The 58,347-nt window shown below is 27.1% G+C and overlaps 5 protein-coding genes across 5 annotated transcripts; 1 reads left to right on the forward strand and 4 right to left on the reverse strand.

Annotated features, from left to right (window-relative positions):
* Positions 1-11,855: 11,855 nt before the first annotated feature.
* Positions 11,856-15,125, reverse strand: LOC132930582 (probable NADH dehydrogenase [ubiquinone] 1 alpha subcomplex subunit 12). Its single transcript, XM_060996522.1, has 4 exons — positions 14,953-15,125; positions 14,089-14,171; positions 13,899-14,014; positions 11,856-12,241 (listed from the first exon to the last, which is right to left on the reverse strand). Exons 1-4 carry the CDS (start codon positions 15,045-15,047, stop codon positions 12,110-12,112), a joined length of 426 nt encoding a protein of 141 aa, XP_060852505.1. The 5' UTR covers positions 15,048-15,125; the 3' UTR covers positions 11,856-12,109.
* A 1,355-nt stretch (positions 15,126-16,480) lies between these two features.
* On the forward strand, positions 16,481-22,365 carry LOC132930751 (DC-STAMP domain-containing protein 2-like). Its single transcript, XM_060996784.1, has 14 exons — positions 16,481-16,520; positions 16,700-16,835; positions 16,991-17,141; positions 17,214-17,373; positions 17,643-17,764; positions 17,865-18,006; positions 18,106-18,319; positions 18,383-18,536; positions 19,634-19,802; positions 19,876-20,040; positions 20,562-20,811; positions 21,052-21,279; positions 21,352-21,521; positions 22,220-22,365. The coding sequence occupies exons 1-14, from the start codon at positions 16,517-16,519 to the stop codon at positions 22,363-22,365; spliced, it is 2,211 nt and encodes a 736-aa protein (XP_060852767.1). The 5' UTR covers positions 16,481-16,516.
* LOC132929996 (uncharacterized) lies at positions 22,092-35,861 on the reverse strand. Its single transcript, XM_060995654.1, has 18 exons — positions 35,727-35,861; positions 35,539-35,654; positions 35,287-35,457; positions 34,997-35,220; positions 34,575-34,783; positions 33,817-33,939; positions 33,606-33,754; positions 33,265-33,520; positions 30,777-30,918; positions 30,006-30,169; positions 29,472-29,795; positions 29,014-29,132; positions 28,772-28,942; positions 27,637-27,860; positions 26,412-26,626; positions 25,617-25,739; positions 24,223-24,371; positions 22,092-23,281 (listed from the first exon to the last, which is right to left on the reverse strand). Exons 2-18 carry the CDS (start codon positions 35,583-35,585, stop codon positions 23,059-23,061), a joined length of 3,033 nt encoding a protein of 1,010 aa, XP_060851637.1. The 5' UTR covers positions 35,586-35,654; positions 35,727-35,861; the 3' UTR covers positions 22,092-23,058.
* A 5,969-nt stretch (positions 35,862-41,830) lies between these two features.
* Positions 41,831-43,299, reverse strand: LOC132929997 (glutamate receptor ionotropic, delta-1-like). Its single transcript, XM_060995655.1, has 5 exons — positions 43,182-43,299; positions 42,785-42,996; positions 42,369-42,494; positions 42,153-42,301; positions 41,831-42,077 (listed from the first exon to the last, which is right to left on the reverse strand). Exons 1-5 carry the CDS (start codon positions 43,297-43,299, stop codon positions 41,831-41,833), a joined length of 852 nt encoding a protein of 283 aa, XP_060851638.1.
* A 4,603-nt stretch (positions 43,300-47,902) lies between these two features.
* On the reverse strand, positions 47,903-56,054 carry LOC132930750 (glutamate receptor ionotropic, kainate glr-3-like). Its single transcript, XM_060996783.1, has 10 exons — positions 55,773-56,054; positions 55,499-55,650; positions 53,634-53,969; positions 51,813-51,928; positions 51,249-51,419; positions 50,935-51,158; positions 49,822-50,030; positions 49,239-49,361; positions 49,009-49,157; positions 47,903-48,784 (listed from the first exon to the last, which is right to left on the reverse strand). The coding sequence occupies exons 1-10, from the start codon at positions 55,918-55,920 to the stop codon at positions 48,502-48,504; spliced, it is 1,911 nt and encodes a 636-aa protein (XP_060852766.1). The 5' UTR covers positions 55,921-56,054; the 3' UTR covers positions 47,903-48,501.
* Between the last annotated feature and the right edge of the window lie 2,293 nt (positions 56,055-58,347).

The raw sequence follows: 58,347 nt of genomic DNA on the forward strand, positions 1-58,347 counted from the left end.
ATAATATAGAGGAAAAATGGACTTAGAAAAGTATAGTCACACGATACCTGACAAATATTTTTATCGAAATATTCCCAGTCAGATAAAATTCTTAATTACAACGTATCATAATTATTTATAACATATATATAATAAGTAATAACAAACAACACCAACACGTCGGATGAACGTCCTTGCAGACGGTTTACAACAGAAAACCCATCGACCATCGGTTGAACGAAAAAAAATCGAGTGAGAAAAAGCAACAACCATGCATATGTAGTCCGATACTATACGTACAATGAAACGCTCTGTTTATTCCCTAATTAAATAACTTCACAGCGTAGGACTTTGCGAAAATCATTGCAATATACCCACGTCGTGTAGATGTATATATTATTATATATGTTCAACCGTCGTCAATTTATTGGCAACATCTAAGGTACAATATATACATCACGCAGTAATCGGTATACGTACAAAACCATATTATGTTATACTCTGTTCTGTTTAATATGTTACGGGAAATCAATCATCGCGTACATCGTGTACTTATACTATACATTTTTAGCTACAGATACTTTATAGTTTTTAAAGCCCAAACTGCAGTGGAACGTGTGCCGTAGTAGCCTGCAACGGTGTGGTATATAAATTAGGGTTTGGAAATAAGCTAATATAATAAAACCTAATATTTAACGTTCACTATAGAACGCGCGCGTGAAAATGTAAAACAATTTGTCTAGTTTTCGATAGTATGCTAAGTGAATGGGGTCCGACGTTACTTTACTTATAGGTAGGTAGGTAGGTACCTACTCGATTTACTACCAAAATGTTTTATAAAGGTACGTTTTTTATGATTCATTTATTTTACGAGACTCATAACAGGTATGATGAGTAGATATCATTATGTACACCATACAGATCATTGATAATATAGTGTCGATCAAAGTATACGATAGTTAAACGATGTGTAAACTATTTTCCGTACAGACTACCCCGCCGCTGTTATCTTCACCATCACATAATGATGACAATACGCTTTCTACGTAATAACACGCCACGCGAAGAACGCACAACGTGGTTTTTTACTTAAACCACTAAAATACTCGGTCTTGTACGACGTGATCCGTTGACTCGCGCTGAACATAATAATTATTATTTATTATCATTATCATTATGTTTTAAATATATGCATAAATATTATTGAACCGTTTTGATTTTGGCGTCGACGATATAATAATAAATAATAATTGATCGGGTAAGTGTAAGTAGCTGGTCGGCACGTACTGAGTAGTGTTATTATAATGGACGATGATGATAATATATCGTATTACGCGCGGTCGTGATTGTAGGGAATCGACCGCAATGTAGTTATCAAATATTATCGTCGGCGGCTGAGAATGCATATATTGTATTATGGCGATCACGCGTATCGTTAGAGGAAAGATGAACCTGCGAGTGAACGTGTGTGGGTGGGTTGACTGCGGAAGGTGAGCGTAAACCAGCTAGCAATATATAATTTTACGTTCCGACTGGTAGGCGCATAACTGTATAAGTGACTACGATACGTATAATAACAGGGCAAAGGTTGGGTTGAAAACAAGGTGTAAAACATGACTGTAATAACAATCACGGATTGAGATAATTGTATTATCATGATCTTATAGTGTTTTCAGCCGATAGCAATAGTTTAGTCTCGTACTTCCGGAACGGTTTACCCACTAGTTATTATTATTTATATTAATAAGTATCGTTTTCACATTTCCGCGCGTGTAGACAATAAGAATAAAAAAAAAATTAACTTATTGTAAAGAAATAAACAACCACTTTGTGTAAATATCGAAATTATTTTCATGAACTTTTCCCATGGTTAAACAATAGTAAACTAAATACACAAAAATATGTAATACCATCGTGTGCAACTGCGTCCGTGTACGGCGTACACATAAGTTACAGCTGACAGATTATACGTGTGTGATGCACTACAGGTATTCAATGGCCTGCAACGCGGCTGCAACAGTGTATCTGATATACTATATAATATCATATACATAATACATGATTATGTGCGGGTCATACGTAGGTATACCTACTTATTGCACTTATTGCAAATAATTAAAATTTTTTTTTTAACAAATAATAATAAGCTCACATAATCTAAGTTACTAAAAATAAAAACATATCATAATATTACGACGCAGATGCTAAAAATTGTCACACATAAATAATATAAATATTATATACATTAGACAATTTATTATATCTATAATATTATGGTTAATCATTTTATAATAGATATTAATGATATTATATAATATTATACCTAAACCTAATACCAATATCATACGGAAATTTATTTCGCGTATTATGATTTTAAAATACCTATGTGATATCTTACCATAAGGTACCTCTACGTAATTCATAGATATAATCCTGTAAGTTATATACAAATATGAGACACTAAACACATGCAACACATATTTTGGTCCTGAGTAAAATTTCGATAAAATCCCAAAATCTACGCAATAACGGTCGATAATCCGATATTATGCCTGTTGTTATTTTGATAGTACCATGATAACGTATAGGATTAAATATAAAAACAATAATTTAATTATAATATTATTAGTTAAATTATTTATTACACGTGTTGTATTACTATTAATACGTAGGTACACCTATATTATGTGAATCTGCGAAAGAACTTCGGGATCTCGAGAGATAGTTCTCCGAATGAAAAAAAAAAATTACCCACTGAACGAATTAGAAAACCACAGTGTTGTAACCGTGCCCTATAAAACGTATCATTTTCAGACTTAGGCATGCGTGGTGGCAGTGTACACTGCACAATATATTTATAGTCCATTGTGGTGCGTTTTGCATGTACAAATTATACTGATACAATATATTTTAATATAATGTACAAAATGTAAATAATAATGTAAGTATTCGTGCGTGTGTAAACGTGTATAGATACGACATAATAATAATATATAGTTCGTAATAATACACGAAACCTAATGAACGCATGCATAGACATTTATTAATTTGTTATTATTACCTATTAATTTTTAGTCATTATTTTTTTTCCAGACGATCAAATGCATCGTCAGAAACCCATGATTTATACGTTATTCGCCTGCCAATATCTTTCGTGTTCAATACAACGATGCTTACCAACCGAAGGTCGTGTGAACAATGGGACTACAATTAACTATAATTACACCACAATTTTCTCTTGTCAACTCAGGGAATTTGAAAAAATAATGTGTATATATTATATACCTAGTCCAAAGTACGAGTAAATAAAAAATATAACATCACTAAGTACATTTCGTATATTATATAAAATTGATATTTTTCAAATGATTTTTTTTTTATGAATATAATATATACTTTTTAGTTTCATATCATTATAGTTATTTATCGTAAGCAGAATACGACTTAAAAATATTATTCAGTATTTAGTTTAACCATAAAAATAAAATTTAAATAGAAAAAAAGTGTAGTCGGTTAAATATGAATCGATAGGTATACACATATACATGTATAAACAAATATATTATATATTATATATTAATATATTATGTACCTACTTAGCATTCGTAATGATATAGTTTTCTATTGATTATACTATAGGCCCATACAATACTATACAATATTACATGGTGTACTAAAAATTTGACCGACGAAAAAAACACGACTCATAAATTAATACGAATTGAAAGTACATAATATAAAAGAAAAGAAAATGACTAGGTACCTACAATCATCCAATTATCGTGTTTCAACACGATTCACATCCACGAGACCACGATAAACATTTTATATATTTACTGTCGCATTATAATACTATAATATTGTCGCGGTTTTTTACGTTTTTTATGCGTAATTTTAAATGTTTATCTAGTAATGTCGACGCTAATTAAACCTTTAAATGCTTAAAAAATTTAAAAACTTATTCGCGGGCGTATGTAAAGTTTCTTATTTTTAAATATATTTTAAACAATATAAACTGTATAATTTCATAAAATAGTCTAAATAAACGTGGTAACCTATAGTATATTATACTTGGGTGTAAGAATTTAAATAAATTGAATATCTTTAAATAATTGACACGACATTTTAAAAGTAGATACGTATTTATATTTTGGTACTTATTTTTTAATATTTTCTAATAGTAATTTTATATTAAATACTCGTATTATATTTTTAATAAAGGCTAGGTATAGTATACATTTAATTTTAACAGAATTATTATAAAATTATTTATTTACTAAATTTCAATATTACAAATTAATAATAAGAATATTTAATTGTGTTTTGAATTTAATTATTATAATACAATTGATATTACTATAATTTAGACTCAACATATAACTAAATCATGAATATCATTGTAAAACCACATTTATTGTAATTTACGATATATTTTATAGTAATACATCTATGAATCTATGTATTTCCTTGTAAAAAAAAATCAACAATCGTATAATAAATTAATAACCACGAATCGGCAAACGAGATTTGATGGACACAGCAGAAATATAAGTCATTATAGGTATCTAAACTTATGTTTGAAATCTAAAATAAAAAACTAATACACACTCGGTATTAATTATACGTTACAAATATCAAGATAAATATTTATTTATTTAATTTTTTTTTTTTTTGAATATGAGATCAATATTATAGGTATTTTACTTATTATATTAATAAATTGTTATGTAATTCGTAGTGTAGTATAGTAGTAAATTTCACAAACTACATAAAGTACAATTTGTTCAAAATAACAAGTATTGACAATAGAAAATTGCTGTAGATTTGTAGCCTGTTGAATAGAGTAATAGTCAATAGACCATCTTATACGCATATATAATATAATATTATTATTATTATGACATGCTATTACACTACGTCACTACACACACACACTAACACATTACACGCGCGCGCGCCGTCAGTATACCGAGTCATATACATTTTCTTGTTTCTTTATACACAGCACGCAATAATAATATAATATTATACAGTATGGTTATTTATTTTTACAAGCCTAATGCATTATTTAATGGCCTGAAGATGACCGTGTGAGTGCGAGCACGTATATCACTTGTCCCATTTTAAGATTTAACATTTCCATCATAACATAAAGCCCGAGGGTGGGCGAGCAATAATTGCGCCATAACATCGCGTCTAAATTATAACTGTGCTAAAAACGACTTTGTTAGTACAAAGATTTTTTTTCACAATTTGTATTTCAAAAACGTCACTGAAGTCGGCAATAATATTAGGAAAACACCTTATAGGTTGCTGCTACCATAGACGTGAGCACAGTGCGTGCCCAGGCACGTCCTGTGATTTTTCATGGGCCGAAGAGCCCTAAGCCTCAACCTATCTTAATAATTAAATTCATTCAATTTTAGATAATTTTTTTAAAGCAAATTTTAAAAAAAAAATTGAATAATTCATTATGATTAATTTAAGATTTAAGCAAGATAAATTTGTCTTGGTTAATGCTATGGCATGAATGTTAAATATGAATATAACTCAAAATACTACAAAAATTTTCCAAGGTTTCAGAGAAAGATTTATTTATTGAACTGAAACTTTTAATTTTATCAAAATGTTGTGAAACTAAATGGTGCTACTGGTAAATTTGTTTATGAATGGATTCATTGGTTGAAAAAAAACTGGAAAATCCACAGTATATAGTATATACTTGTGTTTTTAAAACTTTAAAAATGTTTACAATCACATCTGTAACTATAGTTGTACCTACGCGTGAACGCGTTTTTTAAAAATTAGCCCTAGTAAAAAACAAATTTAAACAATCAAATTATGCAGTACAACGGGTTTGGGGTCTTCATGATGTTTGGAGTCATTATTACTGCTTTTCACAGAACAAGATATGGTATCGAACGTAGATTTAAATGCAGTAACATATGAATTCAATAATATGGGTAAGAGACAAAATATGTCTTATCTTTAAGCGCACAAAATGCATTTATGATTGTTAGCTATGTAATTCATAATTATTATATTTGTTGAATAATTATAATTTATTTTAATTTATTAGTACCTGTTTAGTATAAAGTTTTTAAAATTATATTGTAATATAATATTAAATTACACTACGTAAGAAAAGGGCGTTATAAAATGATTGATCCGACATCAGAAAGCCGATAATAAATATGGGCACTATTCGCTTTTAAAGTCCACGCACGCATATGGCTGCCACCAAATATAAATATATATTAATATAATGACAACAGCTAGCGCTCGTTAAATTCGTATGTCAATGTAACCACTCTATTGAAAGAAAAACGTCGAGAATTAATAACAATAATACGAAACATAATATTATAGTTTAACACGTACACTGTACACAAATATAGATTAAAACATTTACGCGTGTGTAATTATACAATTATGCAATGATAATAATATTAAGTAGGTTAGTACCATATTTTTTTGTAAATTTGCAGAATAGTATAGTATTAGAGGTGAATTTAATATTTATATAATACTATTATGGAAATTATAATTGCTGCACTCCGCACGGGATGGATTTTTTAGGTACCATGATAAGACATGCACTGCGACTCACTGACTTGAACGTTAAATACCATACCACGCGTGCGCACCTAAAATGTTAATATATAAGACCGAATAAACCCAAGAGACCAACCAAAAAAACTGTTTTTATTTGATTTCAGAAATATCAATTCGAATAGCCCGATACATATTGTTGAGTTCACTCGTTAAGTCGTCAAACTATGTATGAGTTGAAAAAGTATAAGCTGTCTAAGTAGGTATTCATTTTAATATTACTTTGATAGTTTGATGTAAAAGGCTATGATTTTTTTATGTTCTTATTTAATTTAAAATTATAAAAATGAATGAGCTATATAGAGGTATTCAATATTCGAGTCAGTGTAATCAGAATACATCTTTGTCAACGACGAGTGACAAATAAAAAAAAATCGCACGTATCCATTCCTTGCGAACAAGACAGTCATGCCATGTCAATTTGAATGGGCGTTTTCGTAACTCATAGTCGATCATTCTTACATCGGACCCTAACGACTGTAACTGGTATTAAGCCCTAGCACTAGGACTTTACTCACAGTCGTCGCCATAATCACACTACAGAAGTCAGGGAAACTCGCAGTGAACTACTTTAGGATCTTTAGTAAACTGCAATCGACATCGAATGGCATGCTAGAAAGTGAAAAATCGTACTTCGTTATTTTAGAAATTGTTTTATTTTGTTATTATGTACTACTATTACCCCGACATATCGGTTGTTATATTATAATTGCATCTTAATGATATTAAGTTTAGATGACAATACCAAGAAAATTGTATACTAATAAAATAAATATTTGTTATATATCTATGTATACCTATATTATAATGAAATTTAGGTATGGTCCGCAGAACTTCAAACTGCAATGGACAATAATGACATCTCCAAAACACGTCATAATATGTTTGGAATATTTTATAGTAGTCCTCGTGAAACTTATCCATGATATTTAAAAAAAATATATATCCCACGGCGTCTTTTCTGTTTCTCCTTTTTTTCTTGAGTACGTCATGAAAAATATTATAATATACCTACATTGTTCATATAGAATCGAATGGGATGATTTTAAAATAAATTGTTGTTCAGTGTTCACTTATTTAATGCTTCAATATTGTTAATAGATAGCATTATATGTTATTCTTTCATTGTCTATAGTAGATTACTGTCTACTATGTATATGGTTCATGTTAATCCGAAACTGCAAGTTGCGTGTAATTTATAACTACATACCTATTATAATTTTAACTTGTAACACGTATTATAGAACGATTTCAAAATAATAATATTTTATAAATTAGTTGAAAAAAACTCGTAAAATAATAATATAAACTTAATATATTTTATTCCTAACATTATGACTATAACAACTTACATTATAAATGATATTTTATATCGTTATTAAATATATAGCATTCATTTTTAAATAAGGTTATTAAAATAATCAAAATAACAATTAATTATGACGAAATATAGGTAGGTCCCTACTACACTTAACAATTGTAATACCAGAATAATCATTAACTACATACAAATATATTATTTATTTATTTTTTTAATAAATATTTCGTAACGATATTATAACCTTCAATATTTTCAGTGTTAAAAAAAGGGCGCGCAGCACATCGCTATATATTACATTGTTATGTTGTACGATGTGCGTGGGATTAACGAAGACAATAGATTGCGGCGTGCAAACTACAAAGTTCTTAAGAAACAAAAATAATAGTTATTGCACACTGATAAAATACTTAATTTAAATTATTTTCAGCGTATTATTAAGCTATCAAATTTCGTTGTTGAATTCGTTAGCTGATTATTAATTTAAAACAGAAATAGGTACTGGGTACTGAAATATTCAGAATGGTACGTTCATAAATTCATATTAATATACTCATAAATGAGAGTATTAAAATCTAGAATATGATAGTGAAACTATGTGATATTATTTCTTTACTATCATTGCACACGAATTCAATAACTATGTTTTAGGTCTTTAGGACGATATGAATAGGACTTACGAGTAAAGTTTAATCACTTATACATAATATATTAAGACATTAAGTACACAGCTAGCGAATCATCGCGGTATTTAAAATTTTTTTCCCTCTGTTACAACTTAAATTTAGCATCAAAAGAATAATATGATAAGCTATGGACCATCTATAGGCAGACATTTAGTTGAATAATTTTTTGGGTATGAAGAGGCTAGCATTATCCAAAGTTAAGTGGCCTGCGTACTGTGGTTACTATTTACATGGTTCACGAATGTACAATATAATTCCATTTAGGTGGCGTGGCTTTTGACATTTTTGAGAGAGCTGAACCATCAAAAACCACCTCTCTTAATATCTAATTATGTGCAAGTCACAAACGACTATTAATATTTCGCCATTTAATCGTGTGGTAGGTTTTTATATTTCTTGTAATCTATTATCGGCGATTGTAGAGCTACCCCACCTAAAACAAAACGTTCGAATTTCACTTGGGCTCAATTAAGTTAAAATTCGAATGGCTGTACTCTGATTGTATCCCAAAATGTCATTTCTACTTAACCACGACTACACGAATTTCCTCTTGACGTAAAAAACATTATTTTCCTTTCCAATTTATACAGATTATTGTCATTTTTGTCAACCAATATAAAATGTTCACCTTCGTTAGATTGTATATAATATCTTATTTCAAACATATACTGATATTCATTAATAAATGGATTTTATATAATGATCAAAACGACTAACGAGTACAGTTCGAATGTTAATTTTCTTTGTTTCGTATGCAATTCAATCTTTCCCATATTATTGTGTTTACTCCAATTTCGGACAGCTCGTCCCATTTACGATTTCAAAAAATCATGATCCGCGTATCATATCTCAATTACTGAAATCTCATATTCATTTCGGCCGAGTTAACAAGACAAAATAATAAATAATAATATGATATGGTACGATATAATAACTTAGTACCCGCAGGTTGCGTATACGAGAATCAAATATGTACGTCGCTCGTCATGCGGTCCGCTGCTGCTGGCTAGGTGTGACCCGGCCACCCGGAGATTTCTATTCCATAAAAACCGATGATTTCAAATGATGCGTGTCGATGTAGCCCGTGAGTGGTTGTTAGTTAGTAAATTAATATTAATAATATATAATACAAATTTGAGATCAAAATTTAGGTACGTACCATAGTTGACACGAAAAAAAACCATCCATTAGCTGAAATCCGATTTTCCAAGACATATTATAAGAAACGTAAAAAAAAATGTTAGTGATCTAAAAAAAAATTTGGAATTTTATGAACGATTTATAAAATATTATTTTGAAAATATAATATTTGAAATATATTGTATAAATTGTCAATGCTTCGTTACATTTGATTGGTTTTTATTAACTTATGGGTTGACTACAATATTTATTGTGAGGTTTTTAAATGTCATATAGGACTATATAGAAGGCTTTTTAAATGACAGTTGGTGACATTTTTAATAATATTTTAGAAATGCATATTTCATAAACAAATAATAATATTTATATTTCGCAGTAGGTATTACATAGAAGATTTTATTTATTATTTTTCATTAATTTTACTACGTTAGAGATAGACTATTATAGCATATAGTGCCATATACAAGCATACAACTATATAAGGCACTATACAATTATATAGCTTATTTTTTTTTACGAATCCGTAGATTCAAAACCGTAAATTCAGCACATAGGAAGTCTGTCGATGCCGAACTATCGTGATTCGGCTGGTACCGATCATTAACATCGATGTCAAACTATGCTACTCCGTCCCCAACATAAAAGACTGAATACCTAGTGATAAGTTTAGTATAACTTACTGCAGGTCACAACTTACAATGGATGATTATTATGCTTTCGCACAATCGTATTCATCATGCCACATGGTTATTTCGATTTCGTACAGAATATCGATTGAAAATTATTTATTTAGGTTTATATTATATTACAGTTAAAACCTAAAATCCATAAAAACAAATTTTCATCAAAATTAGAATTAACCAGGGCCCTAAATGTTGAAACTAGTTAATAAAACATAATTCAAATATAATATAATACGGATAGATTCAATACATACTGCTTTTAAGGAGTTAAATATAGGCAAATTTCTATATACATACATGTGAATGTTTGCGTAGTATGTAATCATAATTCATTAGGGTATGTGCGCTGCAGTCATGGGCACCCAAAGGTAACATTTTAAAGGGGAAAAAATAAAAAATCTTAAATTAAAGCTAAATAAAATAAAGGTATAATGTTATTTCAACATAACATAAATATAAATACAACAAAACGGTCACCTCTAAGGAACGGTAGTTTTTCTTGGTCTCATCAAGTGTTATGTCATATATTGTCACCTCAATAGGACGGTCACCTTTAAATAGCAGTCATTATTTATGGTCCCTTCGGCCTCCATTAATTGGAAGCTTCACTATATACTATTATTTAAAGAATTAATATCTATGTTGGTACATTATAATTAATTAAAATACATTTTAATAAGTAAAGTAAAAAGATAGAAAATAAAATATATTCAAATGAATCAAATATATTATTTAGTATTGATAAATAAGAACTGTACATTTATTTGTTTCATTAATTTCATTCTAATGCAGTTAAAAAATGTATATTATTATGATGTCCAAGTCATTTGGTAAAATATTATGGTAATTTTTATTAAATTTTAAGTTAATATTATTTTTCCAGCAGGAGGGTAGGTACCCAGTCTTGCCCCCCCCCCATAGGTGACCATGGCTATAGTAGTGTAAAAGAAATTGTGGGTCACTATCACACGTGCACTCATACGTAATAATGTCATTCATTAAATATATTAAGTAGACCTTAGTTAATTTGTTTAATGATTATTTGACAATTTTTTTTGTCAAACTTAATTATACAATGAAAATGACTTTCTAACATTTTTAAATAAATGTTTCAAATTCAATATTATTGTTTAAAAAAAAAAAAATTAAAAGGGTTTTAATTTAATAAATAAATTTCAAAGTTGTTTTCAGAAGTGTTGTTTGACAACTATTATAGTGGGTACAATCGGTATAAGCAGAGTATAAAATTATACTATACTATAAATAGGTATAAAATCCAATAGCGATAAAATTCCTTGAAAAGTAAAAGGGATACAAGCTGTAGGTGAGCATAGAATAATTTTTTACGTTTTAACTAGCGTAATGATTTACTATCATAAACAATTTGAATAAATTAATGTAATTGATAAAATAGTTCTCAATAAAACTTAAATAAAGTAATATAATAAAATGGAACTCTTTATTATACAAATTAACATTTATGCTGAAAAGTATTTCTGTTAATAATATACAATCACCTATTTCAAATTAGTAATATAATATTTATTAATTTAGTAATATTTGTTGTATTTATTACTAAATATAATTTGATGGTATATTTATTTGAAGTTCACTATTTGTTAAACTAATTTAATCATGACATTTATAACAATTTGTTTTAAATAGGTATTTACACTAAAGAGCCACATAATTTAATTTTTATTTGGTGGTACCCAAGCTTGAATTTTTGGTGGCATTGTACTGTATGGTACATATTCGCGTTCAGTACCAGTTTCGTTTTCTGTATGTTTAGCCATCCATTTATATTTAGGTCTGTTTGGATCCTGAAACATACATGAATAAAAATAAATTATATTTATTCATAAAGAACTTATACGCATACTAATAGAATATAAATTAATGTATTAGTTTTATATTGTATTATTTGCATTATATGAAAAATAAATATATGGCTTGAACCAAAAAACTATAGTATCTGTAAAAAAATAATGTTAACAATATTTTTTTTAATTTTATCAATGAATCGACACTATTTGGCTTTTTAAACAATAATAATCTAATTGGTGTAAAGGAGCTAATACATTTTCTGATCATATTAAAATTGTATTATGATTTATGGGTAATAACTTGTAATAATGAGTAGTAATAGCCAATAGACAAATCATAGAGAGGAAAAATAGGATAATCAAAAATACTTAACTTTTATGTTAGATTCAAAGATTTGTTTTTTAATTATTTTACTATTTGTTTATGTAGAATAATATTGTTCAAGGTTAACTGATCCTATCTTGAAAAAATGTTGTTTTCAACTTAAGTTACATTAAAAAAATTGACCAAGGACAATATATATAATTTTTTTCATTAAATTCATTAATGTAAAAATTAAATCTTTAAAAATGTTATAGACATTTTTTATTGAGTTTTACTTTATAATTTTTAATATTTTATTCTGGATTTCAAAATATTTATAAAAATCATTAGAACCCCTTATAAATAAATCAAATTCCATTAACTTTAAAGTCTTATAATTTATAATATTATAAAATCAATGAGTATACATTTTTTTGTAAGAGGACACTATACCCACATGTTTTGTCACTTGTTTCTGTCTTACTCATGCAAGACATTTCAAAAACTGTTTTGTGCGATAGAGAACTATTTAGGCTGTAGTGATAGTTAAGACTTCAAATTAATAAACAATATGGTTTTTTACGAATGAAAAATCATTTATATTTTTTTGATATCACTTATACAAAAAAATTCTCATTGTTTCAAAGTCAATTATTTTTGAAATTGAATAACTTTTTTTGTAATTCCAATATTGAAAAAATAAAAATTATACCTATTTCACAGCAAAAGTTTTCCTTCTTATCTGGTGAAAATGTCGTTTCTTAGTTAAACCATTGATTATAGAATAATTATTCTATAATCAATGGTTAAACTAAAGCCTTCTTGGTTCTTTTACATGCAAAACAGTTTTTGCTATGTTCTAAATTTGTAAGACAGAGACAACAAATGCAGGCGTGCTCTAAAATATTGTTTCTTATACTTGTACCTAATTATGTATATTATGATTTGATTTTATGTATCATAGTTTTTATTGTAAGTTAACAATTTTTAATATAATAGTTAAGATATTTTTATTCGTTTACAGTGGATTCCGCTTAATGCGAGCAGCACGTTGGGACCAGCTCTGTTTGCCCACATTAAGCGGTTGCCCATAAAAACTGAAATTAGTTGTATTAATTATTTGTATTGGGACCAGACCATTTTGTCCATATTAACCGGTGCCAACATTAGGCGGAATCCACTGTATATAAAAGAAACAGGAATAATTAATTTCAGTTATAATATTTTATGATTTTGTAATAATTTCTCAGTTTATTTTTATAAACATATAAATTATTATAAAAAAATAATTTATTTTATTTTAGAACAGTTCATTTTTACTATTTTAAGTAGGTAATTAATTATAATTACATTATGTGGGAGAAGGTCCGTTTTGTAATGGATCCAACCATACCATTCAGCAGGAATTTGACTAGCATCATAATTCAAAAAAACTTTTTCATTGTACTCTACCCAACGATTACGTCCTGAAATATGTTAACAGAATTAAACAAAATGCTCACAAAAAAAAAAAAAATGTTATCAATTGATAGAAAGTTACCATAAAAATATAGATTGTTTTCATAATAACGATTGCCCATTTCATCAGTACCAACTAATGTACCAATTTTCAATTCATCGTGTCTGTAAAAAAAAAAATATATATATTAAATTAATAACTAATTGTAATGTAAATACAAAACATTATGCAATACAAATAATGGTGAGTATTTAAAAATTACAGTAATTGTAGTTTTCATCTATTTCCTTTATAGAATAATTACAAGTGTTTTTAACTTTGAGTTTTTAACATATTCTTATTACAATTTAATATTAATTATAATTATTTCTTTCGAAGGGTTTAGGTATCTAATGAATATATTTTATCAACATGTCATTCTGTTTAATAATTATATTATTAAACAATATTCATGATTCATTATATTTACTAAATGCTAATAAGTGTTACTAAATACAGCTGTAACCTAACATGTATGCCATAAGTATATGAATGTTTATGAATTAGTTTTTGTTTGATTATATAATTATATAGCTATAATAAATAAAAATAACTTGAAGAATTACTTCCAATTAGAGCAATATTTATGATAAAAATAGTGTATTGTACAAAAGTAACTTATGCACATATGGCACATTTATTATAATACTAATTTTACTTAATAATCACCTATACTATTAGAGTTGGGTATCACTTTCCTATAGCATGGATATACGGCGTAATGTTGCTGCATTCTAATGATAAACACGTATTCATTCATTTTTAAACCAATACAGTTAATTACTCGAGTATAATAAAAAAAAAAAACATTTTTACGCAATTTATATGTATATCATAAGATTTGTTTAGATGAAACAACCAAAAATCAAACAGAGAATCCATATTTTTTTAAAGTAAAAAACATACCTGAACAATTTTTTGAAGGCGTTTAATGGTCCACCGTTGGCTTTGATTATGTTCAAGCCAGTGACAAATTTATTAAAAGGAAAAATTTTATTCATTTTGAAAAAAATCAAACCATAAGCGAACTTAAAAAAAATAAAATATTGTCAATGGACTTGACTTTAAAAACTGTTATCTCGGGAGCTGTTATCAATGTCAAGCAATCAGATGTTTATTTCTTACTTTTTAAATAATTATTTTAATGCTTTGCTAAGTATAATATTTCGTTTTTTGTATGTTAGCATTAATAAATTTAAAAATCAAATCAACTGTATTATAATAACGATTGTCATAAAATATTAACTTTATAAATTGCCATTGATAATTAATTATTTTAGTTAACGTTTATGGATAGTATAAACAGTTTCTAAAGTTTCTGGTAGATGGCGGTGCTGCTACGTAAATCGTTGGATAATAATTTTATAATATTTAAATATTAAAATTCAGTAACTAGTTATTACCCACTGGCCACTAGTACCTCTTGGTTTTATAAGTAAAGCTGTTTTGGATTTGAATTAATTTTTAAAAATAATTAGGTTCTGATTTTGTTATTTATAAAAAAATACAAATTATAAGTTCAGGTTCAAGTGACACATAGTAGGTAATTAATTACTTTGTTAAAAGAAATATATATATTTTTAATTTAAAATATTTCTATACCACTTACGAGCTACATATACTATAATATAATAAGTATTGTCCAGTTTAGAATTACAAAAAATATATTTTATGGAGCAGTTAGTGCATAGATTATATGACACGAAATAATTTAATTATATTAAAATTGTTGGTTAAAAAAAATTATCATAGTATAGGTATCTATATAGACTATAATCTAAATATATCTAAATAATAATAATAATATATTTATATCTAAATTTGTTACTATGTAAACTATTTATTTTTACTAATGATTCTAAGATGTATATTTATTGCTATCAACAATAATTTTTATATTTGTTAATAAATATATTTTTAATAAAATATTTTCATATTATTTCAGTATTTATATATTCTTTTAGTTGGTAGTTGGTAATTATTTAGTAGTTACCATTACATTTTTTTTGTGTGTGTGTGTGTGTATAGATAATATACTGTTATGCTTTGTTTTCTATTAATCTATTCTGAACAATTTTATAAACTGATTCAAAATATAAAAGAAAGTGATTATTATGTTTTTTCTTCGTGTTTTTCGCACTTTATTGTTAAAAATGATATTCAAAAGTTATTTGAGACGAAAAATCTATGCATTGGAAAAACTAAAAGGAAAGAAACCAAAATATTCAATCTTCGATCGTGTCATCAACGTTTTGCTTAAGTTATTATTTGTTATTGTTTTTATTTTATTGATATCACCACTGAATAATTTGTTGTTTACTTGTTTAGTTTATTGTGGTGTATTTGGATGGATAAATGGCTTGGTGTGAATAAAGAAAACAAGAGAATGATTAAATGGGCCAAAATTAAGAAAATTTTAGAAACTAATGGGACGTTTGCCAACTTTCTTTTAAAATCTTTATTAGGATTTATGAGTAAATCACTTTGATATAATTATTAAATCATATATAATTGTATACAATACATAATATATTATTATAATTAACGATTTTACTGATAGTAGATATAGTTAATTTTATATTAAATGTTCAATTTACTACCATGTTTATTCTGGTCTGAATATACTATTGTTCAAGCAGATTGTACATTTTAGGTGGCATTGTATTAACTATGGGAATGTTCATGTTTCTGTTACTGCAATTAAATTATTCGTACACTAAGGCCACAGTAATAAGTTCAACAATTGGGAGTGTACTAACGTTAGGATTGGCTTTTTCTCCGATTTGCAGGTGCGTTTGGTACTTCTAAAATGTATAATAATTAATAAGTTCCTAATAACTATAAATCGTTAATTTGCAGTGGAGTTAGCAATCAATATTTTTTACGTATCTAATCCAAGATAAAATGTATCAAAAATTATGGTTATATTTTTTAATCCATTTAGGTGTATTTTTATGATGGTCTTGCCGCAATTATTTTCCGATAAGGGTCGACACGCGCTACTCATGTATGCGTTCATTTTATCGTTTTCTGGACCTTCCAAGACTACATTACACAACACCGGAGTCTTATCGGAATCGCTCACTTGCTTGCAGGTGTGAATCGCTAGTACAAAAATAATTTCGATCAATAACAATTTGTTAATGCTTCCAAACTGAATATTTCAGGACGAAATAAAATCGGCCATAAGACAAATCGTTGACATAATAAAAAAGCCATTACTGGCCGTCCGATCTTCTATAACACGCATAAAGGCAGACCTAGCCGTAATAATCAATAAAATGAAAAAAGGAATGTTGGCCGTCAAGAAAACCGTGACCGAGTTAGGTGAGGAGATTATAAATTTGGATATCACGATTTGAGAGTAGTACACACAAAGACTATCGTTATTATATTAGTATATTACATCGTATATAAAAATGCTCTTAATATTTTTCGCAAATTTTCCCGTCATCAGTATCTAATTAAACTTGATAAAATTAGTTACCTACCTGCAAAGGTTAGATTTAACTTAAACGTTTTAAGAGGTTATACCTTACACTCACAGGATAAAAATACACATTTTGTATGATTTGTATATGTCTTCTCCTATGTAGTAAGAACAATTAAGTCAGCGTACGAATGGCTGTACAGCGTAATGAACATTTGTAATAAAAAAGTCGGCACGCCGTATCAGAGGTGCACGAAAATGTTCGATAACGCTTTAGACGAGTGTAAGGTAAATAGTTATAAGTGGTTTAGAAATATTTCGTATTTCCATCACTGTGGCACTGCATAACAACAATTAATGAAAAATAACCAATACGAGTTTCACGCAGGTGACAGTGTCGCCTACTTTCGATTGGATGTGTTCGATATCGTACGTTATTTCAAACGTATGCTACACGGTTAAGTTTCTGGACAGCCTTTGTGAATTTTTCGAATTCATAAACGAATCTATTTTCGGAGCGATTCAAAACAGTAAGCTTTAAAAGACTTTAACACGAACACCGGTTTTCTATATATCTACCGCCATTAACGAGAAATTATTATCCAAATATTAAACACTACGGTTTTCAGGTTTGAAGAGTTACGTGCGACACATGAAGAACATGTTTTACGTATCTATCGAGTTCAAACATTCGTTTGCATTTGAGTCGACGCCGAGCAAACTGACTAGCGATATTATTCGCGGTATCATAACCGAAATCAAGTACAAGATCGAAAATGTCGTAATGTTGTTTGACTGGGCTGGATCGATTTTTTCGTTCTTCTTCCTGTACGTGTTTGTGAGGTGAGTATTTTTGAACTCAGTGGTCCTATAAAATATGTATCACTTGAAATGTTTTGGTCGCAGGGTGTTGCGATACAGACAGAAGTATTTAACGGTTGATTCGTTTGATAACAAATATTTGACAACGGAGTTATACGAGCTAGACGAACGGAAACAGATCCTCGATCGACCGACGATCATGCCGCTGACTAGAGTCGAAAAAAATAAATTCATAGAAGTACCTACTAATAATAACTACAGTATTAGGTTTCTATTTTCTATTTACATATGGTGAAATGGAAAAAATAGCTGACAGATTTAATTAATTATCCATCACATGTGATGTTTTCTGTTTAAAACGTTTTTTTGCTTAATATATAATCGCTAATAATAAATTAATATACCTAACCGTTATACATAATCAAAAAAGTTTAAAATATTAATTTTATCAAAAGTCATTACATATACAGTACCTACAATATATAATTTAATATAAATGACATATTATGTATTTTCGTAAATGCTAACATCAACGCGAAACACGTGTTATAAAATTATAATTTTATATAATGTAAAACACTTAACTAATTGAATTGCCAACTACCTTTTTATATAGTTTACAGTGTAAACTTTACACCATCAATATTTAATTATAATTCTTTCTTTAATATTATGATTTTAGTAATTGACATTCAAATAATAACAACTACGAATATTTAGTTAGGGAACGGATTTATATGTACACAATGTCACAGTGCGTATTTGTATTAAAATAAGATATTTAAAGTTTGATAAGAAATGTTTACGATTTAAATTAGTCTTATATTTAAATGACACAGATTTTATTTTACATTATATAAATATTTTCGTATAATTACATATTTTACATATTTCACCGGTTTATGAATATTTTGAAATATATTTTGGTATTTTACCATTTATACGTTTTTAAACCATATCGCAGTGGACGAAAAATTTATATTTTATAAATAAATTTTATTTGCATATTTATGCACGTATTGTTGTATTTTAAATACATATAAATAAATTCCCTAAATATAATATTCAAAATTGCATAATATTCTTAAATATTTAAACAGTGAATGTATAATATTTTATGTTTAAATACTGTTTAAAAAAATGGATTACATATTTATTTTTGTATTTATTGCATGGTGTATATTTTGCGAATTCTTAGTTGTATTCAATAATATATATATATATATAAAACTTACAAATATCCTGTTTGACAAATTAATATTTGTATCGGTATACATTTGTTGAACGCACTAGTAATTCAATTTAATGTTTTTTGTTGTCAACATTGTAAATTAGCGAACATCTGCTCGTTTGATACCAAAAGAAAGAAAAGCGTTGTTCCGGTCATTGGCCATACTATTACTGGCAACTTTTAAGATACTCATACAAATGGCGGTGGATTACAGTCTTTATTGGATATTGATCACTGTCAGAAAATATGGGCGACTGTCGTCACAACTTGACCGTAAAAACAATAAGGCCGTTGTATGAACTGTGCAAGTTATTAATTTCTCATATATATCATATACATTTCGTAGCGCCAAGAATGGTCGATGTGAACATCGACGGCGACGGAATACTAGCAGATCTGTATAAAACTATAATTCAAACGTTTAAGCCGGTGGCGAATGAAATGAACATGGATACAATGAGTTGTTTGCCGAATCCATGGCCGCCAAATTACGATTGTTATAGACGGATAAGTAAATACAATACGTATAATCACCTTAAAAATGAAAATCAATGAAATTATTGTCTGTACTATAATCGACAAAGAGCGTAGAATCAATAAAAACAGATATTGTGTCTATATATACTATGTTATATATAATGAATGAGTTTCGCCCCCAGCACCCCCTACATAACAATTTTACAAATTTATTATAGCATTTATTACATAAGATGTTTATAAAAACTTCAACATTATTTATTTAACGGCGTATACATATATAACCTGTTATCGTTGTCGTTATAAAATATTAATGTATAGCTCAATTATTATATTCTAATTTTATTACAAATTTACAACACAAAAATTAATACATGAACCTTAAACGTTCACATAACACTTATAGTTATCGGATATTCTGTTTAGGAATTGCGTAGTACATCTTATAATTTTCTCTAATAAATAACCCAAAATTTGTTGAAAAACTTAAAAAATGTAGGGGGGCAAGCCCTCCATTCGCGGTCGTATTGAAGAATTTATTTTCATTTTCTATAGTTGTTGTGTTGACTTTGACGTGGTTTTTGGCCATCATGCAACCGTACGGTTTGCGGTTTCGGTCTTACGTTATGGGATACTATCATCCAGACGTGGCTAGAACAAGAGCGGTGTGGTTGCATAACCACATAATTCGCCGGAGAATCAATTTTGTCAAATTTGCAAGGCGATTTTTGCGCAGGAAATTCGGCCTAGGCGGCGGAGAAAGCACTACACAAGACACTTCCTTTTTGGATTTAATATATTCTAAGTCAGTGTTTAAATTAAATTCTAGTATCATACCTTCAACCAACCAAGCATTACTTTACAAAATATAATTTTAATATCATTATAACATAAATTTATAATTTTTTTTAACTATGCTTCAATCTTCCATAGTATACCTATACATTTTATATAAATCTTTAAATAAAGAGTTTTAATACTAAGTTTGATAAATATTATATTTTTTACATGTTATTATATTATTTAACAGAAGATATTCTTAAAGGTATCCGATCTTGGATCGTATCTGGAGTCGTAAAAAGCAGATAGTATGTCTCATTTGTGGTTACAAAGCAAAGAAAATAGACTTAAAATCGGGTGAAATAGTTTCGTGTGACAATGGTAACTGCAAAGGTGTATATTGTTCAAAATGTTTCACGGACATTGATAACAAATGCACTTTGTGCAGTAATCCTATTAACTATGGAGACATAACAGACATTAGTGAAGAAAAGTATGCGTTTTAACTTTTAACTCATAATACCGCGACACTATTAAACATAGCAAATATACGGTTTTTTTGCAGAGATAGTTCTTCGGATGCAATAGAGACGAACGTTTCAAAATTATCAGTGCACATAAAACCAGCGAAGAAGTTTAGAAAACGAAGACGTGTACTTAAATGGGCTAAAACAAAAGCGACTTCAGTTTTTCGTAAAGTTAGCACCGAAGATGAAGGAAATGACGGCGATGAAAGTTAGTATAATAATATATTCAGATCTTAGAAAGTTCTTAAACAAAATATTGAAATCAAATTTAATAAAAAAAAAAATAGACTCAGTTCCCTAAAAATTAATTTGTTTATTAATAAATTCATTAGAAAATAATAACTTGTAAATTCTCAGTTTTATTTTTTTAATTAACAATTTTGTTCTTGCCTTAACGAATATATTAAATATTATAAAACTAGAACTAATTGGTACTATGCTAATATATAATATTAATATATTCTACAATTGACTACCTACTAATAACTAGGATTCTGTTTAAACAATAATTGTAATTGAAAATAATATTTACACAATAATAAGGATATTATTAGCGTTAAGCAATTTGAAATAATTTAATTATTATAATTTATTAATATTAAAATAACAAATTTTGAACGTATATTATATTAATTTATATAATCTTTTACATTAGTATTATTGAAACATATGCACAAAAATAATAAGCTTTAACAATTAAGTTTTAGTTGATCAAAAACATTAATATAATTAAAAATAAGTTGATTCAATCATGATATAAACTTAATTAATTTCCTTTCGTACATTTTGAACTAATGAACCAGCTGATTTTAACTCATTCGTTCCGAGGTCTGATTATTATATTGGTTGGTAGAATTACTGTTGGAGCAAATTACTTATTAACTGTTGTGTGATTTTAATGTAAAGGTTCAATAAGCGAATGTTCAAAAAGTACATGTAGCACTGTGTCCAACTCCTATGAAAACGATCCTAACTACGAAAACTCGGATTTGAAATACAGGACATTAATTGTAGAGAGTCAAGACGGTATCCGAAGAAATTCGTCGATTTAATTATAATAATGTTTAAATTTATTGTATTAGTGTTAGAGCCTTGTTATAGCTGTTCCATTGGCTTGTGGTTAATTATCATTTTTTTTAATTATTACATGTTTTTCAAAAACATTTTATTTAATTTTTATTATTTTTATAATTATTATTGAAATTATTAAACTTACACTAATTTGCTTATGTTTGGCGAATAACATAACTTTTCTATTACATCTTCGTCCGAACCAAGAAGTCGTCACGAAGGTGTTATGGTGTCATACTATTTGTAGAGCTACTCGTGTGTATGCATTCCGTGAGAATATATTATTTATTGGATCTAGGATAGCCGTATGTTCGACATATTGCTCATTTTTCATCAGATGTACACGAGTGTACAATTTTATAATAGGAAATATTATAATGGATAATTCAACCAGAATATTAATACACAATATATTATAATAATATACTATAAGATGTTAGACGGAGTATGTACAACGTAATTTGTTTTATGTCTGCACACATTTCTGGTTAATAGTATTAAAATAATTACCTACTAGTAATTATATGCGGTACAGTGTACTTGCGTGTTATTATATAGGTAATAGTTTCCTATATCAGTAATATTGAGGCAGTTATTTAAATTATAAAGCGTTTATGTGTTCTGCGATGAAATAGCAAATTGATTATTTAAGTATCGTACTGATATTATGTATGCTATTTATCCACTTGAGTTCTATAAAATATGTATTCAAACATAAATAATAACCACGAAGCGCATATACCGTAACCGAGAAATATTAATGCTGGATAGATTTCCTTCATGGATACGCTGTCGAAGCGTATTGCACCCGAGTTTGACGAAACACACTTTTGTTTTTGTGGCATTATGTTCTTGGTAATTCGATATTTTAAACCGATTTCATATTGTTGTATCATCCTAAAACGGTAATTATGCTATTGTAAATATACAGTATAACCATAATTGTGTGTATATACAGAGCGATTCTTTTATCATTAAACAATAAACACTCATTATTTCAAAAAGTGTTGATTTTTTCAATTTTTTTTTTCGAAATTTTTAGTTTCATGCCTGCTTTTCTAAAACTAATTACTATATAACATTTTTATTTTTTTCACTTTTATATTTAATTGTGAAATCGCTATTAACTTTTGATTTTCAAAATATGGCGAACTATATTTAAAAAGTCATCAAATAATAGCGCTATTTTTTTTTGAATTTTAACGTTAAAATTATTATTTTTAATTTAACTGTTAGTAAGTAACTAAAAATTGAGTGGTTCGAGGGTTTTAGGTGTTCGTCTTACATGTTATTGCGGCTGTGAGGCGTTGGTTACTACAGGTATATAATTTATCACTGCGTCGATAGACGATAACAAGTTTATTACATATGAAATTATGTACCTCTTATTATCTATTAAAGTATTAACCATGTTACTACTGCATATTGGTCTTCAGAAACAAGAAGTATTAAAGAAACCGTAAACTATCCAACTTTGAAAATCTATATTTCGCTAAAAAATTAACAAAAAATAATAACTTGAACGTTCATGAAAAGAAAACCCTATTAATTTAGTTAAATCTAGGTTGCCATTTAAAAATCTAAAGTTGATAGTGGTTTCACAATTAAATAAAAGGATGAAAAAAATTTCATTTAGTTTTAAAACAAAATGAAACAAAATATTTTGAAAAAAAAAATGAAAAAAGTCAATACTTGACGGTATGATGAGTGTTTAATGATAAAAGAATGAAAATAATACCTTTTACTGTTAAGGTCTTGTTTTGTTATTGAATTCATTTTAAGTTTAAAAATATAAATTTATTAAACAGGTAAGCCTTTAGTACTTGATAAATACCTACTTTTGTTTAAATACGTCTTTGTATCCTGATTTTTTTACAATGTATAAGGTAAGAAGTGGTATTTTATATAACTCCGTTTCAGATAAACTGCATTTTTCATGTTCTTGCCATGTCTTAGCTATTAAATGATATGCCAACGAGATTTCCACCTAAAAATTACTTTTATATTACATTTAATATTTTTAATAAAATTTGTTAAAATGTTGATAAAAATTATTATAATTATTTTAGTGTTAAAACTGATAACCATCGATACTTTTCAAGTAGAGTAGAAGATTGTTGACAACTACTGAGGAGGTAAATTTAGTATTTATTACAAAATAATGATTTAAAAAATTATATTTTACTTTAGTACGTTTAATGCATTCAAATATTTAAATATTTCTGATTTTATTGAAACGTTTGATGAAATGAATAGTTTAATAAGGTATTAGAGATTGTATTTAGTAAATACAAATGTTTCAAATATATGCAACGTATATGCAACGATTTTAAATCAGAATTAGAAATAACACAGAATCATTAAAACGCTATACATTGTGAGGTAAGACCGAAAAGAGGTTTAATAAATATAATAAGTGAATTTGAAAATTGGGTTTTTGGAGTGGTGTGAGATAATGACTACCGAAAATAAAATAAAAAATAAACAGTGAAAAACTTTAGTAACTATGAAGTCACCAACTGAGTAGTAGTAGTAGTAGACTGTTGTGTATATACGATTAAATTAAGTCCAATCAAGATACAGTCACAAGTAGTTGGAGTACCATTATTTTTTAAAATTGGACTAACATAATATATATTACACCATTAACTTCAACTAAATTACTGTTGCTTTCACTTCCCAAATCACAAGGGGTACTATACGTATATTGTAACGATTGCCGTCTATCGACATCGTAAATCGCTCTTTAGGTAGGACACGGCTAATATGCCGATTGTAAGAAATTATGAACGGGACCGACTGCTGACTTATGGTTTTACAGTAACGGTTGTGGTATAATATAATAATGACCGATGACCGATGTATACTTGGCGGAAGTGTGCGAAACGAACAGAAATACGACAGTTGATGAAGACTTTGCGACGATCAGCACGGCCATCAGCGAACACCCGCAATCACTACGCCACACTATACCCGAATTGGTAACCCTGCTCGTATTATATTTATATATTATCAGTCTTTGCATATTTCGTTAATTTACGATATTAATATATACCAATAATCGAGTACTTTATTAAGACGGCCCTGAATTTTAGCGTTAATATTACACACCTGAGTACCTGACACCTAGGTCGAGTCATCGAGACCTTGTAAATATAAGCATAAACGTTGCTATAAAGAATACGTCAAATGGCAGCGACCGGTGAAGTGGGGACATTACACTATAACTCACCAAATACGAATGAAATTCATTTCGAACCCGTTCCACGCCTATCTCCGGACTCGTAAACGCCCTGGTACCTTGTGGTTTCATCTTTTCGAGATAGATTTTCTTAATATTTTTATCGACTGTTTCCTGTAATGAAATATGTGTAATCGTGTAGATCGTATTTATTTGAGTGAATGCATTTATATTAAAACACTTAAATCATAAATTTCAATTCAAATCGCCAATATTATTAAATTTGCGTTTAATTTTAACCAGTGAAGTATATTATTCTGGAATTACAAGTCCTCATACATAATATATTAATACATGGCGTATAGTCAACAGTCTGCTTAGAGAATATATAATATATATATATAAAAAAACATTAAGGTCTTTTAAAGAAACTTCTATCTGATCAAACGAAAGGCTTGGGATATCCAGTATAGGTACCCCCGCAAGTAAAAACATTAATTATTAGTAGTTTAAAAGCACTTAACTCCGTGTATACGTCAAATAAACTTAAACCAAAAAGAGCGAATTTTATGTCGTCATAAAACTATATTATGCGTGCGGAGAATGATAAATATAAATATACGTTGGTGGCCAGGGCTTTTTTTGCTTCTGAATCACTGAAGCATGTAATTATTTATCGTTTTTAATATGAAAATAAAAAAAAAAAATCGCGATTTCTATTTTTTCCTTTTAACAGATTTCCTCACACTTAATTTTTTCTAGTCTTCGCGTATCATAAAAATATGATTAATATCATATAAATGACGGTATATCGTTATAATAATCAATATTGAATTATTTGTATACATTGAAATATATATAATTGTGTTTGGTGTCCTGTGCGCTGAACGTAATCGGTTTTTCTGCCAAGTCGACGATGGTGTTAATCGTCCGGCTTGCCGACTGCAGCAGTACTACGATACAAGCCGCGTACGAGGTGAACAAGAACACTGCGCACAAGAACAGCGTGAACGTGGCTATTCGAGTCGGTATTGAGTGGTGGGCAGCCGCCACTGACAGACCTGCGAAAGATGAGTGTTGTGTAGCCTGTAGGTCAAATTAAAACACCACCATGGACTAGGGGCATATAATATTTTTTTTTACTCTGAAAATAACGGTCTATACTGTCATAGAGTTATCTGTGTCGTCGTTACTATCCTATATTATATTATAATACTTATTATTACTTTATGCTCATTATTTGTTTGTATTTATTTAGTATTCTTACTTATTAATATATAAAAGAAGACCGTGAAAATGAACTCACTATTTGTAGACAGTTTAAACACGAGATACCCAATTCACAATAATGCGTGATCATATTTTTTAAAAATAAATTTAAAATAAAAAATCATGATATCAGAAACCTGACAGTAATATTGCGTAATTGTCTATATTAAACACTGTTTGATAATTAAAAGGTTGTTATTGAAATTAAATCAAACATAATATTATTAAAATACATTTCATTAGTATACCTGAAAAATATATTCAATAGTGTAATACAAACATGAGTTCGAAAAAAATTGGAATAAATCACGTTGATAAAAATGCACCTATAAGTTGGCACTTAATAAATTATATAAGAATGAATTAGAATACCTACTATAAATTTAACACTAAACATTTATTATTATTATTATTAGGTATCTATTAATTATTTTTAGAAAATTTTAGACATTTACTACTCTTGCATTTTACTTATCATATTTTGATTGGTTTTTTTGTTATTACTACGTTAGCATGATTGGTTTTTAAATGTTAATATTTTAATATATAAAATACTTAATTAATATCCACTTATTGAAACTACTTAAATGATTTTTAAATGTATTCATTTGATACTTTTAATATTGATAGGTACATTAAAAATTAAAAGTTGATAGTTATAAGAAAATATCAAAAAGAGTATAATTTTACGGAAAACTGCGAAGCGTCACTTGTTAAAATAATATTGCCTTGTGTATTATACTATTATTATTATTATTATTATGGGTCACGTACAAACTTTTGATTTGATTTTTATAAGTACCTTGTTGACAAATAGCGGCAAACACTAAGATGACCGTATCTAGTGCTATCGAGAATTTCATTTCTATGCCATGTAACCAATTGGATGTCCACGTGAGAAATATCAGAGCAACGGCAAATACTGACATGACGACAAACATCACTATCCAGAGGTTAGGTACGAATGGCAGAGTAAAAATGTTGTTGACACTGGACAGAGGTGGTTGTTTATAAATAGCGACCGTTCTGTAAACATAAAATAACTGCATTGTTTTTTTTCTCGCAAATATAACAATTATATAATTAAATCGGTTTAAACGAAATCAAAATAATTATGTGATATGATTTGTTAGCATTCATAGCAATATTATATTTGATTGGTCAAATATACTGTGTTAATAGCAGTAGACATTTTTAAACCTTTATTTTTTTTAAAGGTACATCAAAATACGGTAAGTGATGCTACTATAGTTAATTCTTCAATACGGCGATAATTTAAAAGAAAAAGTATAAGCAAGTTTTATACATTGAAATTTTATATTAAAATTGACTTTTTATTCATTATGTGTTTGAAGGTAAAAATAAAATGTCCGAAGACCATTTATATGTCAATATACAATGTACACTTACTATAATAGATAATCTCTTATGGCATTACACCGTCTTAAGATTACATACAATTATAATGACTATCGCAAAGTAAAAATCTAACTAAGAGATAACGTGTTCTTTTTTAAGCTCTTTTTACACCTTTTAACATATTATACTTAGGTGATGAATTTTGGAAAATCATTTTTTAGTGAGTCTCTGCATCATATAATAAAACTACTGACCAAATTGCATACTTATATTTTCAGTGATCCTCTCTAGGCGATGGCGAATCAATGAATCTGAACACGTTATTTTATATAATATTTGCAGATTTATAATTTTTATTAAGTAGTTTAGTTTTTATCTAGATAGAATAATTATAATTTTAAATGTTGAAAATGTTTACGTTTATAAATCAATAATATAGTAAATAAACAATAGACAAGGTTGTTAAATATAAAAAAACCCTCAAAGGTGAATGTCACTGTTGCAAAAACCAATTTATTTTTGTTTCAGATTAATGAATTAATTAATTCCTATTACAGTATTACATTGTCAATCATTACCGAGCTACGAATGTCCCGACGGTCAAATCACCAACATCCATTCGATCTGATCTCATTAAAGCACCAGCAGCCGTAAATTCAATTTCTTCTCTTTGCAGTTGTCCTATTAAACCGCTGTACGTCCCGTTACCGTAATTCCATCCATAATCGGAAGACACGGTCAAATTTAGCCTTTGAGCACAAACAACGTTAGGACTGATGATTTTCAGACGATAATTTAGTATAATAAATATTATACTAACGTGAAATTTAATTGTTCCGCTAACACTTTACAAATGGCATAATGCATATGGGCAAACGCATCTAAATTGTGAGTAAGTATAGGCTTATCCCAACCGAGGAAACTGTTCGGTTCTAGAATCTGATAAATACGCGTAGCATTAGAAAAGCACATTTTTTTTTTATCAATTTAAAGTCGCTAATATCGGTAAATGCAATATAAAGATTTAACCATTCGATCACTGTAGTAATCTAAATTATCCATTCACGTGTCACATAAGTACCACGATTTATGTAGCACCCAAATTATATTATAATATATTAACGTGTATCAACTATATGCCTATATGTAATATATTCACATGGAATTATACTTATGTGTACCTGTAGAAGGTATTTAAGCTAAAAATAAGGCAATGATTATGGTAAGTTTGTTATTATATAATATATTGTTGATTAAAACATTTCGCATAAGACTTACTACCGTAGACGCCGAAATGACGACACGCTTAAAGTTCGTACGATCGGAGAGTTTAATTTCCACTCGTTCCGGTGTCATCACACCGACTCGGGACACTTGAACTTCTTTGGCGACACTCAATCGAAAACCATCCCATATTTCCCAGACATTTCTATCAACCTCTATCAATAGATACACCCTCGAATCCGGCATCACGTACGATTGATCCATATGCGTTCTGAATGAGTGTAAAGCAATTTCTAGGGCGTCTGTTTTATTCGGATTTCCGTGACGATTAAAAAGTACCCAATCGTTTTGAAGGTCGAACAGTCGTCTATTTGATGCCTATATAATAATGTTTATAATACGAAATATTACAATATTATTCACAATATTATATAATGCAATTTGTTTAATTATTATTTTTATTATAATAATCAAGTGCAAAATGTTCATAACGAATAATTTACATTATATCGACATCTAGCTAACCAATGAATATGTAAATTTTATGTTATAATTGTTAAAAAATAATAGCTGTTATATAAGTTAAACCTGCTGAAGTACATTGAAAGCTTGATCACATGATAAGTCAACTAATATTCCAGATTTAAACCACGTGTTTTGCGTCTGATCTAAAATCGTCTGTATATTTTTTAAATCAAAATTTATCGATATATCTTCATTTGAGAATTTCATAAGAAATTCACTTTTTATTCCTAAATCAGATAAAAAAAAACAAAAATTGTTATTAATAAATTAAAATATATTTTAATATTAATAGGCACACTTATTGGTATAGTTTATAAACCGTTAAATAATTTTGACATAGATTCGTAGTGATCATTTATTATATTATAATAATTTTATTTTATTAAACATAGATATAATTTTAATATTGAAAGTAATTACAATATTTTACTTGAATTTATTTTGATTATCATATTTATTTTAAATGTTCATTAATATTTTTTCCAGTGTCCATTTAATATATAATATGATTGTAATTATCGTGTAAGTCGTAAGAACTTATCTATGACAAATATATGGGGTTTTGGAAATTTAATATATTTTCATGGATCGTATAATATAAAATATATTATAATTATAAATTATAAATTTATAATTGACTATTTTAATATTCTTCAATTGATACAATATCATATGAATATATGATATAATATATTTAGGTTATATGAATATAGTGTATTAATATTTATATATATTTTTATCTAAAATGTTACAGGCAGCTTAATAAATCATATTTTAACGTAATAGATTCTTAATAATATAAGATAATTTTTGTATACAATAAGGTGGCTTTACTTGTGTCCCAACATGTGGTAGTCCATACTGTATGTACGTTCATATTCTTAAACAAGTTTATTAAGCCATTTAATAAATTACTGTGATTATTATTGCCACAATTGATGAAACCAAATATTCTAAGAAATAATAAAATTTGCCACAGTATAAACATTTTTATTAGTTAATGTTATACAAATTTATAAAAAATTATATTTAAAAACGTTACATTTTGGTGTACAAAAGTTCTACACATAAATAAAGAATGAACATTAAATATTTGAATACTTATATAGACGGCGGTTGCGTGATAAATCTAACAGAATTAGTGATTTGTCTACTCACCATTTATCAAGTATTAAATGTGTTTGGATAGTAAATACCAATTCTACATATAGTAAAATGAAAGAGAATAATATTACTAATACGATATATTTTGTAAATAATAGTTATAATATACAAATTATATTTTACCAATACACATAATTTAAAATTTAAATAGGTTTTCAATTTCATTTTTATGCAAAGGTAAAAACGAATATTTTGTTTTATAAAATATATGAATGAAAAAAATGAAAGTAACTCGTTAAATGAATAATTGTGTAAATATTAAAACGTTTAACCTATTTTTAAAATATTATTAGATACTTTTGAACAATAATTCAAAGAATAATTTTTAAGTATTACTTTAATGCATGTTGTAAAGTAATTTATACTTTACCCAGTTATTTTAAAGATTGAATTTAAACATTTTAGTCACTTTAGTTTTATTCTTGGATATGTGTTAAACATACTCGTATAATCATTCAAATAGACCAAGTATTATTATTTAAATACTTCTATGAATAAAAGGTGATATATTAACAAAAATTATGCATTTACAATATAACAGGTTTTTAGTAGGTATTTGTAACTATGATGAAGTTGAAAGTTAATTAAATTGAATCGTTCTTAGATGTTGAAATACCAATAAGTGACTTAGAAACCAGATTTTATATACTTGTAGTGTTGATAAAGACGACAATTATGCAGAGAAAAATAAAAACAGAAGTAGAGAATATATAATAATATATAATTTCATATTTCATTTATTCCCTTAATATTTTAGTGATTTATTACTTTTTAGGGTCTATATAAAATAGTATTAGGTTAAGAAATAATAATGATAGGGTAGTAATTATTAACAAAAGTGATGTACATTATTTCGTTACTTTTTTGAGTTTTTTCAATAATATAATACTCCAAACTGAAAGAATCCACAGAAAAAAATTTAAGTAATTAACTTTTACCATAAATATTTTTGTTGAACCCAACCGTTTTGGGCCACTAACGTTGATACAAATCTTACTGCTAATATTTAATATAAATCCAATAAGTACCTCTTATTTATTTTGCTAAGTAACGCAGTAGTACTTAAAATGTATTTAATTAATACATAGTATACTTAATAAGTATATTATTATATCTAGTAAATATTATAGAATATATTTGTCAACATTTAAAGAAAAGCGCAAATTGTATTTACTACGCGCTATGGTGATATTATAGGTTATATAGCCTATGTAATTCAATAATAGTTTGTACTTTTCAATAAAATTTTCATAAAAATAATTTTTTAAAAAATCAAAATAATGCCTGCATAAAAAGTAATTCAATAACTTACCAACTAGGTTTTTGAAATAGTTCGTCAAAGATTTACCTTATATCTATTTAATATGAATAAAATAAATTATATAAAAGTGTGTAACATTTACATTGCTTGTAGTACTACCTCATATTTCTAAAAATGTCTATTTAATATATTTAATTCTTTAAGAAAAGCGTATTAATGAAATAATATTTTAAAAGATAGGTAAGGTACAAGGCAATTTTAATTTGATTATTTTTTTTTGTTAAATCAATTTTTGAATTTATTACAATAGCTGTCACTAGTTAATATTATTGTTGTTATATTAATCATCTTAATCACAACTTATAACCTTAATTGTAATATACATATGTTGTAACTTGAGAACTATCAAAATTAAATTTACTAAGATAACTGTAAAATTCATTATAAGGTTATTTATTATATATAGTTTTAGATTAGTATCCATGTAATCAGTGTGATTGAAGTTTTAAAATAAGCAATTAAATATAATATTATTTCTCAAAAATATTCATATAATGTATCTTACATAATAAAATTGTATTAAATTAATATATAACTTATAATAGAATATTTGTTTAAACTAAACAAAATGCGCACATGAAAATAAAAAAACATTGAGTATTTATTATATTTGCATTTAATATCATTGTTACAACAACTGGAATATTATACTAATATATTTACCAATATAAAATACATCACTATAACATACGATAAAAGAAAATGTTGTTAAACAAACGGATCAAACTGAATTAAAAAAATAATTTTAGTTTTTTTCCCTGTGATAAGCTTGGTCAAAATATTAATCGTAATAATACTATTAGATATTTTAAATATATTTAAGTAATTAGTCTATTAAAATTTAAAAGTGTCTACTTGGACGATTTTTTTTTTGGATCCGCGATTCATCCAGTTGTAATGTAATACTTCTAGTATAAAAATCACCAATGAAATGCAAATACCGTATCCGAATATTGCAAGTGTTAGATATGTTTCTTTAACGGAGACGCTGACGTATTGTTTTGCTCTACTGGACGATCCACAGGATGGCTTCGGAGGTATCCACTGGCTAGAGATTCGTTTACTCAGCCCGACTTCCATTTGTTGTATTAGTCTGGGCGTAGAACATATGTTATGGGAAGTTATACAGTTATAATGTTGGATTAAAAATTGTAACAATATTGGTTTTGTATGCATACTTTTGTTTGAATATGTCTTTGTGTCCAGACTTTTTAACTAAAGCTATTGATAAAAGTGGTATCTTGAAAAGTTGAATTTCGCCCAAGCCACATTTCTCCTCTTCGCGCCACTCTTTGCCGATTATCTTGTAGGCTGACATAACTTCTACCTAAAGTAAGAAATATATATATTATTTTTACAGTTCCATAATAGAATAAAAATTACAAAGACCAGAAATCCGTGAAATTCTGTTCGAATTCTTTCCATCCCTTCTGGTGCTCTAACGAACGCTTCATTACCACGAGGAACCATTTTTGTCTTATAAAGTTTCTTTAAATCGGAATCCTCGGTTTCCTAGAAATTATCTCATTACGACAGTTTGACATTTTTGAATAATTTATACACGAATATTATACATAATATACAATATTGTATTATTTGTATTAAACATTATTGAATTTAGGCGTAACAAATAATATCACGTGTTATTAGAATTTAAATTTAAAATCAAAAATTAAGAAAAAAAAATGAAACATCAAAGTTAAAATAGCATGTAGAGTATAATTATAGAGCAGGTAGGTTTTACATATATGCTATGTAAGAGTACCTATATTTAATTAACATAATACAAACATATTTTCTACAATAAAAATAGATACCATTCGTTTCTTTATTTCTAACTATCTTTTTAAATGACAATTTTAAATTGTTTTTAGCACTTCATTTCACGCATGAAATCGAAAAAGAATTTATTTATGTATTGAACGGAATACTGTATATTAATTATAAAATGTACCTAGTACATCAGTATGTAGAAGAAAATATTATAACGATTTAGTATATTTTATTAAACAATTACCTATACAATTATAATATAATAAATGTTTTGTACTCGCTTGGAATGAAAATGAAATTTCCACAAGTATAAAAATTTGAAAAGTTATGTAAAAAGTAACATTTAATGATTTATTTATATTATTTATACTAACTTCAAAATAAAGTTTTCCATATGGACTAATTTGAGCGCTAAATGTCATTGACGATTCTGCTATATTTTTAATAGATTTGATTGAGTTACTGTTTGATTGCACTAATGCAGCAATACTTGCAGAATACGACGTATATATGAAAAGTGATGTGAAAAATAGTACCAAGATGACGACACGTATAGATACCAAGGTTGAAGTTGAATTGAACCCTAAAAATATGATCACATAATTTTCTAAGGACATTTTATTAAACAGGTTTATTGTTATTATTAATTTATTTTTCTATTAGTATTAATACGGTAATTCAAACTAATTTTTCAAAACAAATCGTTATCTAACATAACCATTAGATAACTGGCACAATATTTATCTAAATAAGGTAATAGAAGATTAGTTTTAACATCACGTATGATTAAACTTACCTTGTTGACATATAGCACCGTGGACCAAGGTTACTATTTCTGGAACATTTAGTGTACTATATTTTTTTTCTTCGAAATAGTTATTCACGCGTATTAAAAAAATCAAAGTGAATACAAATACACAAAAAGTTGCACACACGCCTATCCAGACATCAGACGTGAATGGTAATAACAAAATATTATGTACACTAGACAATGAAGGCTGCCTAAAAATCGCTGTGGTTCTGTTCAAAAAAAAATAAATCGAATTTGCCGTCAAATTTGTAAATTTAAATATAATTTGCGATTACCGTAATGCAACTGTGCCAACTGTAAAATCGATTACTGACATTCTGTCTGGTCGAATAAAAACACCAGTCGCACTAAAATCAATTGCTTCTTTTTGTAAAAGTCCGGTTAAACCACCGAAAGAACCATTTCCCAGAGACCATCCGTAATCGTTGACAATGGTAAGTTCTATTCTTCAAAAATATTTTTAAATGATAAATTTCGTTGTTATCTGAATATAATAAAAGTATTAATTTTGTCTTCGATTTTCTTACTTAAAATTAAGTTGATTAGTTAATGTAACGATCATTTCATAATGCATATGAGCGAATACATCCAAGTCAGAAGTAATTTTTTTATCGAATCCAAAAAAATGATCTCTGTCGATTATCTGTAATGGAAAAAAAAGCACTTAAATATTTTATATCGTTTAATTAAAGACACTTTGATGGTTTATACGAACTACTGTTGTAGATTTCAATGTAGCACCGCGGAAATTCCCTTTCTCGTAATTTATTTCGTGTATTGTCAACCGGTTCGACGACGCCTTGCCAATTTTGAAAACTCTTATCGAGTCTGATTTACTAGCCCGAAAACCACTCCAAATCTCCCAAACGCCACTATAGGTTTTAATGAATAAAAATACGCTGGCATCCGGTAGAACGTAGGCATTGGCCAAATACACTTGAAATGTTCGCAATGCGAATTGAGCTGAGCTCGTTTCATTCGCGAATGAACTCTGATCAAACAGTATCCAATCGTTTTGCGTATTGAACAGGCGATCGTTTGAAATCTTTACTCGTTCACAATACATTAATTATTTACTGTTATAAGTATATTGTTATACATATAATTAAGTTACAAATATTTATAGCGGTCATCACAGTAATATAATATTAACAGTTATGAAGGTTTCGCTAACACCGAATTTTTGAATACTATTATACATGTTAACATGTGGTCTGTGTTCAGTATATTTTTCTTATTCACTTCATTAATATTTATTGTTCGTATTCAACAATTTTACTAATATAAACAATTTAATTGAAATACTTCCAAATCACACGGTAAAGTAATTGAATATTTTTTAACTATATCGTATATTATGATAATGTGTAAACCATACGACTTACACACGGGAAACGATGACAGTGTAATATTATGATGTGCCTCAACTCGTATGAGTATGAACATTTTTATCAGATCGATCCGAATTACCTGTTGTAATGTTTCTGTTGAATTTTCACAAGACAGATCGATTATAAAGGCGCATCTGTACCACGTGGAATAGTATTGCGTTTGTAGCGTGGGTGAGCTGAAAGACACGGATATGTCGGCCGTCGAGAGATCGTACAAAAGCTTTTTATTGACGTCTGTGCCGAAAACATATTATACGCCTTTAATTTTTGTAATATTTATTTCAATACATTGATTGTTAATACTGTTATAATTACACCTTTATCGAATATATCATTGTATCGATATTCGGTTTGTATACCTATACCTACCAAATGGCCAACAAGTAATTGCAGCAGTTACTGTTTGAACATGTCTCCGAACAAAAAATATTTTTAATACATTTAACATTTCATTGTAATCTGCTGAAATAGATGTGTTAAAAATCATAAACACGATAAATATAACAAATTTATCCATTTATTAAACTTTTAAAATTTTAATAAAATTATCCGTTAATATAGTATAATATTGTACTGTTTTGAATTAAAGTAAATGCCTTATGGCTATACCGTAAAAGTATATTTTATTATATGAAAAAATACTACATAAGCAATACAATAACTTTTACAAAAGTACATAAATTAATTTTACATGAAAGAAATAGGTACAAATAAGTTACATATAAGTATATAAAAGTCACATTAGTCATTTTACAAAGGACATTTAAATTATTAATTAACCATCATTTTTATTACGTTTGAAAAGAGTCAATGTCAACCTAATTATTATTTATTAAAAATGAAAAAATGAAAAAAAACCATCGTATATTTTATATTTTATACAAATATAATAGATATCAAAAAATATAAAAATTAAATCATTTTACATCAAAGATCCGATTTAATTTCAAACAGAATGAAAAATAAATAATTATTAAAAAATATGCATTTAAAAAAAGATCTTTGACATTTTGTTTTATTTATCTAGTTATTAATTTATCAAGATAAATTTATTTTTCAAATTTAATATTTGTATTCTCATTGTGTAATATTTTTTTATAGGTAAAATGGAAATAAAGTAGATAGGAACTAAACTATACTGACATACATCTTTTCAATGATGTAGATAATTTACATCGATAATATTCCAATAATAACACATTTTTAATACAAATATTTATTTAATGATATAAAAAATAAATTGTACACGTCTAAATTATGACGAGCTATCAAACAAATAAGTATAAATATTAAAGAATAAATCATCATGTACAATACACCATTATACCATTTTAGACTCTTGGCTACCATGTACTTACCTTTTTCGTACTCGAAAAAGAGAAATCGAAAATGTTGTGATGAAACTATATTAGTTTATAAATACCGTCTATGTGATGATATTAATTTATTAGACAGGAAAATATATTTATGATCTCTCGACGTTCAGATCATTGGGAATTTAGACTATGAGCTGACTTTCACTTTATTGAGAATATTGTTTAAATCTACCAATCAATCTACGACGTCTTTTTTAAACGATTAATCATTATAAAACAACTTCCTCGCATTTATTCCTTAAGTAATTAACTTAACACGCCGTCGGATATCGATTACGGCAATAAGTAAAAACTAGTTTACACGTATAGTTGGTTTATTATACCTATCAATGGTATGATTAAAAGTTTTAAAACCACGTATAGCTTTAATACGATTTTCTTATTTTGGCATATTTAATATTTTTTAGATACTCGAATAATACGTTCCGTCGATAATATATATATATATATCATGACATATTGTAAAATGCGTGACTGCGATCATTATTATGCTATGACATATAATTATGTCATTATACATTTATGCGTATCATTATTCATTGTCGATGACAGCTAAGTATTTCACAACTAATTTAATTGGTTGTATGTTATTGAATGTGTTTTTATTATACAGAATTTAATTAAATCTGAATTATGATATATTTCACCTTGTAAAACGGCACACATAGTTGTAACTAAATTAGTGAATGTATTGACCAGAAATCTATGAAAGCGTTATTATTCGAAAAAACGATTAATATATTCTGTTGTAGTTTTTATTTTTTTCCTTAGCCCAAATCATGTATAATTATTTCACTATAAAAATTATAAATTATGTTTTATCGAAATAATTTTACCTTATAACATAACATTTATATACTTTTTTTTTTTTACAACAATTTATTTTTGGTTAAAAACAATATATATAGGTGATTGACCAACTACACGAAAAGGTCATGGACCATATTATTATATCGAAGCAATAAACAATTTTTTAATTTTTTTTTCCCAAACAAATTGACTTAAATAAATAAATTAATCTAATTATAATATTTTTTAGGATTATAATATTTAATAAAAATAATTGTATGAAAAACTAAAAATGTAAACAGTAATATATAGCTAATAATACTACTACTATATATATAGTTTAAGAATATATAGAATACCGAGTTTAAAAAAAAAATCGTTAAATATATTTTTTAATTTAATAGGCAATACTTATAATAAATTATTCTTTCATAACAATTAACAGTGTTTTATACATAAAGTTAACAACTAAACTAGTATAATATTATTGTATAATATAATATATGTATAATAAATAATAATGTAGTTATATTGATGGCAATAAGATATTATAATATATTATATACCTACACAGTATGCTGAAAACCAGTTTAATTAATCAATTTTAAAATTAACTTATTATATTGGTATGGTATTATATCCATTTAATCGAATGGGTATGGTATAAAATATTATATAATATATTTTACTATCAAAATGTTATGTAATCGGATTATTCAATTTTGTTCTTCGTAAATCGTCTACTCTAGAAACGACAATATTTTCAAATTAAATGCAACAATCGATGTATGACCTAACTTTATTATTCATGCTTTCAAATTAATTTTTGCTTTTTTTTACTAGGCGTCGACATATTATTGCTATCAATGAGTCTGTTTTCTCAGTATTTTATAAGTAGTTTAACGATACAAAAATATAATATGATCGTGAAAGCTGCATAAATCTTTTTGACGACGAAACACATTTTATCATCATTATAAAGCAATACAATTATAAGACTCGATAATGAGCATCATAAATAAGATAAGATTATAAAAAGTTATTAATTAGTCAAGATATTAGATATATCTACTGTAAATAAGTTTTAAAAAATATATTTTTTGTTATTTTCATCTCAAATCCTTTGTTTGTCTGTACATTTTCAGATCAGAACTTTTGATTACTCTTTACATTTTTTTTTATGAAATATAATATGTATGTTTTTTTATATTAATTTTGTAAAAAACTAACACTATTAAAAACCATTTGGATTAGTTAAAAAATTATTATAGGAATTAAGAACTATTAGTTTTAGTAGTTTTGAGCGACGTTGCCAATCTTCTTCATGACAAGTTAATTGGTTAATTCTCGGTTTAGGCGTTATTATACATTTTACAATAGAATAGAAGGATCATTGCGCTAAAATTTGACAAAGTGAGGTCTACGTTTAATATTATATTTTTCATGTATTATCTATATTATTATTCTTTGCATTTCCGTCATAATTCCTTATAACGACACGGCGTTTCGTATAGGCTATTTGGCTACAGTAGTGTCGTGAGATTACTTTTGTGATGTCTTATCGGTCATCACATAATTTTATTATCTCAATATTTTTTTTAAATTCAGTATTGAAATTAAAATGATCATAGTTAATGAGTAAAAAAAGAAATAAATAAACTATAATATCCCTTAAATTGTCTAATCAAATTATGAAGTTACTCTATGAAAAGCGAGTATATGAATATTTGGACTTTATCAATCCACGATTCAATGTGATAATATTTTATCATAAGATCAAACTATATATATATATAGCACAGAAAAATGCTAACAAATTCATTTTCACAGAATTTGATTTAATGGTGACATCAATCCATATTGTTGTTTATAGTTGCCGACAAGTCATGTCGTGCCAAGCTAGTCTTACGTGTCTCGTTCTGAAATGGATTGTTGATTAGTGACTATAAAAATTCAGTTGATAATATGATAAAAGTTGATAATCTATAATGTATGTGAGAGGATATGTCTAAATTACAATCAATTTTGATTTTCAAATTTTAAAAAATGGATAATATTTACGATCTTAGTAATTTTAAAATTAACTTGTGATGTCATGTTTGTTTAATCATGACCACCTCAATAATATAAAATAATTTTGTACGTTTTATTCTACTATTATTATAGTCCTATACAATTTTCAATTATTATTTTACAGAATAATTTTATATTTAAAATGACTGCAATACAGTTAAAAATAATTAAATTATTTGCAGGGTATTTTAGAAAAGATGAATAAAATTATTTTTAGAAAAATCGTGTTTAATTTGTTACAATGAATTGATAAACTACGATACGTGTGTGTCTGCACATTAATGACTAATGTGACGTATTCTAATTATGAATGAACGGAAACACATAGATATGTCGTTGTACAATGAAAGTTCTAGACTTTTAATGTATTTGCATATATATTATATTTGTAATAAAAATGTACTGTAAAAGTATAACATTTGGCTAGGTGCAATTTACCATCAAACAGCCAACACGTATACGGTTACGCAGTCACAGTTTGAAAGTAGATCCAAATTTGAAAAGGTTTCAGTACTAAACATTGACGCATATTATTGTTGTTCAATTTCAATGTTTGTTATACCATTATGTATGATGTAATTCATTACATTTCATTGATAATAAATTCTCCTCTTATTCATAATTTATTTAATTCATGAATTGAAAAAATGTAGTAATTTGACGTAATGATTTACATTATATAGACATCAAAGGAAAGGAAATAAAGTATATTTTAAGCTGGTTACAATGATTATTTTTAGAGTCAATTTGAATTATGAGATTATTAATTTCGTCATTTCACTATATACACTGTTTTCGTCGAATTATAAATCTATGTTTATAGTTTTGACATAGTTATATTATTATACTATATCATTTTGATTAAAAATATTTCTATTTTACAAAAAAGAAATAAAACCTAAAATTGATGATTTTACATAAATAATATCAATTATAAGTGGTTTAAATATATTTTAAAAACTATTTTTTTTTTTTTTATTGTAAGTGATGTATTTTTTTTTTTAGTATAGAGACAATTAAAATAAATTTAATATCTATTGCGACTAATTTTATTACTCGTAGTTACAGGTACATCTAAATATTTCTTCTTGATTATTATTATTATAAATACTATTCAATATTTCAATTATTTATCATACGTCATGTGATCTGCTATAAGATATAATTTTTTTTTTTTAATATTTGTAGCATTATTGTCTGCTCTTTTTAATTCTACTGTTAATGTAGTTCACAAAATAATAATATGCTAGTTCCAACATAAACACCGTCAATGAAATTAACAGTCCATAACCAAACAACATTATTGTTGGAAGGATTGCTTTGATAGATACACTGACATATTTCTTATTTCTTTTCGACAAGTCACATAACGGCTTTTGTGGCGTCCATCGTTGAATTACTCGTTTTCTAATCCCAACTTCATGTTGTTGTATCAACCTTTGTATATTATAACAGTAACACAAATATTAATTTTAAAATGGTCATAATTTGAGTACACAAACAAAAACATACTTTTGTTTAAATACATCTTTGTGACCAGATTTCTTAACCACGGGTATAGCCAGAACAGGTAATTTGAACAGCTGAATTTCATATAATCCACATTTCTCTTCTTCGCTCCACTTTTTATTAATGACTTGATAAGCTGACGTTTTTTCAACCTGAATAAAATTAAAAAATAACTTTCTCCATTTTATTTAGAGACATAATGTAATAAAAAATATCAACCATAAACCCATGAAATTCTGTGCGAATCCTTTCAATTCCCATTGATGCATTTGTAAATGATTTGCTTTCATCATATGGTTTTATTTTCATATCATAAAGTTTTCTCAATATTTCATTTGTCGTTTCCTATAACACATTTTACATTTTGAAATATTAAAACACCGTTGGGTAAATTATTTTCTTTTACAAGCTAAATTATTTAATTAAAAAAAAAAAATTATAGCTTGAAAATAAAATAAAATATGTATTAAACCAATGTAAATCGATTAAGCGTATAAAATATACTCAATGAGATTAATAAAATTCGTAAAGTTTATAATATATTATAAAATAAAATATTATTTAAGATTTAATGGTATTATGATAATATCGATCACATTGATAAAATATTATAATTATTTAAATTGTATGCTTACGTTAAAATAAGGTTTTGCGTACGTGGCAATTTGTATACTCATTGTCATAGATTTTTCGTAGTATAAATCTTTTACGCTGTTTATTGAGGAACTCGTTGACTGAAATAGACTCACAATTGAAGCCGAATATGCATTAAATAAGAAGAAAGTAGTAAAAAATAATACAAAAACTACAATTTTTATGGAATTCAAAATTAAGACAATTGTAGAACCTGAAATCGTATAGATAAACATTAAATTGTATGTGTTTAAAGATAAACGAACTTTAAATATAGAGAAGGTCACTCATATTCATCAGTAGTCAGTACTTACAAAAGTGTTATATTCATTTTTTTTTTACCAATATAAAAAGGACGTTGATGTTCACGTTTGATGATTCGAATTAAATAATGTTTACCTTGTTGACAAATAGCACCGTGAACTAATCCTATAATTTCCCACACATTCAATGATTGCCCGTGAATTGCTTTGAATTTATTTAAAAATAGAATAATCAAGATGAATCCAATAAGCATAATTAAAGTAACTTGCCACACCTCATGTTTAAACGGTTTAATATGAATATTAGTGATACTCGATAACATAGGTTGCTTGAATAATATATTGCTTCTGCAATTAAATAAAATGTACAATAATTATAATAAAATTATTTAAAATATTTTACTTGCTGTTGCATTATAAAGTACTTATAAATGAAAGTATTCACCAAAAAATGTATTATTAGCGACTTATTATATATTATACTTTAATGATTATTACCTTGTTAAATGAAATAAACTAATATTATTGTGTAACTAGTGATTAATCGTCTTAAATTGTTTAAATCAAACAGAATTATTATCTTCAATAACAATATTAACTATTATGGGTATATACTATATTACTCTAAAGAAACCGTTCCAACTGTAAAATCAACTGCTGTCATTCTATCGAGTCTCATCAGCGATCCAGCAGCGCCAAAATCACTTTCTTCTCTTTGCAAAATGCCAGTTAAACCGAAAAAAGAACCATTGCCGTATGACCAACCATGATCGTCTGTTATACTCATGGTATAACTAATAATATCAATAATAAAAATGTAAACAATTTATAAACAACCATCAAATATTATTGCAGTACTTAAAGTTCAGTTGGTAAGCTAAAATTTGAATCATTGGATAATGCATGTACGCGTATACATCCAAGCCGGAAGTTGTTGTCTGATTGAAACCGACAAATTCAGATGGATTGAAAATCTGTGAGAAATAACGAAAACTAACTAAATGTTAATAGTATATGTATAATACATATTTATACGTAAAAATTCACAAATAATGAACGAAAATAATCTTGGATTCATCCTTACCACAGTAGTTGCTCTTAGATTAGCTCCTCGAAAATTCGTTCTTAGTTCATTCGAATCGCTGATATCAATGTGATATTCTGATGCCAAACCTGTTTTGAAAACTCGAATTGTATCTAATTTACTTGCTCGGAAACCACTCCAAATCTCCCAAACATTATTTCTGATTTCTTGAAACAAGAACACACCAGAATCTGGCAACACGTATGATTTACCCAAATATGTCTCAAAAACAACCGAAGCAATCTTCAAGGTGTCATTTGTATTTGAAACTGAATTTTGGTTAAACAATAACCAGTCGTTTTGCAAGTTGAATAATCGATCATTTGATAACTAAACAATAATTATTAATAAGCATCATTAAATCAACGAATTCATAAAATATTTACAAGTACAAAGTTTTTAAATTTTATTACAACTATTCTATTCATAAAGATATTAAAATTGTATAATGATAAAACTAAATATATTTTCAAACCTTAAAGTAAGTTTAAGTTACCTTTAAAATATTATGTGTCATCAAATATCTTTTATATTATTATAAATTTAGTTCTAGGCAATAAAAAAATAAAAAATAAATAAAGTTTATATAAATAAAACATATAACTAGGGATGGCAAGTCTCGAGAGGATTTTACAGGTAATAAACTATAATACTTGCATAATTTTTGAACAACAAAATTAAGTATTTAAACATTTTCAAAATAAACTAAGTAATATTAGTATTATTACTATAATAAAACAAAAAATAATTTATTAAGTTCAACTAATTCAAGTACGAGTACATAAAAACAATTTTTATTGCTCAAATTATTACTGTTTTATAAATAGTTATGATAAAAACGATAGTTGACGCAAAAAGGCAATATAAATTATCAAATTAATTAATGTAGCATGCGTTTATATTAAAACGAACTATATATCAGATACTTATAAAAGTTCCGATACATTTTTTGGTATAGAATAATATATACACATATTTCTTTGAACAAAAATACTTATTTCTACTAAAAATGTACTTAATGATTTATAGCTAAACTTTTTTATATAGTAAGTACGGGATTTTACAATATAATTTTAAATTTGTTTAATGATTTTTCGTTCACATACATTTCTAGGAATGCCAAATCTAAATAACTAATAATTAATATATGATATTACTATAATAAACGGTTTATAATGTATATAATTTAATACCTAATTAATTAATATCAATATGTTTATAAATTATATTTGTATGTGCATATCTGCAGTTTTAACATAAAATATATATTATGTGGGTAAAAACCTTATGCATGAAGTTTAATGTCCTATCACAAGACAAATCAACTATGAATCCATGTCTATACCACGTGGCGTATGTCTGAGGCGCAAATAAATGAAAACTCAAAGATTTGTCAATTGTCGATAATGCCTTTAATAGTTCTTCATTTACATCTATCAAAAATAATTTAACGATTTTACCATACATTATTTCATTCAAATTGGAATCATAATGGATTTCAGTGATATTTCAATTACCCGTTGGCCAACATGTAGCAGCAGTAATTGTTTGAACGTGTCTTTGGATAAAAAAGTTCGATATAACTTTTATCAGATCACTGTGTTCGTTTTGAGATGTAAATTGAATGATCGAAATTAAAAATAATATTACTCGAGTAAAAATAATATTTATCATATCGTTAGTTAATTTTCTAATTACGATTTTAGCGAATTTATAAACATACAGACCTTTATCGCATATTAGTTAAGATTTTTATAAAAAAGTAATATTATGTTATTTAACATTCCTGTTTGTGAATATGATATTTCGATCGATAATGTCCACATAACTAAACTAATATATTGGCAAACAACACAAAATTATTTCAAGTATTTGTGTTTGAAGTAGGTAAGGTTAATTTAACATAATTGTTTACAATTTATGAGAAACCTAAATGATTCTTGGAAATAAATGTTATAATATTCTGTTTTAGTTTCAGTTTATGTAATAATAATATGATATATTAGTTATTACTTATTAGTTGTAATAAGTTATTGCCTAGTTCTTGTTGGTGACGGTTGTATTTATTAGTGCTCTTATCTAAATGTGTTACCAAAATAGGTATTTTAGTTAATTACATAAGATTTTTTTATGTGATATGCGATGATAACATATGTCATATTCGATGAAGACAATTTAAAATGTAAGAAGTTTTAGAAATGTTAAGATTACTGTGAACGGTCGAGAGAAGAACATTTTTGAAAATTAGAGTAAAACGGCTACAGACATCAAGCATGCACAAAATATAACCAGGATAAGCCTAAGTACTTATATTTCCATAACAATTCTGTCACAACCAGTAAAATATACTAGTACCTAACTTGAACTTCTCGGAACAATTAGAAAACTTAAATATTCAGTTATTACAGGTACTAGAAATAAAAAACGTAAGAATTCGTGAAGAAATTACAGAAATTAAGAAAAAAATAGTTACTAAGATTAAGCATATTATAATTGTATAATTTTATTTGAACAATCTATAAAATTCTATGCTAGCATAATTGTTAGTGTACCAGATATTGATTTTAAAGACTGCGCTGTAAATTAAAACCGTAAATAACATTGTTTCCATTCTAAACGTTAAAGTACTTTACATCTGTCCAAAATGCTTTTTATGTATCATGTTTTGAATTAAAAAAACAGAAAGAGTTAGTAACTATACGAGTATTCTGGGTAAATTTTTTAGAAAATCGAAGACGATGGCTAAACCTTTAAGTAGGATTATAACAATATATATATATAAGAAAGCTCTGAAACCACTACAATTTATTTAAGTACAGTATAGTTGTATGTTATTATGCTATCAAAAAATTAATTATTTGTGTTATTTGTTTTTTTTTTATTACTAAATACATCACTCTATTCACCGTGCTAATGGTTAACATTACAGATGTTGTTATTTTATAATACAGTGAAACTTCCGATTAACAGTCACCGAAGGGACCATAAATAATGACCGCTATTAAGAGGTGGCCGTCCTATAGTACTAAATATTCCATTACAATATCGGAATTTATGAACAAATGTATTGTATTTAATAATTAACCGATTTTAATGAAATGTGTAAATACTAATCTAGACGATTTAATACTATTTAAAAACAAAAAATTTATATTGTAATTTAGTTATAATTGTTTATACTAATAGAAACCTAGCATAATCTAATTGATCCAAGTAGTTAAGTTAGTAATAATATATATTCGGGTATAAATTGTTTAATTTTATTATGAACAGAATTTCAAAATGATAAAATATTTGTTTTTACTAAGCAACATTAGGATATTGACATGTATGAATAAAATGTTTGTGAAGTGAAAATTTTTAAGCGATGTATCAGTAATTATGTTATACTGATTTTCAATCACTTTACTTTGTATAATATACTGATCTCTTACAAATAAATTGAATAAATTGTTGATATCATTGTCTATTAATTTTCTTATAATTCATTAACATAATATACTACAAATTTAACAATCACTATACCCGGTACAGAACAATAAAATAAAATGTAATACTCTTATTTATATGGAAAGTAAAAATTACTAAAATTACTATGGGCAAAAGTATTTTTCAATTCTTAGGTTAAGGAGTAAGGACTACAATAATAATGTATGCAAATACAATATTTTTCTTTAGGCTCGGCTAATGGCTAATATAATTTTTCTTCGTTTTCAATTTGGTAAATATTAATAGCATTTAGCCAACAACATAATTTTAAAAATTTTAATTCTTATATTTGTATTTTATTGAATAATGCAATTAATTCAATATTATTCATGCCGTAGTGATTGCCAATTGCATTTTATTGAACGCGTTCGATTTTTTCCTTAACGTATCGTCTCAGAGTTTTACACACAAAAATAATAACTAACGTTACAATATTTTTACATTATGCCCAATTATTAAGCGATAATAAAAAATACATATAATAATAATATATTATACCTACGTAATAACTTAATTAACTATATATGACATTTTTAGAGGTAGGTAAATTAATCACAAAAAAATCGTTTTACTTTAAATTAAAATAGTTCACCGATGTTACTATATATTAATATATTATAGTTTTCTAATTGTTTAAACTTGTGTAATACATTTTATACATTAGTACGTATATTTTAACGATGTAAATACAATGTAGGCATACTTAAAAAATCACGGCCGATAAACTTGAGATAAGTTTTACATAAATAAAATATCATAAAAACGGAAATTTCAATAATTTAATGGGCCATACTGCTGAACGTAATTCTACACGGATAATGATTGGAAATAACGAACATGATATCAAATATGTCGTGATACTAATAATATTGTATACTTATACTTAAGAGTCTCTTTTATTATACATAAAACGAAACACACTTAAATATGAATTGATGTGCAGAGTTTTGCTTCGGCAAGTGTACGCGTTGTATGCAATTTCGAAAAATAGAATTATGATCGAAATACATAATCCAAATCCATATATTTGAAGCATGGGATAGATTTCTTTTATAGAAACACTGACAAACTGATTGGCTCGGTTTGAAGAATCACACATAGGCTTGGCAGGGATCCATCGTCTTATGATTCGATTTTTGAGTCCGACCTCTTGTTGTTGCATTAATCTTAAATGTTATTATTATTAATCATAACATATCATTTATTATAAAAAAAATAAAGAGGAAATAAAATAAATATACAATATAAAATATACCTTTATGGCTAAATATAATACAATAATGTCAACATATTATTATAATATTGTTGCGTACGTTTTTGCAGATTAAACTTTATTATGATACGTGCAATTAATATTATATAACACTGATAATATTATTTGATAACTTACTTTTGTTTTAAAATATCTTTATATCCAGATCTTTTAACAACCGCTAATGCAAGTATTGGTAATTTGAAAAGTTGAATCTCCGATATACCACATTTTTCTTCTTCTCGCCACAATTGACTAATTAATTTGTACGCCGATACAACCTCAATCTTGAAACAATACGATTATGTTAGATGTAGTCAAGTACATCTTAGACCAACTCATTATTAAATTATTAAGACTCGACTAACCAAAAATCCATGGAACTCTGTTCGGATTCTAGTTATTCCCGTAGAAGCTTCTGTATACATATCTTTATCGTGAGATTTCATCTTTTTATCATAAAGCTTTCGTAAAAGTGGGTCGTCAGATTCCTAAAATATAAAAATGCACTTGTAAGAATACACGACTAAAAATGTATTATATGTATAATTTATTTAAACCGTTCCACGATTAAAAACAAAAAGAATGTATTATATTTTAAATATAAAAATGTATTCGTGATAAATAACTTTCGTGACGACTGAAAATAAGAGAAGAAAAAATGGTACACCTTCGCCAGTTTGAGTGAATGAGAAAAAGACGGGAGATAACATATTATAAAGGATCAAAACAAATAAATGTTTAAGCTTTTAGAACATAATTTGCAATTAAATTAATTCCATAGGGTATAGAAAGAAATATAAAAAAACAATATATAGTGACGAACGTTTTCACTCTAAATACTTGAATAATTTGTTTTGCAATTTTGTTTATGACTTAGGAAAAAATGTTGGGTCTGTTATAAAATATATGCTTACCTACTACTATGCTTGTAAAACGTATTATACTTACGTCGAAGTATACACGACTGTACGGAGTGATTTGTGCGCTAAATGTCATCGACGATTCCACCAAATCGTTAATGGTTTTTATCGAATTGCTGGGTGACTGGAGTAATGCAACGATACTGGCCGAGTATGACGTGAACAAAAATACCGCAGTCAAAAACAACACGAAAATGGCAACTCGTATGGACCCTGCGTTCAGATTCATTGTGTACCCTGTCAAAAAAAACCACTATTTATTGTGTATAATTATTAATTATATATCACGTTTTGTTATATTCATCGCGATGTCGTTTCGAGTAAATCTACCGGATGAGAATTATACATGCTTAGGTAGTTGGGCGGAAAGGAAGAGGCGTCAAATGTGTGACGATAACAGATACATTACAGATATATTTGATTGGGGATCAGCTCTGTGATTTTGAGAAATAATTTTAACTGTGCATTGGCTGACTGGCGTGCCACCTACACAGACACACAGTAGGACAATATTATTACGTGTATGTGTACATTTCAGTAAGTATAATAATACAAATTAAAAAATCCTTTAAATAAACGAGTAAGCAGAGATGGATCAAATAATAACTATCACCTAGTGTTACAACCTCAGGTACAGAAAAGTTCATCATTGAAATATAGTTCAAGCGACACGGACCCCTGAATGATCGCGATAGGTTAAGAGCAGGATGTATAAGCAAACTGTTTTCTTTCTTTAGCACACGATCAACATGCACAAAACACATTAATACAAACTAATATTTTTATATTTTTTATAATCTTAGAGTACCTAACGCTAATATAAACGATTGAAAAAACGATAGATAATAATTTTTTTGATGTCATAACATAATATATTGATTCCGTTAAATATTGTCTAAAAATAACGTACTATCCATTATTTAAATTTAAAGAGACTTTTTATTTTTGAGGCAAACCTTTAAAAATATTATTCTTATAATTAGGATATAAATAATTACTTAAAAGTTATAAATAATGATTTTACATGAACGCATTTTATCTATATTTCTCGTGGATCTGAGCGAGAAAAGAAAAATTGTGCTGAAAATCTTTTAATGTAAAATTACACGTATATATTATATGAGTTGGAATAATCATATACCTTGTTGGCAAATCGCTCCGTGCACGATCGTAACCGAGTCCAAAACGTTTAACGTTTCTTTTTCGTCCTTCTTAAACGCACGGGTTGTCCGGGACAAGAACGCGATGAGAATCGTAAATCCGATAAATGTGAAAAGCGTTACCATCCACACTTCAAACTTGAACGGTAGAATGCAAATGTTGTGGACGCTGGATAGTGGTGGCTGTTTAAACAACGCCGCCGGCCTACAATCAAAATTAAATAGTTACGTAAAATCTCGGTATATAAAAATGATCACTAGCAAAGTGTTTCAACAATGCATTGTATCGGCTTACTGTCTATAGAACGTCCCTACGGTATAGTCAATTGCAGTCATTCGATCCTTTCTTATGAATGAACCAATGCCGCCGAAATCGATTTCTTCTCTCTGTAGTTGACCCGTCAGCCCACTAAACGATCCGTTTCCCAAATTCCAGCCAAAACTATCGACGATACCTAGATCTATTCTATGTACATAAAAAAATATGTATATAAAACTACTATTATCATTAAAAATATAATTATCTTATAATACAAATATTCTATAAAAAAATTTATATTTTGTTCATAATTTTACTAAATTTCTAAAATATTAAAATAGTAACACATTTTGATATTTAAATTCTAAGCAAATACTTTTTTACTTGTATATATAAATAATAATAATATATAAAAAGTTAAGTTTTAATAATGTTTCAATTGTCACTACTGTAAATGTACTTGAAATTGGACAATTCGTTAATAAATAAATAAATAAATAGTTAACACACAATAACTTTAACTCTCTAAGCTTATATTATATAAAAAAATATTATCTTCGTCAATACTTTACTGTTTATTTTGCAATACGTTTTTCTTACTTAAAATTAAGTTGATCCTGTAAAATCATGTTCAAATCGTAGTGCATCTGAGCGAAAGTGTCTAAATCTGTGTCAGCAAATGGATAAAATCCTTTGAATTTGTTTGGTTCCGAGATCTAACAAGAAATGGTGACAAAATTAAATAAATAATACTGAACGTCAGAAATGTATTTATGGAACTTATGTCTGAGAAATGATTTAATCTAAGTGTTTTATACATACATTTGCATTACATATTGTTTTTTTATTAAAATTGTATTATTATCTGTTAACACCTCCCCCAACCATCCATATCTATTTATATAAATTATTTTTTTACACCTACAGTTTAATTTTAATTTTAATTGAAATTATTTATTTTATCTAGCTTTTGTCTTGATAATTAACAAGCAAAACAGTCACTACTTGTGAGATTAATAAGAATAATAACAAAAACTTAATTTTTAATCCAAGTTCTTCGAAATGAGATTCTGGGTAAGCTTATTAGTTTAGATAATTAAATATAATATTTAATTAAATTTGATGTAATAGGTTGTAAGAAAAAAATTAATGAAAATATATTATACAAATAATATAAACGTAATACCATCAGAAAAATTGGACAATAAATGGTCTGTTTACCCTTTTAAATTTATATAAACTAATAAATTGTATACTTTTTTTTAGAAAAAAAATATAATGGTTTTTATTCAAAGCTTTACTATAATTCTAAAAAAAAATATTGATTTTAAAAATATCCAGTCTAATAGTTGTAAAAAAAAATTGAAAAACTACAGTGTGATGTACACTGATATTATTAATCCTTTTCATTAAATTTTATGTGTGATGTTTTTGTTTTACATTTGAAGTACAGTAGAATCCGCTTAATTGGGACACGTCGGGCGGTGACCTATTTGTCCCCATTATCCGACTGTCCCGATTAACCGAATAACTAATAAACCGAAACTATTAAAGTGCATATACATATATGTACATACATAAAAAAATTCAGCTTTCTGCTCTAACATGGGGCCCGAAATACGAACACCACGTTCTGTAACAGCAGAAAACCATTCGTTCATAGCTTTGTCTACTTCGGGATCTTTGCCTTCTCGTTTTCTTTTTCTGTTTACAGGTGCACTTTTGTTGTCGTTTAATTTTTCATATTGTTCACGAATAGCTATTTCATTATTTTTCAATCGGTTTAGTACCGATTTAGACGTGCCTATTAATTTCTCTAACTCACGAAGACTAGTATGAGGTTGAGCCTTAATTTTATCCAGTATAGAAATTTTTTCAATCAATGTTAAATCTTTACGAGACATTGTTACGTACTAACACAACTGGGATTAATAAAAACGCACATACATTAATACACATCGACGAAAGAACGTGAACTAAAGGTTTTCGATTTTTTACGTAGGCTAGTTGACTCTTATCGTGGTAATAGAAAAAAATGATTGACATAATTGACGTAAGATATACATTACCTTTATGTACATTATATGTACATATACGTGCGTATATAAAATATAATAGAGCCGTAAAGATTAGATAATTACAGTTTCGATAAGAACGTAGATAATTTAGGCCAAAATATCTAGTTAAACGATTTTATTTTTGTCCCTTATAACCGATGGTTTGTCCCGGATAAACGAAGTTAAATTGCATTAAACTTATACATCCGTTCGGGACTATGACAATTTGTCCCCATTAAGCGGTTGTCCCCTTTATGCGGTGTCCCAAATAAGCGGATTCTACTGTATTCATTTTGATTTGTTTTGGTTCACGTGTCTCTTATTATATGCACTATGTAAGAAACGTAATACGATATCTACTCACCACAGTAGTAGCCTTCAATGTGATACCTCGTAGGTTGGACCTGAACGAGATGGAGTGATTTTTTTCAAAATTAAGCTTGTCGGTTGTCACCATTCCATATCTGTTCACTTGGATTCTTTCCATTTTACCGACTTTGAAACCCTCCCATATTTCCCACCCACCGGCGAAGTCGACAAAAAGGAACACATTGGATTCTGGTAGAACGTACGCTTCGCTTAAATGCATTTCAAACGTCTCGAGCGCAATCGCCGATGTCTTTCGCGAGTGACTTTCGTTTTGCCGTGAATTTATTAGTATCCAATCATTTTGCATGTTAAATAGTCTGTGTTTCGAAGCCTACGAACGCATTAAATATAATATTATTTATGGGTAGGAACGCCATTATGATTCGATTACCTTTATTTTTTTTAAATACAATTTATAATGACGTGAATTGATTGCCCTCATCAGTTTATGGTATGTAATTTTATAAAACTAATTATCAAGCATGTTAAGTCTATGAATAAAGCTATTTTTACTATAACGAGCGTTTTAACAGACATTTAAAAGTGCAACGTATAATCTGCATATTAAATCCTATACTGCATCAGAATATCGAAAAGATTGATTACGATATTCTATCGTATCTTAAGAATAATACGAAATTAATAATATATTTTTATTTAATGTGTTAAAAACTTAAAAAAATCGTATATTATTTAAATGCAATATTTTACGTAATAAACTCATCAATATAATGTTTCTAAAGGTATCGACGTGATCAATTCCACCGAAGCATCCTGTTTTAATAAATATATGTAAAAAAGTATATACTGACTCTATCGGATACTGTCCATTAAATAATATGAATCTATATTATATAATATATGTCTATTAACTTCATCTGCTACACTGTTCATAGATGGTATTATCTATAAATCGATTATTTATCCTAGTCTTAAATTTATAAAAATGGTAGAAACCAGTTATACGTTTTAAACTGCATACATTTTATTATTAAAATTGTTTATTAAAATAATTAATTTATAACATATCATAATGTTGAATTTAATAATGTACAATTATGTATTAATATCATGTTTAATTTATTTAAAATACCTGTATCATAACGTATATAATATATATACTTTATACAACGAATTTAGAATATAATTAGTATAATTTATTTGAAAAAAAAAACGTTAAGCAACAAACAAACTAAAATCACTTAAAGGTTATAATTTAACACATTTGTATATTATATTAAATTTAATGCTTGGCAGAATAGATAAGTTATTATTATGGACAATAAGCTAGCGGAGTCGATACAAAATCGTAGAAAACTATGTACACGATGACGGAACACATAAATACGAAACTGTGTACTAAACATACATCTCCTCTATTCGCAGTGTTGAGTGATGTCTGAATAAATTATCTAGATATAAATTAAGTACTTACATTGTATCTATAAAAATAAACTAATTAGTATTTAATTGGTACCGAAGATTTAAATAAAATTATGGAAATCTACATAAATGTTTAGATAAATCTCGTTGTATAATTTACATATATTTTTTTCGATAATTGTTTACTAATTGTATTTTATACATATTTTATCGTATTTATTCTTTAATATAGTTTTGACACAAAATAAGCTTTCCTGGTTATATGCCTCTCCTAATAAAATTACTCAGTCAAAAATCCAATAGCACATCAAGCATTAATACAAATTAACTATTGTAAAATGCAAATCTAGACGAAAATTAAGTATTCTATCATCATATCTAAAGTAATCAGTAAGTGCGGATAGTGGTACTCATACGTATATGCGTATAAAAGCGATACTATTATAATAATATTATTATTATACAACAGCAGTATACCTTCTGAAACAGAGTGGTCGCAACTTGAGCACAAGACACATCGACCAGAATTCCATATCTATACCAAGTCTCGTGCACTGGAATCACGGACGGATGGAAATTCACTGATATATCAGCCGACGACAGTGCCAATAGTAGTCGATTGTTTGCGTCTGTGGAATGTATAGTTCGTACAATTTGCACATATGGGCGTAATATTAGTTTTTTTGCCATTCAGATCGATCTTCAAATTTTTTAAAACAATGACAAAAAAAAAAAAATTTAAATATGTTACCTCTGGGCCAACACGTGACAGCAGTTACAGTTTGTACGTGATTATGAATAAACACTCTGGTCAACGCGTTTATTAAACCATCGTATTCGGCCGATGTTTTAAATGACGACACCACAAGACAAAACAAAAATGCCACAGAATTTCGCATCTTAAACGATTAAATATATAAACCAAATGAAAAAATTCAATCGATTCGGACTCCCAACTTGCCTTGCACACAAATGGCATACTTTGTTAGTCAAATAATGGTAATAGACTATCACTAAAATATAAATAAAATGTTCGAAGAATAGTAGTCAAGTCACGAGTCGCGTGTTTAATTTTTTTTTTCTGATTCACCTGAAACAAAATATAGGTATTTAGTCAATATTTTATTTAGATATATTAAAACGGGGGGTCAGATAACATATTTATGTCACATATTATATCAAAGGATACGCTTAAAAAAGAGTAATATGTACGATATTTTATTAACATAAATATTACATTTTTATTTATTTTATGAATTGTACGAGTATAGATACCTATACAATATTACAATAAAGTTTTACATTATTGAAGTACACTTTGTTGAAACAGTCTACTACCAAAAAATGATATCACTGTATAATATACTGAGAGATTGAATTTTTATTGTATTGTTGTTTAGTAACTCTTGATTAAAAAATATTTCAGGTATCGTTAAAAAAAAATTGCTTAGATATTTTAACCCATTATATGTCATAATTAATATAATTTATAAATCTACACTATTGAATAAAACCAGTTTAATAATAAATTGAAAAAGTTGTACGTCAATTATTATTATCTAGAATACACCTTTAATTCAACTTAAAACACGTTCGCAGAGATAATTATTTCCTTAAAATAACAATATAATTATTATTATAAATTTGTTTATCAAGTTAAGATTTAGTTTTTCAAAATGTACAAATATAATAAATATATACAAAAAAAAAAAAAAAAAATACGTTAGTCAAGTGTTTTTAACCTAGTTAAGTCTAAATTGATTTGAACTTGAATACCAGTTAAACAATTTAAATTAGACTAGTGATATTAGAGGTGTATTTACTGTAAAATTACCTTTTACATTGATTAACTAATACTGATAAACTATTACATTAATAGGTTTAAGACTGGTTTATGATTTTTTTGTCAAACAAATCATTTTTTTCTTTTAATAATTAATGTGACCAATTTACAAATTTAATTCCAAGAAACTTAATTTAATTTAACATTTATAATTGTTAAATCACAAACCAAGGGTTACTAATAGCAATTCTTAGTACTGGTACTTCAATACTATGCAATATCTTACATATCCCATACAACTATCATGCAAAACATTATTCCAAAAAAAATTATTTTTACTTAAAATATAAATATTTTTTTCTTTGACAGTGTCCTATTATTTGTTAACGGAAAATGTTGCAAAAGATTCATGAATGTTGTGTTGCCTATACTAACGGAGTTAAATTAATTTAGTTAAATATCACAGCATATCATTAATATATTTATTATCTTACTATTACTGTTTATACATTATAAAATATGATCAAATAGGTATATAACATTTTTAATCGTTTCAAATTTGTATATACCACTAATTGTATGAATAGCTATATGATATGATGATAAACCAAAATACCTATATAAAACCACTCATTTAAGATTTATCGTAGTTATATAAAAAAAAATCACTTTGTATTGTCACATAATCCTTTGTTTAAATTTCCTTTGGTTGTGCACAGCTTTTAGATTATTTTCGACATTTTTAATATTAAAAATCCAAAAAATACAAATTCTTGCTGACACATGGCTGCCCGTCACAACGCTACTCAGCAGTTGCATTCTGTAGGTTTTTTTTTTAATTGTTTGAAAAACCTCAAAGTATTCTTTTAGCCATTAAATTCGTAGATTAAAATTCAGTTCGGTTAGATGTATAATATCGTATTTATTTAATAGTTATCCCTTTATAGACTAAAAATGGATTTGCATAAAAATGTGGAAAAACGCTTTACCAAATACGGTCGACTCTTAAAAAAAAAGATGTACGACCATTGTCCATAGGCGCAATTAGACCAACATTTTTGGGGGTACGTAAAAAATGTGAAAGTTCACAGATAGCTCGAAACATAATAATTTATAGGTACATACTTATTTTTTTCAATATACTTACAATATAATAGAACAAAATATTCTAATTAAGTAATTAATGTTGATATTTGCTTCAAAATAGTTAATTTTAATGAAATATTTTTTTTATTTTTGAGGTTACACATTTTAAAGTTAAGGGTATACAAATAATCTGTGTATCCCTTTAATAGTAGTCTAGTTGCGCTATAATGCCATTGTCGGGTGATCCGAACCAAACAGAAACAACACAAAAATTAAAAATATTATTACGTATAATGTTATAATGTAGACGCTGTTGAAATTGAAATATTACAAGTGTCAAATAAGTACAACTAAAATACTGTATACTACAACATCATACTAATATTTCATCCCATCGGCGCGCATTAAAAAAAGTAATTTTCAAAGACGATAAATGTTAATTAACGATGACTCGTGG

The sequence above is a fragment of the Rhopalosiphum padi genome, chromosome 4 (genome assembly GCF_020882245.1).
Source record: "Rhopalosiphum padi isolate XX-2018 chromosome 4, ASM2088224v1, whole genome shotgun sequence".
Lineage (NCBI taxonomy): Eukaryota > Metazoa > Arthropoda > Insecta > Hemiptera > Aphididae > Rhopalosiphum > Rhopalosiphum padi.

Excerpts from the sequence above, each read along its gene's own strand:
- LOC132930582 (XM_060996522.1), bottom strand. The coding sequence starts at position 15,047 with ATGAATAAAATTTTTCCTTTTAATAAATTTGTCACTGGCTTGAACATA. Across the intron at positions 14,015-14,088 it reads AAACAATCTATATTTTTATG|GACGTAATCGTTGGGTAGAG; the intron begins GTAACTTTCTAT and ends AACATATTTCAG. Across the intron at positions 12,242-13,898 it reads CGGACCTTCTCCCACATAAT|GATCCAAACAGACCTAAATA; the intron begins GTAATTATAATT and ends TGTATGTTTCAG.
- LOC132930751 (XM_060996784.1), top strand. Across the intron at positions 18,320-18,382 it reads TTCCTGTACGTGTTTGTGAG|GGTGTTGCGATACAGACAGA; the intron begins GTGAGTATTTTT and ends TTTTGGTCGCAG. Across the intron at positions 19,803-19,875 it reads ACTGTCGTCACAACTTGACC|CGCCAAGAATGGTCGATGTG; the intron begins GTAAAAACAATA and ends TACATTTCGTAG.
- LOC132929996 (XM_060995654.1), bottom strand. The coding sequence starts at position 35,585 with ATGCATTATGAAATGATCGTTACATTAACTAATCAACTTAATTTTAA. Across the intron at positions 34,784-34,996 it reads CGGTGCTATATGTCAACAAG|GGTTCAATTCAACTTCAACC; the intron begins GTAAGTTTAATC and ends TCATATTTTTAG. Across the intron at positions 29,133-29,471 it reads TCATTTCGGCGTCTACGGTA|ATTCTAGAACCGAACAGTTT; the intron begins GTAAGTCTTATG and ends CGTATTTATCAG.
- LOC132929997 (XM_060995655.1), bottom strand. The coding sequence starts at position 43,299 with ATGCTTATTGGATTCATCTTGATTATTCTATTTTTAAATAAATTCAAA. Across the intron at positions 42,997-43,181 it reads CGGTGCTATTTGTCAACAAG|GTTCTACAATTGTCTTAATT; the intron begins GTAAACATTATT and ends ATACGATTTCAG. Across the intron at positions 42,302-42,368 it reads CAGAATTTCATGGGTTTATG|GTTGAAAAAACGTCAGCTTA; the intron begins GTTGATATTTTT and ends AATTTTATTCAG.
- LOC132930750 (XM_060996783.1), bottom strand. The coding sequence starts at position 55,920 with ATGCGAAATTCTGTGGCATTTTTGTTTTGTCTTGTGGTGTCGTCATTT. Across the intron at positions 53,970-55,498 it reads CGACCACTCTGTTTCAGAAG|GCTTCGAAACACAGACTATT; the intron begins GTATACTGCTGT and ends ATGCGTTCGTAG. Across the intron at positions 50,031-50,934 it reads CGGAGCGATTTGCCAACAAG|GGTACACAATGAATCTGAAC; the intron begins GTATATGATTAT and ends TTTTTTTGACAG.